Source organism: Nerophis lumbriciformis, linkage group LG27, assembly GCF_033978685.3.
Source record: "Nerophis lumbriciformis linkage group LG27, RoL_Nlum_v2.1, whole genome shotgun sequence".
In the NCBI taxonomy this organism is placed as follows: domain Eukaryota; kingdom Metazoa; phylum Chordata; class Actinopteri; order Syngnathiformes; family Syngnathidae; genus Nerophis; species Nerophis lumbriciformis.
Window position 1 is genome coordinate 23871977 of NC_084574.2, and position 70524 is coordinate 23942500.

General features: G+C 38.9%; 2 protein-coding genes across 2 annotated transcripts in view; both read right to left on the reverse strand.

Annotated features, from left to right (window-relative positions):
• Positions 1-21122, reverse strand: part of ogal (O-GlcNAcase like) — a 31568-nt gene extending 10446 nt beyond the window's left edge. The window contains exons 1-8 of the mRNA XM_061988331.2: positions 21105-21122; positions 20823-21021; positions 11357-11408; positions 7886-7983; positions 3593-3723; positions 1153-1324; positions 913-1011; positions 457-596 (exon numbers count right to left, since the gene is read on the reverse strand). Coding sequence (XP_061844315.1) covers positions 457-596; positions 913-1011; positions 1153-1324; positions 3593-3723; positions 7886-7983; positions 11357-11408; positions 20823-20895 — 765 coding nt within the window. The 5' untranslated portion in view covers positions 20896-21021; positions 21105-21122. The remainder of the gene's footprint in view (positions 1-456; positions 597-912; positions 1012-1152; positions 1325-3592; positions 3724-7885; positions 7984-11356; positions 11409-20822; positions 21022-21104) is intronic.
• A 3457-nt stretch (positions 21123-24579) lies between these two features.
• On the reverse strand, positions 24580-46713 carry LOC133624616 (uncharacterized). Its single transcript, XM_061988327.2, has 11 exons — positions 46505-46713; positions 40628-40732; positions 40396-40539; positions 32683-34231; positions 32552-32605; positions 28872-29550; positions 28596-28799; positions 28451-28508; positions 28238-28359; positions 28009-28160; positions 24580-24928 (listed from the first exon to the last, which is right to left on the reverse strand). The coding sequence occupies exons 1-11, from the start codon at positions 46685-46687 to the stop codon at positions 24834-24836; spliced, it is 3345 nt and encodes a 1114-aa protein (XP_061844311.1). The 5' UTR covers positions 46688-46713; the 3' UTR covers positions 24580-24833.
• Between the last annotated feature and the right edge of the window lie 23811 nt (positions 46714-70524).

Here is a 70524-nt window from a genome sequence, read left to right on the forward strand (position 1 = left end):
TGTTGAGGTGTTTCAATGCAAAGTAGAGCGTAAATGTGTTTCTGTATATTATTTATCCAGCAATGGTCATGTGGTGACATAAATTAGGGTATTTTGAGAGGTAATCATTGAAGTCGGACATCACTGAAGGCCTAGGTGGAAAATGAACGGCCCGCCACCGATTATAATACATGTAATAATATTGTCTGTCCTTGTATGTAGAAAATGTATCAATTATCCAAATTTTAAAATAAACAAATATTATTAATAACATATCTAATGCATCATCTTTCTGGTCGCATATCCATATAAAATACACCAATGCACCAAACAAAAATTCCTTTCAACTAAACATTTGAATAATAAGTATAAATATTAAGAGTTGAGGCCTGAATCTTCATAAAACTGTTGCTGATTAATGAAATAAATGACATAGAAGTTGATTTAAAGGCTTTGTGTTAACCAATTCATCTTTACCTTAAAGGGTCCCATGAAAATTCTTTGTGGGTCATAGTCATTGGCGTGGATATTGTCCCAGATGACTGGCGCCCTCTTGAGGACAGAAGACACCTCTTCTATGGACTTTACTGAGATTTTATGGGACACCACCTTTGGACCTAAACGATCACAATTGAAATACATTTCAACAAAGTGAAAATTAAAGTCAAAAGTGTGTCTCTCTCTTTTAGACCAAATCAACTCAATGCAAATGTATAAATCATCTGAAAAGTTGATAAAAGTTGAAGTAGTTCATAATAATCCAGCAAAGCAAACAATTGAACTACTGTAGTTCAACACACCTAACATATTGGTTAAATGTCCACCTATTACAATCTAATCCAATGTACAATGTGTGTTTAATGTGTGAGCATAACTGTACATGAAAATACGATTTTATACTGATACATTGTGGTAAATAGAGTTTGACCTTACCTGTCCACAGCACATCTATTCCTGGTAGCAGCTTGTCTCCCACAGTGTGCAGGTAAGAAGACTGTGATACATTCGGGGTGCAGAAAGCAGCACAGTAATCTAAAGTTTTTAAGATAAAACTTTATAAGTGTAGAACTCTTTGGCTGTATAAATGCGTATGAATCATATTTCAATGACAGTCTGAGGGGATGGTTGTTTTACAAGAGCTGCCTGATGGACCTGCATGGTCTCCTCTCTGACCTGTAGGACAGAAGAGGAAGGTCTCTGGTTCTCCCAAATGCTGGTACACTTCGTTGGTGATGGCCACCTGCGCGTGGGCGAAAGAGCTGAAGGCTTGCTTGTCAGCGGGACACATCTCTGTCTCGATGTCATCAAACAGTAACGAAAAGGAGCTGCAGCCAAAGTCTCTGACCTGGAAAGGAAAAGAAACCAAGGATGGAAATAATAACCCATGTATCTATTGTGAGGATTCAGTCAATTGCGTGCAATTTAATTAGTGAGGAAGCAATTATGATGAAATGAGTGCACTACTTGGATACAACCAGTAGAGATGCTGTTTATTCAGTCTCAAGTATTTAAGATTTAATGACATAAGCAATGGGAAGTTGCACCTATGGCAAGTCTTTAGCACAAAATTACAGTATACCCCCACTATTTTAGTTACATTCCAAGACACCTCAAGAATAAGAAACCCCCCTAAAGAATCCGCGAATGATAATATAAAACATGTAAAAAAAACATGAAAATGCCTATTTTATTCGTATACAACATACCTCCACTTATGACTCAGTTGTACACATTAACAGGCATGCAGTGTTGTACTAACAAAACTGCAGTTAAAATGTATTATATCTTTTCAAAGCATCTTACTGCTAAAAAACGTTGAGTGACTTTACTTGCAGTACAGCGCCTTCTGCTAGATTCATAGCCACAGGACTATATTTTACCCACACATCTCCATCAATCCACTTTCTATTTAATTGACATTAAAAAAAATTACAATTAGGGCTGTAAAAATTTACGCAAAAGAATCCATCATCAATATTAATCTGATAAAAATGAAATTATCTGCAGCACAGAATGATTCAAAACTCCCTGAAACATCCCTGGCAACGCATTTATGGCAAGTAGTATTAGCGTTGTGCATGCATAAATGTTCAGTTTTGGGGCAATGACAAGCTGAAGAAGCAAACAGGTCAAAATAGAAGACGCTAAACAGCATGTTAGTCCTCTCCATGGGAAATTTGAGTAAAAAAAAACTCATGACTAAACAGTCGACCAACGTTAAGCACTTTGCAGAAGTAGTTTTCTTTTCACCAAAGTACTTCCAACTTAAAATAACACATTAATAACACAGAAGGAATAAGAGGATTACATTATTGTGGATAAATATTTGTTTGGAAAAACAGACAGGTTTTTTGTCAACATTAACATGATGTTAAGAGTGATTAAAAAACATGTTAACTACATACAGATTCCTTTCTTTCTTGACTCTCTTTGCTCATGCAAATATACGCAAAAATAATAATATTCAAGGACCTTTATTGTCATTCTAGCACCCAAGAAACACATGAAATGGCACAAATGTAGTACGCGGGGTCTTAGATTTAGCGCAACGGAGTATCCCAAGACCAATAGTACCGTATTTTTCAGACTATAAGTCGCAGTTTTTTTCATAGTTTGGCCGGGGGTGCGACTTATACTCAGGAGCAACTTATGTGTGAAATTATTAACACATTACCGTAAAATATCAAATAATATTATTTAGCTCATTCACGTAAGAGACTAGGCGTATAAGATTTAATCGGATTTAGCGATTAGGAGTGACAGATTGTTTGGTAAATGTATAGCATGTTCTATATGTTATAGTTATTTGAATGACTCTTACCATAATATGTTACGTTAGCATACCAGGCACGTTCTCAGTTGGTTATTTATGCGTCATATAACGTACACTTATTCAGCCTGTTGTTCAGTATTCGTTATTTATTTTAAATTGCCTTTCAAATGTCTATTCTTGGTGTTGGGTTTTATCAAATAAATTTCCCCCCAAAAAATGCGACTTATATTCCAGTGCGACTTGTATATGTTTTTTTCCTTCTTTATTATGCATTTTCGGCCGGTGTGACTTATACTCCGGAGCAACTTATACTCCGAAAAATAAGGTATGTACATAAAGATGTAAATAAAATAGAATATAGATAGGGTATCTTATAAATAGCATATGTTGAATGGAATAGATTATAAATAGAAATAGAATAAATTGCGACCTGTAGTACAAATAGAATGTAAAAACAGTGACAGCAAACCAAACCAAATATAAGCCCAGTTCAGGGCAAGTGATAGAAGTTAATACAGATTAAAAATTAACATCTAATTGTGATTAACTAAAATAGCAACCCTGTGATTGATCTAATTAGAAGTACTATTAACAACAACAAAAGCAAATAAGCGGAGAAGCGAAATCTAAATGGTGAAGAGCTACTATTTTCTGCTCAACACAATGTTGGCATCAAACCAGGCGATTCCACCATCCGAGTAAAAATGGTATTTAAAAAACAACATTAGGTCTGAGAATCTTCTTATGGGCATACAAAGGTTGGCTCTGCCAATTAAAGCAGTTGCCTGAGATGCTGGCTGATCTACTCATAGTGTTTTACCTGCTATGAATAAGTCTTACCTGATCTAGTTTCCTCTTAAGCGCAGTAACTTCTTTGCGGTTGGAGAAAGTAATGTCCAGGCCAGGAGAGATTGCATAGATGAAGTCAATGTTGTGTTGCTTTGCTGCTGATATTAGGGCAATGAGTTGTCCTGCGCAGAAGACAGACAAACATGGACATATATTTCACAGCATCTGGTCTATTGTACAAAACCCAAAACCAGTGAAGTTGGCACATTGTGTAAATCGTAAATAAAAACAGAATACAATTATTTGAAAAATCATTTTCAACTTATATTCAATTGAATAGACTGCAAAGACAAGATACTTCATGTTTGAACTGAAAAACAAATTTTTTTTTTTGCAAATAATCATTAATTAACTTAGAATTTAATGGCAGCAACACATTGCAAAAGAGTTGGCACAGGGGCATTTTTACCACTGTGTTCCTTTTAACATCACTCAGTTGACGTTTGGGAACAAAGGAGACCAATTTTTGAAGCTTTTCAGGTGGAATTCTTTCCCATTCTTGCTTGATGTACAAGTTGTTTAACAGTTCGGGGTCTCCATTGTTGTATTTTACACTTAATTTTCAATGGGAGACAGGTCTGGACTACAGGCAGGCCAGTCTAGTACCCGCACCGCACTCTTTTCCAATGAAATCCACTGTTGTAACACGTGGCTTGGCATTGTCTTGCTGAAATAAGCAGGGGCGTCCATGATAATGTTGCTCGGATGGCAACATATGTTACTCCAAAAGCTGTAAGTACCTTTCAGCATTAATAGTGTCTTCACAGATGTGTAAGTTATCCATGCCTTGGGCACTAATACACCCCCACACCATCACAGATGCTGGCTTTTTAACTTTGCGCCTATAACAATCCGGATGGTTCTTTTCCTCTTTATTCCGGAGGATACAACGTCCACAGTTTCCAAAAACAATTTCAAATGGGGACTTGTCAGACCACAGAACACTTTTCCACTTTGCATCAGTCCATCTTAGATGAGCTCGGGCCCAGCGAAGCCGGCGGCGTTTCTGGGTGATGTTGATAAATGGTTTTCGCTTTGCATAGTAGAGTTTTAACTTGCACTTACAGATGTAGCGACTAACTGTAGTTACTGACAGTGGTTTTCTGAAGTGTTCCTGAGCTCATGTGGTGATATCCTTTACACACTGATGTCACTTTTTGATGCAGTCCAATGTACAAACAAATAACGTTGCCAACGTTAGGTGGAGCATGATTTCCAGGAGATGGTGGTTCATATACCACCACTGAATGATACCAAAATGAGGGACATACCGATCAATATTGGCCGACCTTCATGAAAAAATGTGATCGGAAATCGCAATTGTTTATGAATACCTTTTAAAGCTGATCACAAACGCTGATCTCCTCTGGCTGACACTATTTATTTTCAGTTCCCCCAACTCACAATCTAGCAGCTATTTATGTATACAGCTAAGCTAGCTTTAAACACCAAGAAATAGGTGTTTACCAAAGTTTCAAAAGTGTAGACGGAATAATGGTACAGCAGAAAGTGAGCAAGAATTAACAAGTAGATCAATAAGAGTCTAGAATGGGGATAGAATAACAACTGTTGATGTGTCAGCTTTGCCATGGTCAGACGTACACAACATGCACAGTAAGAGGAGGGCGGCTTGATCCAGAAATGGATGGTGTCGATACAAAGGGTAGTATCAATGTATGAGCGATACTAAAGTGATTCGACACAAACAAATAATTTAAATAAGTAGTTCATAGTAGTGTAAGTTTTTGTTTAGTTATTGTGTACCTTTGACTTTGTATTGCTCCAACAATTGTATGTAATAAAAGAGATTAAGGGTTGTTTAGACATTGTGTTGATATTGTTACACTGTCAATAGCATTCAGCAGAAATTAACTGAAGACATTTACATATAATGTGTAATGTAATCAGTATCAGTATTGGCATCGGTCAATCTCACTCATTGATGGTCTGTATCGGAATTGGCAGCATAAAATTAGTGCTTGAACATTGTTTTATAACACAATCCCGTCGTAGTTGCTTCTATCTGTTAGTGGCTGTGATCAGTAAGGTCAGAATTCACCTTAAACCTTAACACAACAGTTGCTCAATGTAATTGTTTAATTTATATATGCATGTTTCAATATTAAGAGTAATCTTAAAGCGGCAAATTTGATATTATTTTGACATTAAAAGATGTTTTTATTCTGAAGTGACGTTTACCTGAGGTATTGTTGCGCTGCTATCACACTTGGTTTCAATTGACACACAGAAGAGAAGACAAACTTTCCAGCTACATTTACAGCTATCCAATTCTTTCATATAGCATGCAGCCAACGAGATAAAGTACTTTGTTACATACATCTACAGTACAGGCCAAAAGTTTGGACACACCTTCTCATTTAATGCGTTTTCTTTATTTTAATTTCTATTTACATTGTAGATTGTCACTGAAGGCATCAAAACTATGAATGAACACGTGGAGTTATGTACTTAACAAAAAAAGGTTAAATAACTGAAAACATGTTTTATATTCTAGTTTCTTCAAAATAGCCACCCTTTGCCCTGATTACTTGGGGACGGCGTGGCACGGTTGGGAGAGTGGCCGTGCCAGCAACCTGCGGGTTCCTGGTTCAATCCCCACCTTCTACCAACTTCGTCATGTTCGTTGTGTCCTTGAGCAAGACACTTCACCCTTGCTCCTGATGGGTCGTGGTTAGCGCCTTGCATGGCAGCTCCCGCCATCACTGTGTGTGAATGGGTGAATGCGGAAATAGTGTCAAAGCGCTTTGAGTACCTTGAAGGTAGAAAAGCGCTATACAAGTATAACCCATTTACCATTTACTTTTTCGCACACTCTTGGCATTCTCTCGATGAGCTTCAAGAGGTAGTCACCTGAAATGATTTTCACTACACAAGTGTGCTTGAAGGTCATCGAGAGAATGCCAAGAGTGTGAAAAACAGTAATCAGAGCAAAGGGTGGCTATTTTGAAGAAAATAGAATATAAAACATGTTTTCAGTTTTTCACCTTTTTTGTTAAGTACATAACTCCACATGTGTTCATTCATAGTTTTGATGCCTTCAGTGACAATCTACAATGTAAATAGTCATGAAAATAAAGAAAACACATTGAATGAGAAGGTGTGTCCAAACTTTTGGCCTGTACTGTATATATATATATATATATATATATATATATATATATATATATATATATATATATATGAGAAGGTGTGTCCAAACTTTTGGCCTGTACTGTACATTTTATGACGTTGTGTTATGCTTACATGCATGTCAAATTTGTGTATTTATTTAGCTAATACTGTGGTGTTTCACGGTGGATTCGAAGATTTGAATACATCTGTTGCAAAAAAAACGCTACTTGTATCTGTACGTGCTTGGCGGGAGTTACACTCAATATCAACAACTGAATCCCACTAACAAGGAGAAAAGAGCTTTTTGAGTACTCAGCAGGTGGATAAAGGATCTTTAAATTTGCATACTAGTGGATTGGTTTAAACTCTGCATGTTATTGTCTTTTTTTAATCTATTTAGTTTTCTTTATGACCACAACCTGGCACTTAAGGGATCAAAGTTGAAATAAACAGAGTTTGGATTGCGGCTCTAACAACCATGATGACCTACAAGATGATACAGTAAATCCACCCATGTATCTAAATAACAAAACGGCCACACTTTACTGTGACTGCTTAGCGATAAGAAGTCTTGGTTTTATACCTCAGCAGTATAAGTTTCAGATATCATCATGATGGACTTGAAATAACCGTCTAGCTAAGACAGATTTTAGCTTATGTTGTCAAATGTAACAAATATTTTTTGGGTTAAGTTGAAATACTACAGATAGGGATTTGGTACTTTTATAGGCAGCGAATTCGGTCGATACTACTCACAAGTGTTACTATATCCAAGTTATTGTGCAGATATATGGGGAAATAACTACAAAGGTACACTAATTCACTTACCATGTTACAAAAAAGAAAGATCAGTCAGAAAATTGTTTTAATAATTCCACAACAAATCATTCTATTTTAATAATTATTGTGTTTGAAAAATATTTGACAATTATTTAATTCATTTTAATCTATTTTTTTTAATTAATGTTCTTCCTGTCACTGTGAATATTGGTCTGTGACCAAGACCACTTTGAAAGCCAAAAGAAGTCATGAGAAACCTTCTGTGGCACATTATCGTGACAAAGACAACAACAACATATGTACTACTATGTGTGTCATACAGCACTAAAACACTAAAGTGGTTTAGCTGACACAGCAAGGTGCAACACTCACCTGCCTCCTCAGGGCAGTAAAGATCTCGCCAGTACATCCGGTGTTTGTAGTCATCTTTAGGGGCGTACAGATACGTGTTCAAACCCCATTTTTGTTCCCTAAAAAAGCCAGAAACACACTGATTATATCAAATCACTTCACAGAGCAATAGTTTAAAAAGTGGGAAATAAGTTAAAAAGAATCTGATACCAAACTAAAAGAGAGGACCTAAAATGGAACCTTGAGGAACTTTACTAGTGTAACTAAAGAAGTTGAACAGATGACTACTGACTGCATCTGAAGTAAACAAGCTACAACAATACCTTAGTCACACAAAACACATTACAAGAAAATGTGCAACTGCCAAAGAGGAGAAGACTTAAAAGGAGTGCTGAACGCCTTAGTTATGTAAATCACAAGTTTGAACCCAAGTGTTCTTCATGCGAGTAAGATTAAAATGTCTGAAAGGATCTGCCAATGTGTTCCCAGTGGTCCAAGTTCCTCCAACAAGAGCACTCTAGTGGTTTTAGGAATTTGTTGCAAAAATATCGGTTAAAATTTGAACTGAACTTCGGAGGCCGATATGGTGTCATTCCTGGGCCATATTTAGCCCCCTGGCCCTAGGGTGTTGTTTTCCACATTCTCCATTTTGCTGCAATGCCCTGTCTTTGTGTTACCCTCAGTCTCCTCTTGGATAAAACTATGTTTTACAACACACCTCATTCTCCTCCATTGTTGTTGTTAGCGTTTTACATTCTAACTTATCAGATGTGTTCAAAGTCTCATGTTTTTTTTTTTTGCCCTATTATTTAGAAGTGGAAAATCAACCAGACAAAACAAGAGGACAATTTCATACCGTATTTTTCGGACTAAAAAGCGCAATTAAAATCCTTAAACTTTCTCAAAACTCGACAGGGCGCCTTATAACCCGGTGCGCCTAATGTATGGAATCATTTTGGTTGTGTTTACCGACCTCAAAGCTATTTTATTTGGTACATGGTGTAATGATAAGTGTGACCAGTAGATGGCAGTCACACAAAAGAGATACGTGTAGACTGCAATATGACTCAAGAAGACAACAACAACTTTTTATATGTTTCATTGAAAATATAGAACATTACACACGGCATTCAAAAATCTATCAAAACGTTTTAGTATGACTTTGGTAAGCTATGAAGCCGCACCGCTTGATGGATTTTACTGTGCTTCAACATACGAGTATTATTATGCTGTGTGTATAAGGTAAGATATATTATCTGGCATATGGTTTCGCAATATTATGCAAAAGCAACTTTTCTTACCTTCTGGTACCTGCTGATCTGTATTTGGGAGCTGCATAAGTCCTGAAAATTTGCGCGGTTCCGCCTTTGTAGTCCGTGGTGACACCGTAGTCGATAAGCTTCTTCTTTTTCTCTATCTTCTTGTTATGGGACATTCATCCTCCGCTGTTGCCATTTCTAATATAAAGTAGTGTAAAGTTCTTACTTATATCTGTCAGTAAACTCGCCACGAAAACGCTAAAACATACCGGTGTAGTGAGTGTACATTATTCACCCAAGGAACTTTAGTTATTAAAGAGTTCCGGTCGGACGTTTTTTCACGGGACACATTACCGGCGTTGTTGTTGCAATAGTGAGCCACGGATGAGGAGATGCTGCTCCGTTATTGATTGAATGTCTGAATGTCTGAATGTCATTAAAACAGTTAGCTCCATCTTTTGACACTTCTTCCACTGCCGTCCTTGCACGCTACACCGCTACAACAAGGATGACGGGGAAAAGACGCTGCTGAAAGTGAGCCACGTAAATAAGACCGCCCACAAAATGGTGCATCCTGAAGCGATTGTCAGAAAGCGGCTTGAAGATGATCTGTAAAACATAATCTATGCAACTTTTTGACCAAAGAACCACCATTACATGTTATGTAGACCACAAAGAAGTGTTTTCGATTGAGAAAAAAATGATAATAATATGACCCCTTTAATGCGCCGTATAATCCGGTGCGCCTTTTATATGAAAATAGACCTGACTGACACGCTCATCGGCAGTGCGCCTTATAATCCGGTGCGCCCTATGGTCCGGAAAATACAGTAAATTATAAAGGAACATCAATTTCCTGTCGACAAAAACAACACACAAGCACCAGATAACTGTTCTCACTGTAACATGCACCCAATAATTTGTTTTACACCCTGTTAACCCAGTATAAAGTACAGGGAAAAGTCAGTAGTGTCCATAACAGCATTTAGGACACTACAAAACATTGCTTGTTAAGTATATCCATCCATCCATTTTCTACCGCTTGTTCCCTTTGGGGTCGCTGGAGCCTATCTCAGCTACAATCGGGCGGAAGGTAGGGTTACACCCTGGACAAGTCGCCACCTCATCGCAGGGCCAATTGTTAAGTATATTCTCACAAATATTTTATCACGCTTACCTGCACCCACACACCCATGCCTTTAAGAATATATCTATTTGTAGAAAGGATGTTATAACGCAGTGAGGCTTTGTTGGTTAAATCAAGTAAATAAAACAATATATTACCCAAACGCCCTTTTTTTGGTGACGAACGATGTAAAGTTTTTTTATTTCTTCATTAAGAATGACATAAAATGAATGCACAAAGGCTGTGTGTGTGCCCTTTAACTAGATAGTGAACTATGAGTAATTACATGACGAATAGAATAAAACTAAATGTACAGCACTGTACAAGATAGGCCTGTGTTTAGCATTGTATTTGTGGTAAGCCGCAAAAATTAATTTGGACCGGCACAAATTCAGAGTGATTTAGCGCTACTTGTTCACCCTTACACATATTACGATTGACTGTGAATATAGCTGGTTGTTAAAACTCCATTTAGTAGGTGGGTGGCCTGATCCCAGACATCTGGGATCAATTCCAAGTTGATTGCTATGTACAAAAGATACGTGCTTGGATTTGTATGTGCGGACACTAATACATCTGATACAACTCTTGTGACATGAGGCCCCTGGTCTGCCAGAGAATTAGAAAACAGAGCAGGAGAGATCAGTGTTACCAACTTCAGTAAAGAGCCTTCAAGATAGTCTTGATCAAAAAGCGACAAATCTAGCAAAGAGACTTTTGGAGACTGCCAAAGTACACGCTGCTCTTCTCAACAAGCACTGAGTGCTAATATGGCTCCCTCCCCCTTCTGAAAAGCACTCAGTTGTTTCTGACATTAAAAATAATAACAAAATGTAGCGACAGAAGAAGCAATCTAAACTTCTTTGTCACCCACACTAGTGTCTATCACAATTAAATGAAAATGTGTCATGGTGATTTCTGCAAATAAGACGATAACATCATTGCAACATCCCCTCATTTGAGTAAATACACTGTTTTAAATTGTACCATGGGCTTATAAAAAAACAAAACAAGCTGGCCCTGGCGCACACTTTGGAGATCCCTGGTTTAAACAAACCTCTGGTAATGCCCGGCAACAGTTAATAGAGGAACGTGTGGGTCACGTACCTTTTAAAAAGCTCTGTTCTTTGCTCCATAGTCCATGGCCGCCCATAAAATCCTGCAACAAGCAAAGGTCGAATGAAAAGTTGCTTACCAATAAACCAAATTGTGGGGTGCTGGCACACCTGAAGTTGCTTGTATCCAGAGAGAAAAGAAAAGATAAAGGAGCTGGATTGACAGCCTCAGCCTGCTTCTACCATTCCTTCCAAAAATCTACGGGAATGGCATCAACAACTTGTCGTTGTGAACATTTTTATGCAAAAAGATCAAACAACTATCTTCTCCACACAACGAACACAGAAATGCCTTGTATGGATCATTAGCAGGGAAGTGTTGTGTACTATGGGGGGTGGTTTCATTTGCAATCTGGGAACACCTTTACAAAATGAACATCTTGCAGGCATACGCAGAAAGTAAGCATGCATAACCAATATGTATTATCTAGACCACAAAAAGTGTTTTCAATGTTGAATAAAACATTTTTTAAAGTAAATGGTAAATGCGGTATGACCCATCAGGAGCGAGGATGAAGTGTCTTAGGTCCCCCTTAAATGTAATGTCATTATTTTAAAAACATTTTTTAAAACGTGTTCATATGTTTTATTTAAAGGGGACCTATTATGTAAAACCAACTTTTCTTACCTATAGGTACTTGTTTTTGTGTATTTAGGACTTGCATAAGTCCCGAAAAACTTACATCAAACCATGGAGGCATGATGGAGATATTAATAAAACAATCTTGTCTTTTTTCATACTTCCTCCAAACAAGCGTTTGGAATCTGCCCAATATGTGACGTTTTTCCCCAAGGATTGAAAATGGAAAAAGATGGGGGGAAAATAATTGTCTTGTTTTAGTATGTTTTTTGTTTGAGGACAAACATGACACAAACCCTCCCACATGTTAGAAAGCCCACTGTTTAATGTGATGAGAGTATTTGGTGAACATCGTTTTGTCCTACTAATTTTGGCCGTTCTTGAACTCACCATAGTGTGGACTGTGACGCAACAGTTTGTTTACATGTAAAATCTTCCACTCCTTTTTTGTCTCATTTTGTCCACCAAAAGTTTCATGCTGTGCGTGAATGCACAAATGTGAGCTTTGTTGATGTTATTGACTTGTTGGAGTGCTAATCAGGCATATTTGGTCAGTGCATGACTGCAAGCTAATCAATGTTAACAAGCTATTTAGGCTAGCTGTATGTACATATTGCATCATTTGCCTCATTTGTAGGTATATTTGAGCTCCTTTAATATCCTTTACTTTTATCCTCTTTGTATGTAATTTAGTTTTGCATGTCTCATGACACAGTATCTGTATGTAATATTGGCTGCATTTCTCATAGTTGTTTGTGTGCCATGTTGTTCCAGACCACAGCAAACATTACCTACTGTAGCTTGCCAAAGATTGTAATACATCTATTAAAAGAAGACAGCCTGCCGTTTCCTTTAACTTGGACACACAGCAAGTCATTTCCAGGAGTTATCTCAACTTCTGAGTAGCCTCTGATTTACTAATGGTTTCTAATGTTGTAAAAATATGTAGAATAAATATTACATTTCAACATTTCTGTCAACGAAGATTTGCTTTAGCCTGCAATACATAGTCATTTTGATAGTAGGCTATTATAGCTAATATAGACACTTACGTCATGTGTTGCCTTCATTATAAGACTTATACACGGCTTTTCATTGTTTGCGGCTGCAGACAGATTTGTTTTGGGTATTTTTGGAACAATATGGCTCTTTCAACATTTTGGGTGGCCGACCCCTGACCTAAGGTGATATGGCCTAAAAATAAAATCTCAGATTTTTTCACAAAACATTAGATTTTTTCTAAAATGTTTTCCTACTTAAAAAAAAAAAACTATGAATATTTGTATTCATAGTTTGTTTGTTTTTTTATACAATGATAATTCAAAACACGTTTTGCTTTTATTTGATTGAAAAAAACATAGTTGTTTGAAATTAAACTGCATACTCTTAGCAAAAATCGAATTTGTGTAATGTTCTTTTTAGACCAAATATAAATGCAATCATTTTCAAAGAACTATATTAAGAGCTTCCTCTGGCAGGCAATAGCTAGGTCTTGAATAAATGTTCTTTTAGACCAATTATAAATGCAATCATTTTGGAAGAATATACTATATTAAGAGCTTCTTCTGGCAGGCAATAGTTAGGTCTTGAATAAATGTTCTTTTAGACCAAATATAAATGCAATCATTTTCGAAGAATATACTATATTAAGAGCTTCCTCTGGCAGGCAATAGTTAGGTCTTGAATAAAATACTTCTGTAAACAAAAATTTTGCATTGTACATTACATGCAAATAAATACTAATCTCCGACACTGACATGAATAAAGTGCAAACTTAACACCTGTCTTTAATTAAATATTTCTGTAAACAAAAATGTAGCATTGCATGCAAATAAACTAACTCCAATAAATCAAAAAAGATACCAATAATCAATAAATAGTAATAAAAATCAGTCAAATCAATTAAGTGCACATTTAAAACTTGACTGTAGTTTAATTATAAGTGAATAAACATAGGCTTTTCCATGAGGTACCCTGGGCTCCTCTTGTTAGTGTGTACTGATGTTAAAGACAATGTCATTTCATAGCACATGTAATATTTCACTATATTGATGAGTAAGTGTGTTATAATTCCACAAAAGTTTTGCAGCAGCACACGCGTGTACGAGCTGTCTGGTTTGGATGTACAGAATGACTTCTTTAGTAATTGCTCTGTGCATCGTTCTCCTTTCTCACCATACATGGTACCTTGTGTAAATGATTCCACCACATGAAGCTGCTTTTTAGCAGGAGTTTGTTGTTGTTGCGGTCTTTTTCGCCTCATGTTTCATTCAGATGCTGGAATAAGTTTGTTGTGCTGTTGCCAATTTTAAAGAAGTTTAGCAGCGGGCAGTCACTTGTTCCACGCCTGTTGCCGCAATTCTAAAGCACTGACAACTTTTTCTTTCCTTTTGAACAAACGTCTCGCTCTCGTTAGCATTAGCCATGTTTTGCTAGGCTTGTGTCACTCTGCTAAGGAAGTAAGGGTGTGGACACGGGATACAGATGCTCATGGTAGCAGACATAGAGGAAAAAAACAGATATTTTATTTTTTCAATTGTATGCAACAAAAAACTTGACTACCGTATTTTTCAAACTATAAGGCGCACTTAAAATCCTTTCATTTCCTCAAAACTCGACAGTGCGCCTTATAACCCGATGCGCCTAATGTACGGAATAATTATGTTTGTGCTTACCGACCTTGAAGCCGGACATGGTGAAATGATAAATGTGACCGTTATCAAGGTAATGCAACATTGTTTCTGGGCGGTCTTATTTACGTGGCTCACTAGTGCAACAACAACGCCGGAAATGTGTCCTGTGAAAAAAAACGTCCGACCGGAACTCTCTAATAACTTTAAGTTCCTTGGGTGAATAATGTAAACACACTACGCTCACCAGCACATTCATGGCAAGTTTACTGACAGATATAAGTAAGAACTTTACACTACTTTATACAAACCCCGTTTCCATATGAGTTGGGAAATTGTGTTGGATGTAAATATAAACGGAATACAATGATTTGCAAATCCTTTTCAGCTTATATTCAATTGAATATGCTACAAAGACAACATATTTGATGTTCAAACACAAAAACTGTATTTATTTTTTTGCAAATTATAATTAACTTAGAATTTCATGGCTGTAACACGTGCCAAAGTAGTAGGGAAAGGGCATGTTCACCACTGTGTTACATCACCTTTTCTTTTAACAACACTCAATAAACGATTGGGAACTGAGGAAACTAATTGTTGAAGCTTTGAAAGTGGAATTATTTCCCATTCTTGTTTTATGTAGAGCTTCAGTCGTTCAACAGTCCGGGGTCTCCGCTGTCGTATTTTACGCTTCATAATGCGCCACACATTTTTGATGGGAGACATGTCTGGACTGCAGGCGAGCCAGGAAAGTACCCGCACTCTTTTTTTACGAAGCCACGCTGTTGTATCATGTGCTGAATGTGGCTTGGCATTGTCTTGCTGAAATAAGCAGGGGCGTCCATGAAAAAGACGGCGCTTAGATGGCAGCATATGTTGTTCCAAAACCTGTATGTACCTTTCAGCATTAATGGTGCCTTCACAGAGGTGTAAGTTACCCATGCCTTGGGCACTAATGCACCCCCATACCATCACAGATGCTGGCTTTTGAACTTTGTGTCGATAACAGTCTGGATGGTTTGCTTCCCCTTTGGTCCGGATGACACGATGTCGAATATTTATGTGGTGTGTGGTCTGACGAGTCGACAGAACACTTTTCCACTTTGCATGAGTCCATCTTAGATGATCTCGGGCCCAGAGAAGCCGGCGGCGTTTCTGGATGTTGTTGATAAACGGCTTTCGCTTTGCATAGTAGAGCTTTAACTTGCACTTACAGATGTAGCGACAAACTGTATTTAGTGACAGTGGTTTTCGAAAGTGTTGCTGAGCCCATGTGGTGATTTCCTTTTGATGTCGGTTTTTGATACAGTGCCGTCTGAGGGATCGAAGGTCACGGTCGTTCAATGTTGGTTTCCGGCCTTGCCGCTCACGTGGAGTGATTTCTCCAGATTCTCTGTTAGCCCCGTTAGATTCTCTGAACCTTTTGATGATATTATGGACCGTAGATGTTGAAATCCCTAAATTTCTTGCAATTGCACTTTGAGAAACGTTGTTCTTAAACTGTTTGACTATTTGCTCACGCAGTTGTGGACAAAGGGGTGTACCTCGCCCCATCCTTTCTTGTGAAAGACTGAGCATTTTTTGGGAAGTTGTTTTTATACCCAATCATGGCACCCACCTGTTCCCAATTTGCCTGTTCACCTGTGGGATGTTTCAAATAGGTGTTTGATGAGCATTCTTCTATGGGGGAAAAATAAGTTGGCGGCTGTTTACCGTAGTTGCGAGACCTAAACTTTATGAAAATGAAGTTTAGGTTTGTTGTGGCTCAATATTGGTCCATATATAAGGCGCACCGGATTATAAGGCGCACTGTCAGCTTTTGAGAAAATTGGGAGGTTTTTAGGTGCGCCTTATAGTGCGGAAAATACGGTAATTCAACCTGAAAAGCTTCAAAAATTGGTCTCCTCAGTTTCCAAACGTTTACTGGGTGTTGTTAAAAGGAAAAGCCATGAAACACAGTGGTAAAAATGCCCTTGTGCCAACGTTTTTGCAATGTGCTGCTGCCATTAAATTCTAAGTTAATGATTATGTATTTCAGTTATAGGAGTTAAATGGTGGAACAAGCTCAGTGATGAGCTGAAGACATGCACTCCTTTGTTAAGGTTTAAGAAAACATTGAAAGGTGAAATAATTGAAAATTATAAAATATAGTAACAATTACTTTCATCCCATTGATTTTGATTTTTTTACGTTGATGTTCCAGGTAATCTTATTTTCAGTGAAGGTTTAGGATAGGCAAATATAAGCTTTGGCTTCAGCTAGTGATGGGTTGATGAGGCCTCATGAAGCGTTTCGACACATTGCAAAACTGTATTGATACTGTGTCGATACTGTGTCACTAAATACTGACATCTGCTGGACATTAAAATCCCTACAGGCAACCTATGGACCGACTCAACTGACACTGATTTTATGACCAGTACAGTGGTTCTCAAATGGGGGTACGCGTACCCCTGGGGGTACTTGAAGGTATGCCAAGGGGTACGTGAGATTTTTAAAAAATATTCTAAAAATAGCAACAATTCAAAAATCCTTTATAAATATATTTATTGAATAATACTTCAACAAAATATGACTGTAAGTTCATAAACTCCGTGAAGCACAAGCTCAGGTTTGTCACTAAAATGTCTGTCAAAAAGAACTGTGAAAAGAAATGCAACAATGCAATATTCAGTGTTGACAGCTAGATTTTTTGTGGACATGTTCCATAAATATTGATGTTAAAGATTTTTTTTTTTTGTGAATAAATGTTTAGAATTAAGTTCATGAATCCAGATGGAGCTCTAATACAATCCCCAAAGAGGGCACTTTAAGTTGATTATTACTTCTAGGTGTAGAAATCTTTATTTATAATTGAATCACTTGTTTATTTTTCAACAAGTTTTTAGCTATTTTTATATCTTTTTTTCCAAATAGTTCAAGAAAGACCACTACAAATGAGCAATATTTTGCACTGTTATACAATTTAATAAATCAGAAACTGATGACATAGTGCTGTATTTTACTTCATCTTTTTTTTTTCAACCAAAAATGCTTTGCTCTGATGAGGGGGTACTTGAATTTAAAAAAAATTCACAGGGGGTACATTGCTGAAAAAAGGTTGAGAACCACTGACCTAGTATATACAATAATATAAACCAAGTCATTGTATTTCATTTAGGATTATTTCATAACTTCATTTAAATAAAAATATATTTTTTGTCTTTTTTAGATACAGTCAATAAATAATGTGAACATGTATCATAACATGGAAATCTAAGAGAACGTGTTGTGAATGAGGATGCTTGTGGACCTGGAAATTATTTTAATTTTTTTTTTTACACGTTTTTATTAAAAAAACAAAACAGTTTTTCCAACGTATTCAATTTTAGACGCTTTCTCTTCTTAGTTATTATTTCTCCGGCTGTAGAAAAGAGCCGCTCACAGGGCACAGAGGAGGCGTCAGTGCGACACAGTTCGCGTATCGGTCACGTGACCAAAACAGCTCATGATCGGTCACGTGACTTTCTAAAAGCGGTACGCGCACCGACACAGGGTTTCGCTCTATGAGCTCGACGCATGCGCCGATGCATCGGTGTTGCCGGACCCATCACTAGCTTCAGCCTATTCCTTTTTCGGTCATGCTTTTTCTTTTCTTTTCCTTTTGTGTGTAAATGTGTAAATGTAAATGTTTTACCTGTATTTTTATATACAGGTAAAAGCCAGTAAATTGGAATATTTTGGAAAAACTTGATTTATTTCAGTAATTGCATTCAAAAGGTGTAACTTGTACATTATATTTATTCATTGCACACAGACTGATGCATTCACATGTTTATTTCATTTAATTTTGATGATTTGAAATGGCAACAAATGAAAATCCAAAATTCCGTGTGTCACAAAATTAGAATATTACTTAAGGCTTATACAAAAAAGGGATTTTTAGAAATGTTGGCCAACTGAAAAGTATGAAAATGAAAAATATGAGCATGTACAATACTCAATACTTGGTTGGAGCTCCTTTTGCCTCAATTACTGCGTTAATGCGGCGTGGCATGGAGTCGATGAGTTTCTGGCACTGCTCAGGTGTTATGAGAGCCCAGGTTGCTCTGATAGTGGCCTTCAACTCTTCTGCGTTTTTGGGTCTGGCATTCTGCATCTTCCTTTTCACAATACCCCACAGATTTTCTATGGGGCTAAGGTCAGGGGAGTTGGCGGGCCAATTTAGAACAGAAATACCATGGTCCGTAAACCAGGCACGGGTAGATTTTGCGCTGTGTGCAGGCGCCAAGTCCTGTTGGAACTTGAAATCTCCATCTCCATAGAGCAGGTCAGCAGCAGGAAGCATGAAGTGCTCTAAAACTTGCTGGTAGACGGCTGCGTTGACCCTGGATCTCAGGAAACAGAGTGGACCGACACCAGCAGATGACATGGCACCCCAAACCATCACCCAACCATGCAAATTTTGCATTTCCTTTGGAAATCGAGGTCCCAGAGTCTGGAGGAAGACAGGAGAGGCACAGGATCCATGTTGCCTGAAGTCTAGTGTAAAGTTTCCACCATCAGTGATGGTTTGGGGTGCCATGTCATCTGCTGGTGTCGGTCCACTCTGTTTCCTGAGATCCAGGGTCAACGCAGCCATCTACCAGCAAGTTTTAGAGCACTTCATGCTTCCTGCTGCTGACCTGCTCTATGGAGATGGAGATTTCAAGTTCCAACAGGACTTGGCGCCTGCACACGGCGCAAAATCTACCCGTGCCTGGTTTACGGACCATGGTATTTCTGTTCTAAATTGGCCCGCCAACTCCCCTGACCTTAGCCCCATAGAAAATCTGTGGGGTATTGTGAAAAGGAAGATGCAGAATGCCAGACCCAAAAACGCAGAAGAGTTGAAGGCCACTATCAGAGCAACCTGGGCTCTCATAACACCTGAGCAGTGCCAGAAACTCATCGACTCCATGCCACGCCGCATTAACGCAGTAATTGAGGCAAAAGGAGCTCCAACCAAGTATTGAGTATTGTACATGCTCATATTTTTCATTTTCATACTTTTCAGTTGGCCAACATTTCTAAAAATCCCTTTTTTGTATTAGCCTTAAGTAATATTCTAATTTTGCGACACACGGAATTTTGGATTTTCATTTGTTGCCACTTCAAATCATCAAAATTAAATGAAATAAACATTTGAATGCATCAGTCTGTGTGCAATGAATAAATATAATGTACAAGTTACACCTTTTGAATGCAATTACTGAAATAAATCAAGTTTTTCAAAATATTCTAATTTACTGGCTTTTACCTGTATGTGGGCAGCACGGTGGAAGAGGGGTTAGTGCGTCTGCCGCACAATACGAAGGCCCTGAGTAGTCCTGGGTTCAATCCCGGGCTCGGGATCTTTCTGTGTGGAGTTTGCATGTTCTCCCCGTGACTGCGTGGGTTCCCTCCGGCTACTCCTGCTTCCTCCCACCTCCAAAGACATGCACCTGGGGATAGGTTGATTGGCAACACTAAATTGGCCCTAGTGTGTGAGTGTGAATGTTGTCTGTCTATCTGTGTTGGCCCTGTGATGAGGTGGCGACTTGTCCAGGGTGTACCCCGCCTTCCGCCCGATTGCAGCTGAGATAGGCTCCAGCGCCCCCCGCGACCCCGAAGGGAATAAGCAGTAGAAAATGGATGGGATGGATGTTATATATGTATAGTCTGTACTCTTAAACTGGTCACACAAAATGGTTAATGGTTGATGGTTGATTATGTGACCGAAATAAACTTATTTCATTCATTCATTATTTGAAAAAAATAAAAATAAAAAAATAAAATATATATATATATATATATATATATATATATATATATATATATATATATATATATATATATATATATATATATATATATATATATATTTTCAGTTTGAACATTAAATATCTTGTCTTTGCAATCTATTCAATTTAATTTAAGTTGAAAAGGATTTGCAAATCATTGTATTGTTTTTATTTACCATTTACACGCGCCAACTTCACTGGTTTTGGGTTTTGTACATTAAAGATGCTCAAATCCATCCAATGTAGGTTAATGTAGGCTAAACTATGTGAACAAAACGTCCATATTCTGGCTTTGTTGTAACTTTAAGTGAGGAGTAAAATTAGTGTAATATCTAACACAATATGATGAGGCCAATAAAAAGGAGGCGTGGGATCAAGATGGCCCCCGGGCCGCCCTTTAGACACCAGTGTTGTAATGCGACCCACCCAACCCCGGCTGCTCACCTTCGACCACGCCACTGACGAAACGCTTGTTTCCAGTCCGTCGTTTGTCTTTAACTTCGACGGAGGTCGCCATAATTGTCAGTCGGGTGAAGTTGTGTTGTGGTTACGGTGAGCTCCTCTCGCCGTATTCAGGTACCAAACAGGTCCAACTATCAGTCATGGCAGAGGGATGGCTCTCTTTTAATATGTCCTCTCACGCCTGCGCACAAACACGCAGTGACGTAACGTGAGGGTGACAAGCTCTCGAGTCTGCAGTAGTAAATATTTAGTGCATAAACTTACATTAACTTAACTTAGATTATTTAGTGCTGGTAAATGAGTGACTGGGCCGCGTGTGGGCGGAGCTTCACTGGCTGCCGGATGAACGTCTTAAAGGGACAGTGTACCGGCGTCTTAAAGGGACAAATCACCTTGAAGTACATTGCTTTTTTTAATTGGAAGGAAAGTAGGTGTGTAGGATAAAATACATATATATTTTATTGTATGTGCAAAAAGAAAACTTTTTTTAACAGTGACATAAACAGAGATCGCCCCTATGTCAAAATGTGGGCTGCAGTTTATTATTGCAGAAATATAGTTATTTTTTCATGATATGATTGAATATTACATTTAATTTCGTTGTTACCTGTGACACAAGTTATCTTTTTTTCCAGAAAGCTCAAATATTGACCGAGATTGGATTTTTTGCATTTTTTACCCACATGTGGCTGCTAGTGTTTTGTATTTTTATGGCTCTTTGAAGGGAGCCGGATCTTGAGGAGCCGTTTAAAATACTGCCTTGTTTTAATAGTTTTTATTTTTTTAAATCAAGGAAATAATCACTAGCATCAGTTATATGATAAGATTGTTATTCTGAAATATTGGCTATATATATATATATTTTTTAATATAGTTTACATTGTAAATATTCCATGAGGCACAAAAAATGTGTATCATTTTGACAACATAGAAAAAAAGCACAAACATTAATAAATAATAATTAGGGATGTCCAATAATGGCTTTTTGCCGATATCCGATATTGTCCAACTCTTTAATTACCGATACCAATATCAACCGATATATGCAGTCGTGGAATTAACACATTATTATGCCTAATTTGGACAACCAGGTATGGTGAAGATAAGGTCCTTTTTTGTTTTAATTAATAAAATAAGATAAATAAATTACAAACATTTTCTTGAATAAAAAAGAAAGTAAAACAATATAAAAACAGTTACATAGAAACTAGTAATTAATGAAAATGAGTAAAATTAACTGTTAAAGGTTAGTACTATTAGTGGACCAGCAGCACGCACAATCATGTGTGCTTACGGACTGTATCCCTTGCAGACTGTATTGATATATAATGTAGGAACCAGAATATTAATAACAGAAAGAAACAACCCTTTTGTGTGAATGAGTGTAAATGGGGGAGGGAGGTTTTTTGGGTTGGTGCACTAATTGTAAGTGTATCTTGTGTTTTTTATGTTGATTTAATAAAAAAAAAAAAAAAAAATAATTTCCGATTATTACATTTTAACGCTTTTATCGGCCGATAATATAGGCAGGCCGATATTATCGGACATCTCTAATAATAATACAGTTCTTTTATATCAAGGAAGTAATCACTAGTATCAGTAATATAGGATTATTATTCTGAAATATTGGCTGTATTTTGTTGTTGTTACAGTTTTCATTGTAAATATTCAATAAGGCACAAAAAATGTGTAAACTTTTGACAATATAGGAAAAAAAGCACAAATACTAATAAATAATAATAATAGTTGTATTAAATCAAGGAAATAATCACTAGTATCAGTAATGTAAGATTATTATTCTGAAATATTGGCTGTATATTTTGTTAGTTTTCATTGTAAATATTCCATAAAGCACAAAAAAATGTGTATACTTTTGACAATATAGAAAATAAAGCAAAAATATTAATAAATAATAATTAATAGTTATTTTAAATCAAGGAAATAATCACTAGTATCAGTAATATGATAAGATTATTATTCTGAAAAATTGGCTATATTTTTTTGTTATAGTTTTCATCGTAAATATTCCATAAGGCACAAAAAATGTGTATCATTTTGACAATATAGAAAAAAAGCACACATATTAATAAAAATGTAATAACAAGTGTAAATAAAACTACTATAAAAATTAGGAAATAATACAATTTGGGAGTACAATATTATACTACCATACCTGGTGTGTGTACTCTTTAACTACTACCCTTTAGAATAATGAACTCAAACAGTGAATCCAAATAAAAATAAATACAATAAAATATAAACATTTCTATATTTTTATATGTAAAAAAAGTTTTTCTAATGCTTCTAAATTTCACTTAACTCTGATTCATTATCTAGTCCAGTTTTACGCATGTTCAGTGGGCAATTGCCAACGCTAAATTTGCATCTGCATTAAAAACGGCTCACAAACAAATTACTCACAACTGTGATTTGAGTCCCATCGTTCACTTAAGAGCCGTTCAAAAGACTTGATTCGTTCGCAAAAGTCACACCTCGAAATGGCTGCCTGGAGCTGTCAATTGTCCTGTGTAATCCCTGTAATACATTGTACTTCTAGGTCATGTGTCAACCTCAAGGCCTAGATGTGGCCCGCAAAAGCCTGGAATTTATTTGTGTCTTTTTTAACTAAATGTTTTCAGCTTTCCATCCATCCATCCATCCATTTCTACTGCTTGTCCCTTTTGGGGAAACGGGGGGTCGCTGGAGCCTATCTCAGCTGTATTCGGGCGGTAGGCGGGGTACACCCTGGACAAGTCGCCACCTCATCGCAGGGCCAACACAGATAGACAGATAACATTCACACACTAGGGCCAATTTAGTGTTGCCAATCAACCTATCCCCAGGTGCATGTCGGAGGTGGGAGGAAGCCGGAGTACCCGGAGGGCACCCACGCAGTCACGGGGAGAACATGCAAACTCCACACAGAAAGATCCCGAGCCCGGGATGGAACTCAGGACTACTCAGGACCTTGGTATTGTGAGGCAGATGCACTAACCCCTCTTCCACTGTGCTGCCTGTTTTCAGCTTTCCATTTTGTAAAAAAAAAATATATTTATTTACTGCAAGCAAGTTTATATATTTTAAACGTGATCTAATATTACAGTCCAAACATTTTTTTTAAATTAAAATAAGTACTTAAATATCAGCTTGACTAATGATTTTAAAGCAAGTTAAACATCAAATTGTGCACTGTAAAAATAAATTTTTTGGGGAAAAAATGGTAGTTCTGTCTTCAAAATGTTACCGTAAATAAAAACAAAATTGTGGTATAGTTGTTTTTTTAGGTACAGTAATACACCGTACAAACAATCGTAGATTTTACAGTAAAAACTGTGGCAGTTTACATTTATATGCTCTAAAAAATAGTTTTTAAAAACATTGTACATTTTTCAGTAGCATTTAGTCAACTGAGCTGTCAGTTTTTTTAATTGTTGTTTTTTTATAGTGTACATTAAAATAAAAACAAGAAATATTTTTCCAATAATATCATGGACAATTTATATTTCCTTACAATTCTCTGTGAAAATGTGTATCTAGGGCATTTTAAACAGTGTTTCTGTACACTGTATATTATGTAAATATGAAAACAGTAAACCTTTCTGGCTAGAAATGGAAAATAGCACAGGCAAAAATTCACTGTTTAAAATATTCACAAGAATATACAGAACTGAAAAAATAAAACAAATGAGGTAACCAATAAAAAACTTATATATATATATATATATATATATATATATATATATATATATATAACAGAGAGAGAGAGAGAGAGAGAGAGAGAGAGAGTGAGAGTGAGAGAAAGACAGGCAGACAGAGAGTGAGACAAACAATTTCATTTTTTTCCATTATTTCATGCTGTGATGAGTGCTAAACATCACGAGTAAAGTACAAAAAGCGCTGATACATTAAAAAAGTAAACATACAAAAGTTTGTTTCATAAATGCGAGCAAAAATCTCTTGAGGTTGATGATGTTCTCTTTTCTTGCAGCTCTGCTACCTCAGTCCTCTTTGGGCTTGTTTGAGTAATGAATCAAAGTCAAGCTCCTGGAACCTGTTAACTGGAGACAGCTCTGTATCCTCGCTTGCATCTGAGGAACAACGTTGAACAAATGAATAATGATGAATATTATTCTTTAGAAAGAAGTAATGGTAAATTCTAAAACAGTCTACAGTCTAAGACTAGTTGTATGACATTTAAGTTTTACCATTCAACATTTTTTGGAAAACATACCACTCAAGTAAAAAAATAATTTGTGGGAAGGGACCACCGTCAAGCCTGACATTTGTGTATTTGCTTTTCTTTAGCTGTTGTCTGAACAGTCTCAACCATTAATGCTAAGAGAAGTGTGTGAGAATAATACCATATAAATACTCACAATAACATTGTTGGCTTTCCCGTGAAATATTAGGGTAACCCTAAAATGCACTATAATCATGTACGGGCAACCTTAATTTGACGTGTTCTAAACTTTTGAATGTCTGACAAGTCCATAAGACCTGTTGTGAATTTTGCCGTTCAGCTCCTTGTTAGAGAACAGCAAGTTTTACAGAAAGTACTGAAATAATGTCTGACATCACCCCTGCCTTTAAAAAACCGATTATGACAAGGGGCCATTTTTTTTAATTTTGCCCTGGTCACAAACAATGCAGGTGCACTCTAAAGTATCTTATAACTTTTCATGCATGACCTATGCATTAGCTTTTAACTGCCACAAATAAAAATTACATATGAACAATTATAAACGCAAAAATTTAGTACATACAATTAAATGTGTTTTTGGGGGAGCTTTGCTGAGTCTGCAAGTGGTCAAGTGTACCAATGACTACGTTTCCATGCACTAAATTAGTCTGATTTCTCAAACAAATTGGCTCAAAATAAGCATTCTACAACAGACCTAGATTATGCGATCGAAAACCAGATCTTCTCGAATGGGTGTGGCTGCCAGTCTCAACGTATGGGATATAACCGCGAAGCAGATCCCATTCAATCAACAAATAAGCAAAAACTAGAATGAAGAGGAGACTGTATATTAAATTAAAAGACAAACATTTTTAAGTGCATAAATGGGATAAAAAAAGAAACTCAGATTGAAGAAGGTAGCTAAGAAAATGGAAAATGTCGGCTCCATTTGGACTCCAGAACAAATACGAGTGTGATGGCAGAGAATGGAGCCGGTAAAGAAGAAAGAGTAAAACAAACCTTTACATGCTGCCTTTATACAATCCACACTGATTAACAATAACTGTATCCCGCACAACTAGCAAGTTTGTACATAACAATATGAGCCCTCATCTTAAGCAGAATCGGGGCACAAACGAGCTTTTCTTTCGGACTTAAAACTCCATCAATCCACAGAGTTATTTTAATGAATTTCAGGACACTCAAAAGTTTTCTTTCCATTTTCCGTCCAAAAAATCATTTAAAACAACTCTTCCACCAGTCTTTGCTTAGGACCTGCATCAAACAACTCCAAGTACATTCATGATCGTGGCGCAATTTCGGATTATTTGCTGATGTGTCTGCTATTTCAAGGTCAGCATAGCCATTAGAGATGTACTATTTGTAATCTGTGCCAATATTACAGCGGACATCAGGTACAACAAAAACTGGGCTTTTGACTTGTCTGGAGCCATAAAGATGTCTTGTTTTGGTCTGACGTCATAGGTCAATCGGAAAAGCCATACATTTATCTGTGCTAAAAGGAAATAAGCGCTCCCCCAGTGTGCGGGAGGGAGGCACATGGCGTAGGACCTATAATCGCATTAGAGAGTGTGCATGGACACTGGGACTTCACATGTAGGTGTGAAAATACAAAAAAAAAACACTATTTGAGAAATCAGACTAATTTAGTGCATGGACACGGAGTCACTGACTCTGGTTATTGTTTTATCTCTGGGCTGCTTGCAGTAGCATCTTGCTGCTGTGGGACGCAATCCAGGGTTGCTTTTTTGTTGAGTCTTTGCATCCATGATTGATACTTTAGCCTGATTGGACATACACACACCATGTGTTGGATGTGGAACTCACACAAAGGAGAGTGCTGTAGATAGTTCTGTTTGTTAGCTCCCGGTTTCATGTGTGCGCAAAGCATTTAATGTGCGGCTCCAATCACTTGCTCAATGCTAGACGAATATGCTTGAAGTGTTCTTACTATTAAATTATTCTCGCGAGACAGCTTTTCTGTAAACAAAAAATACTATCACGTATTAAACTCGTGACATGAGATCTTGTCACACCCCGAGTTAAGACTGTTCAAAACAAGATGTGTCAGGTGTCTGTTGATACTGTTTTTCAGGTTAAGATAGCGTTCTGTTTAGAGATGTCCGATAATATCGGCCTGCCGATATTATCGCCCGATAAATGCGTTAAAATGTAATATCGGAAATTATCGGTATCGTTTTTTTTATTATCGGTATCGTAATTAATTATTTTTTAATTAAATCAACATAAAAAACACAAGATACACTTACAATTAGTGCACCAACCCAAAAACCTCCCTCCCACATTTACACTCATTCACACAAAAGGGTAGTTTCTTTCTGTTATTAATATTCTGGTTTCCTACATTATATATCAATACAGTCTGCAAGGGATACAGTCCGTAAGCACACATGATTGTGCGTGCTGCTGGTCCACTAATAGTACTAACCTTTAACAGTTAATTTTACTAATTTTCATTAATTACCAGTTTCAATGTAACTGTTTTTATATTGTTTTACTTTCTTTTTTATTCAAGAAAATGTTTTTATTTTATTTTATTTTATTAATTTTTTTTTAAAGTACCTTATCTTCACCATACCTGGTTGTCCAAATTAGGCATAATAATGTGTTAATTCCACGACTGTATATATCGGTTGATATCGGTATCTGTAATTAAAGAGTTGGACAATATCGGAATATCGGATATCGGCAAAAAGCCATTATCGGACATCCCTAGTTCTGTTTTAATGTCTTACTTCATACTTAAAAAAAACTTCATATTTTTAAAAAATACCTAAAACATTGCCTGTAAATGTTTTATGATGGCAATGCTTTAGCCCTGGTAAAATTACTTATAGTTAAATAATTTTATATGTGAAAATGTCTTGGAAATTAGAACAAATCCGAAGTTCTGAAGTTACAGAAGGGGCCGCGTTTCCACTGTACTTGGCTTTGTTGGACTCTCACCTAGATCTGCATAATTTGAATTACAAAACTGTCTTCTTCCACCAAAGCAGATGTCAAATGGCAGCTCATCAGGCCTTCTTAATTTTCCTCCATTATCAATGGCTGTGAAAGCATCCTCCATGTTGTAGAATGTGACAAAGCCATAATGGTCACTGTAGAATCCAAAATGTAGAATTTTAATCCTACCAAACATATACAAAAAATATATATTTTCTCGCTGTGTACCTACCCTTTATTTCTAAAATGCAGCGACACACACTCCACCTCTCCAAACTGAGAGAAGCGCTCTCTGAGTTCATCGTGAGTCATGGATCTGCGGATGCGGCCGATGTACACCACTCTGCGCTCATCCTTTTGAAGAGGAATTTACACGTTAAGCAATTGTGCTTGTGAGCTGGGCAACAAACACATACTCAAAGTTTACATGTAAAAATGAACTCACAATAGCTTTTAGCTTCTGAATCCTTGCTTCCTTCTCCATCTTTAGCTTGTGGGACACTCTGTTAAAAGGGTTTAAGCAACATCACAAGTTGTAATATTTTTTATACCTGAATGGAAAAGGGAAAAATTCCCATTGTCAGACTAACCTGTAAACGTCTCTCCTGCTGTTAAGACAAGTCCGTGAGAAAGGAGACGGAGACCTAGACCTGGAACGAGACCATGATCGGGATCTTGACCTGCTGCATCTTAACCGTGCAGAAGACAGTTTGTGTGGACGAGGCGGTGAACGAGAGACGGAGGGAGAAGGGGATGACGACCAAGACCTTCTGCCTGAACGCGTGTGATCGAACCTGAGAACACCATGTATTGAAAATTACATTATGCATTAAAACTATCAACCAAGAGAGGAACTATCTGACTACCTTTGTCTTTTTGGGGAGCAGGATGCTGAGCTGGAGGATGATGAAGAGGAACGGGAGCTGTGCAAGAGAGGCGATCTTTTTCGGTACTTTCTCTTCTCTCGTCCTCTGCTTGGTGGGCTAGGTGGAGGTGTCAGTGGCGTACAAGAAGGAGCGCCTCCATACAATGGATCTGCATGTGTGGACGAGGAAGACTGCTGTTTCTCACCAGCAGCCTTGATGGCCGTGTCAAACGTCTTGATGGAAGCTTCCTTGTAATCAACAGAGGAGATGGTCTCCTTAACGTCGTAAGTGGTTTTAGGAATATTCCTGAGAGGAGTGGGCGTAGGCGTAGGCATACAGTAGTCATGATCTGAAGTCACTGAAGAACATGTGTGAGGAGATGCAGAAATCTCTGAATTGTTTGTCCTCCTGCATGGCAAAGGACGCGGATCAATGATCTTTATGGCCTTGGATGGAGAAGTTCTCCATCTTACTTTTCCACTAGTGTCCTGAGTGCTGAGAACGACTTCAGTGCCAAGGGGCTCAGGGATTTTCACATTTTCCAACTTTCTCTCGAGAACTGGCACAGTCGTGGCAGATTTTGGTATTCTTAAGTGCACATCTTTGACAGATTTATCTTCAACAGTATTTCCAGTGTTGTCTGTGTGTTTAAGTTCAGGAAGTGGCTCATCCTCTTTAGCTGCGGAACAAACAATTACAACAGGTCATATAACACACATTATTATTGATCCAAAAACGATTAAATTCAGAGTTGGGGGCTTAACCTTTTTAATTGTCTATTATGGATGCTGGGGAAAAAAATGTAATCACAATTCTTACTTATTAGAATTCAAAATCGATGCAAACTTTTCAAAAATTGATTATTAAAAATATGCTTTTTAAGAATTGATTATTACAAATATGCTTTTTAGGCCACCTGTGCACTTACTCTCTGTGTGTAATGTTTGTTAGGCAACAGTCTCTATAGTGTTTTGTTCCAGCAAGGGGTGGGGGGTTTGGCTCACTATTAGTGTTAGCTAGCTAGCATTGTTGTTAATGTTTCAGCATGAAAAAAAGAGGAATACAGTCAGCCCCGTTTTAACTGAAGGCAATTGTTTGAGATTAAAAAAAATTTCCTGTGTAAGCAATAGCTTAACATGACATATTCAATGTCATTGTATTATGATTGCTGCACTGACAGCGCTAATGTACCCTGTGCATGTGTGTGTCTTATTGACATACACTACAGCCTGCAGGAGATTCATTCAAAAATGAAGTGTAATCACTATTATGTGTTTTTAATACTGATTTATAATAATTGTTAAATTTTCTCCTTTGTTATTGTATCAAATATATGTGCAGACCTAAATCAGTGATCATTTGTGGCTCCAAAAATTAAACATGTCAATACAATCCGTTCAAATGGTCGGATCAAAATATCAGAGTACGGTATATATTGAGGTGTGTCATGTCATTTTTGCAATGTCATACATACATCTGTGATGTTTGTCCTGTTATGGTTGTAACATTACGTACGTGTGTGTGTGCGTGTGTGTGTGCGCGCGATATTGATCTGTATGCGTCTGCTACAGTACATAACTTGTAACTAAGTATATTAATTATATTAAGATGCAAACTAGTTGTTAACACTTTATGTATGCTGAGCTCTACAAGTGTTGGACATTTCAATGAGTTCAGATAAATAATAGAAAATATATAAAGGTTTGCATTCTCCCTCTCAGCTTTTGTGATCACGTGTTTCTGTTTCTGTGTATTTATCATTTTACAGTCAGTTGATAAAAATCTTATAATCTAAATTTTCTTGAACATAACCACTTTTTAACGTCCCAGCAATTCTGAAGATAATGTTTCTGGCCTCCCCCTCACTCTCCACAGCGTAGCAGTAATAAAGACAGGCGAAAGAAAATAAGAAGAGCACAAGTAAAGTCGAACATCACGTGCGACGGCATCTTGAAAGTAAACAAACATTTGTCGCATCTGCCTTACGTCACTGCTGGCAAACGGCAAGGGTTGATGACGTAGCGAGACCCGAGCGACGTCTGTATGCATCAGGGCATATTTGCAATACTTCGCCATGGTACTAGATGCTAGAGCCAAGGGGGAGGGTCAAGTAGAAGAGGGGAAGGAGGGGAAGGTAAATTCCGAATTTAGCCTGAGGCTATGTCTACACTAAGCCAGATAACCCCTTAAACAAATAATTATTTAGCCTAAGCCTCGTGTCAGCCACACTAAATTTAAGTTTAAGGTCCCCCTCCTTGGACAATTTTTTACACGGGTAAGTGCGCCGTATATTTCTTGAATCTCCGGCTCTTAGCTTTGTATGGACTCATTGATCGTTTACAAACTGAGTTCGGAGAGGAAGTGACGCCAGAAAGACCGCGCCCCACACAGGAAGTGACGTGAGAAAGAACGCGCCACAGCCAGCTTCATAACAACCCGTTCTGTAACTCGGCGGCAACCACTAGAAAGATGGAGGCGAGTCATCCAGATATGCCCGTGTTTCTCCTTCTTGTACATGTACAGGCGCTTTTGGAAATCACACATCAATACGTTAGGAGAAGGAAACGGGCGATTGCAGCTATTTCGGATACAACACATCTCAGGCGGCAACATAGCAATTTTGAGCGACGGTTTTGGATAAGCCCTGGAAGACGGCAGCCTGATGGGATATGTTTGTCACCGAGTGTGTTGTGTCAGAGGAACGGCAAGAGAACTTTCGAATGTCCAGATCAGCTGTGATTCTACTTAGTGAAAAACTTTGTCCATTTGTCGAAGGAGAGACGACAATGCGGGCTCCCGTGGACAAGGGAAGACTACGAAAAATAGCGAATGTATTTTGACTGGCAAAGCAGACTTTCAGTTATTGTCCGTGATGTATGTCGGGCGATTATTCAACATCTAGTTTTGTACTCCGTAACTATTGTGAAGCATGAAGTGGTTGCGGCCGTCAAGTACAACCGCCAATTTCAGCCTACAAGCACAGTGTCCTGTTGTTGGTTGTTGTAAAATTTTCTTTATCACATTGTTTACTTTCACACGTCTATTAAAGATATGACTCATGTATGACGGCTCAGGTGTGATTCACTACAATTGTCTAACAGCTGCTGACGGTGAGGCAAGCAAGGTTTACTGTTAAAAGAAATGTGGCAATAGTCTGCATTGAAACATAGGGTAAGGATAAACTTTAAGGTCAGAGGTGACTATGACGTGTGCATTTTTTCACGCATGCGTACTAGGTCTCGTTGCGCCGGCGGACGGAGGGGGCCCTAAACGGTGGCATTGTTGTGTGTGGACATGGAGAAGGTTAGGTAGGATTTACCCTGGATAACCTTATCCAGGTTAGTGTAGAAGGGGCCTTAGTCTTTAACATACCTGCCGACCTTGAATAAATGTTGTAAAAAATACTCTTAAAAAAAACAAAAAAAAACAGAGACAGAGTCACAAATGCCTTGGTTTCTTTGTTTGGCAATTCGATTCTGCGGAATTATGTGCGGGCAAATGGACTAGTTTGCTATGCATAATGTTTGGTCGTATAACCCAGACTATTTCCAGAAACCAGGGCACCAGAACAGAATCCTACAATGTACACTATATGTCACTATTTTCCATCTGTCAAATAATAAAATAATTTCCAACGAGACTAAATGGAAAATTATAGTTTTTTGTCAGTGATAACTTACCTTGTTTTTCCTCAAACTGTTCCAACAAACTTGTAAGATCAGGGGCTTCAATCCCTATAATGGAACAGACCAACAATATATAATGTTTTATGATCACTTATATTTCATAATTTTTGTTTATTGTTCAGTACCTGACTCAGCTGCAGTACTTGTCTCTGTATTTGCAAGCTGCTGTGATGGTAGCGGTACCTCAGGAGCAGAACATGTAGCGGGAACCTCAGGTAACTTATTCTTGACTGGCTGACTGTGGTGTGATGGCATGGTTTTACAAGTTGATGCATCTGGACTGGTTAACTGACAAATCTTTGGAACAGTGATGCTTGGTGGATTCCTGCACTCTGAACTAGATTTGTTTTGAAGCATAATGGGGCACGGTGTGGTTGTCTCAATTAACTTGCTATCAACAGGGAATGTTGGTATTGTGGGGACTGTGAATTCAACATTAGAAAGTGGTGAGTGATGACTGGATGAGGCTGGTGTGTGTGTAACAGACAAGGGGAGTAATACAGGGTTTGGGGGATCAGTTGTGTACAGTGTTCTATTGTTTACTAGACTGTTTTTGCTTACAGGTCCATTACCAGGAATTTCAGTGAGCTTGTCCGGAAGTGGACTTTGAGGTGATAAGTTTTCAGTTTGTAGAGGATTGAATCCACAACACCTTACAGAAAATTGTGTCATCTTCTTTACTGGGTGAGGTGTGTGACATGTCTTGTGAGTTTTTTGGGGTTGGGAAGTGCGGAGTCTGGGAAGGTCCGGGTGATGAAGTTTAGACTTGATCCCACATAGGTTCTGTCGCTGTCCATGTGAACAGAGAATTGGTGTCAGTTCTTTGGGGAGTTCAGAAAGGGAAGGCCACTTGGTGGTGTTGTTCCCCTGCTTCTCCACCAGAGGCTGCTTTTTTTGCCGCAACTGCCTGTACTCTTGGAGGCTTAGCGATTTGGCTTTCATTTCCCTTTTTAGTAGTGGTTCTTCAGCCTTGTTAGGGACTTCTGTAGTTAACTCCGCAGGTTGTGGATCAGCTGGACTTTGCACTGCTTCAAAGTCGTTTAATATATCTGCAGTGGTTACACTGGGGAGATTGTTCAGGTTAAATGGAGATTCCACAGACTGATCAAATGAAACTACTTGAACCGGACCAAAGCTCACGTTTTTCTTTGCCCTGGGGTACAGATGTCTGGAAGAGTTGCCATTCAGCAGAGTACTTTTTAACAGGGCTTGACTGTCTTGGTTTACATCCTTCTTTGTCCCTCCTAGGGGTGTCTCATCATCAGACACAACATTTATATCTTCATCGCTGTCTCCAGTGGGCTTCTCATACTTCCATACTTCTTCCTGGGAAAATATTGTGTGTTTCCTCTCCATATTGTCCCTGGACGAAGTTGATGGTCCAGCTGCGTTATGTGGCTCCTTTCCCACTTCCTCCTCCTCCACATGCAGTTCAAGGCAGTAGGGGTGCATGAGTTTTACCAGGTTGACCAGGGAAGAGGATGTGAAGACCTCCACGTCATTATCTGCTTTCTTAATTTGAGCTGGAAACAATGTCTGACTTTGTTGTCGAGATACTGGGAGCAGTCTGACGACTTCCTTCTTTTCTTCTTTGCCTGCGCCGCTCTTTGTTATTCGGTTCAAACTGGGGGATTTTGATCTTGTTCTCAGTTTGTCAGTGAAAGGCGCTTCATCCTGTAAAAACATGAAGATAGGAAAAAAGTTTTTGTATTAATTCCGACGAGCAACAAGTAATCACTGACTCATATGAATTATTTTCTTGCTCTTACAAGTTTTGTTTGGGCCAATAAAACAAGTGATGTGTGACAGGAAAGTGAGTAAAAAATATTTCTTAACGTCTCCCTGAGACAAATATTCATGAATGTGTTGTTAATGTTAACAAACAAACTTCACTCATTTTGGGAAGCATTTAAAGTATAGCGATATCTTTGTTTACATACACCCCACTGATTCGCTTTTCAATTTCCCACGGTTTTCATTTGCCATCCGGTTTGCATCAGATGTCCAAACATTACTTGTAACAAACTCGCACTTTGATCAAGAAAGTAAAAAACAATATTAAATTAAAGAAATAACTTGTGGCAAAACCCAATCCCAATTTTCACCTTAAATCTTTGTTTTACCCCTTGGCCCTCAGTTTTGCACCTTCACGTCAAGCAAGTAGTACCCCAATTATTAGTAAATTATAAACACAATTGATTTTCATTGCACATAAATATTGCCATGTTTTGACAGGGTTTTTGCAAGTATCAGCAAATCTAATTTAATGCTTTTTAATGCCATTTTTAGCGCCACTTTAAAAAATCTTATGCCCATGTCCGACCCCATATGGTTATTATATTATATATAGTCAAAAGTTTACAACTGTCTGTATACACACAATTGTAAGCATTTGACAATAGTAATCTTAAATAGTTGAAACGTTTACATTAACTGTTACTGTATAGTGAATTACAATTGGCTCGCAAGACTGTTTCATCTGAGAATTTATTTGTATTTATTTATTTTTCTGTAGTACCATCCAGTGTTCTGACTTTGTGCACGACCGTAGACAATAGCCAATAAAAAGGTTCCGCCTGTCAATCGTCACACTGTACCTTCAATCAAAAAGTTTAAAGGAGAACTGGACTTAAGCCCTCTAAATAGACAGCCAATTCTGAATTAGTTAATCAATATAATGTACCTAGAAGTCATTTTCTAATTTCATATTTATGCTGTAAAAATGCTTTTACTGTGGGAATGTCAGAAAATAGGTTGTGGTGTCTTGTGAGAATTGCCTTTTTAGACCATCCTAGGCCACCATATGTGGTGCCTGCATCACGAGAGTTGTTAATGTTAGCCAAGTTAGCTAATATGTATTGAACAGCTGAAATGAAGGAGTTGTGAATAAAACAAGCTCAGCTTCCTCATTAACATGACATGATGACAGAGTTAAGGACTACATGCCTACAATGACAAAAAGAGGGGCTAAGTTTGGACCCCACAGTTGTTCAATTTTGCCGTCCAGTGGAGTAGCCGCTATGGAGGCAGCACTTTTCCCGCTTTCGGACCTTACAATAACTCTAGTATCCAGTTTTAAAGCCACAGATAAAGAAAAGAAACGAACAGACAGAAGTAGCAATTTATCTATGACCACAACGTTCTTAAGTTCATTTTCATTAATCGTTTCGGATGGATTGACGTATTGACTATCGGCCAAGTCCTACAATTGTATTACATTTTGAATGCCTCTGGACATCGCAATGCTTTTTAATGGCATTTAAGGCTTTCATTTTTGCAAAATCCTTTTAATGACTTTTAATGCCCAGCGGCAACCCTGTTTGAATGTTTTCATTCAATCAATCTTGAATGAGAAGTGGGCCTGGCCTCGCCTATACTCGTGTTTAGAGAGTAGCTGAAAATGAGCTTTCCCTACTAGAAAAGCCACAAGCCGCCAATGGTATATGGCCTGTGTTACACTGTACAATATGGTTTATTTCGCACATGCATCAATTACAGCATGATACATCACACAATTTCCAGTTTCTCTTTTCAACATGTTCAAAAAAAAGTAGAAGCAGCAACAAATAAAAAATAGAGCAAAATGATATAAGAAAATATATATGTTAACAATAATTACTATTAACACAGATTTGTTTACAAACATATTTACAACTTTTTTTTAGCCTTTTTAAAAGAAACCATGTGCATATTTGCCGATTATGCAAATTTTACAGTCATATTGATCCTGCCCCAGCCACGTCCCTACCGCCACAAGTATACTGCCAATGTAGGGGGAACCTATGCAAAATTTTGAGCAAAGAACCATCATTACATGTTATGTAGACCACAAGGATGTGTTTTAAATGAAGAAAAGAAAAAACTTAAGACCGCTTTAAATTACGGTATAAGGGACGTTAAATCGCAGTGAGAGGCGACGAGCTGGGGTAGCAATTCTTGTTGCCCCCCGGCTCAAAGCCTGCACGTTGGAGTTCAACCCAGTGGACGAGAGGGTAGCCTCCCTCCGCCTTCGGGTGGGGGGACGGGTCCTGACTGTTGTTTGTGCTTACGCACCAAACAGCAGTTGAGAGTACCCACCCTTTTTGGATACACTCGAGGGAGTACTGGAAAGTGCTCCCCCGGGTGATTCCCTTGTCCTACTGGGGGACTTCAACGCTCATGTTGGCAACGACAGTGAAACCTGGAGAGGCGTGATTGGGAAGAATGGCCGCCCGGATCTGAACCCGAGTGGTGTTTTGTTATTGGACTTTTGTGCTCGTCACAGATTGTCCATAACGAACACCGTGATCAAACATAAGGGTGTCCATACGTGCACTTGGCACCAGGACATCCTTGGCCGCAGTTCCATGATCGACTTTGTAGTTGTGTCATCAGATTTGCGGCCTCATGTTTTAGACACTCAGGTGAAGAGAGGGGCGGAGCTTTCTACCGATCACCACCTGGTGGTGAGTTGGCTGCGATGGTGGGGGAGGATGCCGGACAGACCTGGTAGGCCCAAACGCATTGTGAGGGTTTGCTGGGAACGTCTGGAAGAGTCTCCTGTCAGAGAGAGTTTCAATTCCCACCTCCGGAAGAACTTTGAACATGTCACGAGGGAGGTGCTGGACATTGAGTCCGAGTGGACCATGTTCCGCACCTCTATTGTTGAGGCGGCTGATTGGAACTGTGGCCGCAAGGTAGTTGTTGCCTGTCGTGGCGGTAATCCTAGAACCCGTTGGTGGACACCGGCGGTGAGGGATGCCGTCAAGCTGAAGAAGGAGTCCTATTGGGTTCTTTTGGCTCATAGGACTCCGAAGGCAGCAGACAGGTCGGTACCTGTCTGCTGTCCTATGAGGCCAAGCGGTGTGTGGCTTCAGCGGTCGCGGAGGCAAAAACTCGGACATGGGAGGAGTTCAGGGAAGCCACGGAAAATGACTTCCGGACGGCTTCGAAGCGATTCTGGACCACCATCTTCCGCCTCAGGAAGGGGAAGCACTGTCAACACCGTGTATGGTGCGGATGGTGTTCTGCTAACCTCCACTGCGGATGTTGTGGATCGGTGGAGGGAATACTTCGAAGACCTCCTCAATCCCACCAACACGTCTTCCTATGAGGAAGCAGTGGCTGGGGAATTCCGTGGTGGGCTCTCCTATTTCTGGGGCTGATGTTGCTGAGGTACCGTATTTTTCGGAGTATAAGTCGCTCCGGAGTATACGTCGCACCGGCCGAAAATGCACAATAAAGAAGGAAAAAAACATATATACGTCGCACTGGAGTATAAGTCGCATTTTTGGGGGAAATGTATTTGATAAAATCCAACACCAAGAATAGACATTTGAAAGGCAATTTCAAATAAATAAAGAATAGTGAACAACAGGCTGAATAAGTGTACGCCATATGACGCACAAATAACCACCTGAGAACGTGCCTGGTATGTTAACGCAACACATCATGGTAAGAGTCATTCAAATAACTGTAACATATAGAACGTGCTATACGTTTACCAAACAATCTGTCACTCCCGATCGATAAATCCGATTAAATCTTCCTCCCTGGTGTTGCCTCTGGTATGCGCCGTTTCTTTTCTTTCTGCTGCTCGATCGCCGTTTTCTGCTGCATATTTCACTACGTCCGGTTTGTAATCTGCAGTACGGTATATGATTTCCTTTTCGATGCCATTTTAGTTCAGCCCTTCTCAGTTTTTATAAGTTACCGCCAATGTTGAAATAATCAATTTTAATAGCTACAGATGTAACAGCAGTTAGCATCCCATGACCCACAATGCACTTCTGCCATGACGCACAATGCACTTCTGCCATGACGCACAATGCATTTCTGCCATGACGCACAATGCACTTCTGCCATGACCCGCCCCCGCCGAATTCTTATTGGTTGACGTGTGTGACGATTGCTGACGTGTGTGTGACGATTGCGGACATTTGCTTCGTCTCTTACGCGAATGAGATAAATAATATTATTTTATATTTTACGTTAATGTGTTAATAATTTCACACATAAGTCTATATGTCGCACCCTCGACCAAACTATGAAAAAAACTGCGACTTAAAATCCAAAATATACGGTAGTTAAAAAGCTGCTCGGTGGCAAGGCCCCAGGGGTGGATGAGATCCGCCCGGAGTTCCTTAAGGCTCTGGATGCTGTGTGGGGCTGTCTTGGTTGACAAGACTCTGCAGCATCGCGTGGACATCGGGGGCGGTACCTCTGGATTGGCAGACCGGGGTGGTGGTTCCTCTCTTTAAGAAGGGGAACCGGAGGGTGTGTTCCAACTATCGTGGGATCACACTCCTCAGCCTTCCCGGTAAGGTTTATTCAGGTGTACTGGAGAGGAGGCTACGTCGGATAGTCGAACCTCGGATTCAGGAGGAACAGTATGGTTTTCGTCCTGGTCGTGGAACTGTGGACCAGCTCTATACTCTCGGCAGGGTCCTTGAGGGTGCATGGGAGTTTGCCCAACCAGTCTACATGTGCTTTGTGGACTTGGAGAAGGCATTCGACCGTGTCCCTCGGGAAGTCCTGTGGGGAGTGCTCAGAGAGTATGGGGTATCGGACTGTCTGATTGTGGCGGTCCGCTGTCTGTACGATCAGTGTCAGAGCTTGGTCCGCATTGCCGGCAGTACCGTAAGTCGGACACGTTTCCAGTGAGGGTTGGACTCCGCCAAGGCTGCCCTTTGTCACCGATTCTGTTCATAACTTTTATGGACAGAATTTCTAGGCACAGTCAAGGTGTTAAGAGGATCCGGTTTGGTGGCTGCAGGATTAGGTCTCTGCTTTTTGCAGATGATGTGGTCCTGATGGCTTCATCTGGCCAGGATCTTCAGCTCTCACTGGATCCGTTTGCAGCCGAGTGTGAAGCGACTGGGATGAGAATCAGCACCTCCAAGTCCGAGTCCATGGTTCTCGCCCGGAAAAGGGTGGATTGCCATCTCCAGGTTGGGGAGGAGATCTTGCCCCAAGTGGAGGAGTTCAAGTACCTAGGAGTCTTGTTCACGAGTGAGGGAGGAGTGGATCGTGAGATCGACAGGCGGATCGGTGCGGCGTCTTCAGTAATGCGGACCCTGTATCGATATGTTGTGGTGAAGAAGGAGCTGAGCCGGAAGGCAAAGCTCTCAATTTACCGGTCAATCTACGTTCCCATCCTCACCTATGGTCATGAGCTTTGGGTTATGACCGAAAGAACATGATCTCGGGTACAAGCGGCCGAAATGAGTCTCCTCCGCCGGGTGGCGGGGCTCTCCCTTAGAGATAGGGTGAGAAGCTCTGCCGTCCGGGGGGAGCTCAAAGTAAAGTCGCAGCTCCTCCACATCGAGAGGAGCCAGATGAGGTGGTTCGGGCATCTGGTCCGGATGCCACCCGAACGCCTCCCTATGGAGGTGTTTAGGGCACGTCCAACCGGTAGGAGGCCACGGAGAAGACCCAGGACACGTTGGGAAGACTATGTCTCCCGGCTGGCGTGGAAACTCCTCGGGATCCCCCGGGAAGAGCTGGACAAAGTGGCTGGGGAGAGGAAAGTCTGGGCTTCCCTGCTTAGGATGCTGCCCCCACGACCCGACCTCGGATAAGCGGAAGAAGATGGATGGATGGATGGGACATTAAATGTTCAATATTCCATTTATCCTTTATAAGCATTTCACATTATTTTCTGCATGTAAGACCATAATTATTCTCTATAATATGTATTTATATTTTTGCCTGGAAAGGATTAAATGGATTTACATTATTTATTATGGCAAAAAAAAATGTCATTTTCAGTATGATTTGCTATTCCTCTGACCTTTTGGCACATGGCAGAAATACAATTCTTAACACAGAGGTACTACTCTAATTGCTAGTGCACCCACCTTCGTCCTGAACCCACATGGCTGATAGGTGAGAAGCTTGGTGTCTGGCAGAGTGTCAAAAGGAGAGAGGGCACTGCCCACGTCATCCTCCACACAGTCTAACATTTGAGTCAATGCCGAGAGCAAGGTCTCGTTTTCTGTGTCCTGCAGGACAAAGGACAGGAAAGTAGGAAAATATTACCATCCAGTGGAATCAAAGCTTTCATTGCCTGTAACGGATTTGCACTCTGACCTCTGATAAGACAGTGGAGTCCTCAAAAATGGCCAAGATGGCGTGATCCAAACAGGACTGTTGGTCCATGTCCTCCCCGCCTATGTCACCACCGTATGGTCCAATCTGTCAACATGTGGACATAGATAGGAATGTAAGAGAGTAAACATCTTTATAATCTCCCCTGTTTTACCACTCTGCAATGACTTGAAAAACGTCTCACTCTGACAGAATGAGGGTGCATTCACACTTGTCATTTTTGGCCCAGTAAAACAAACTAGTCGTTTACACTATAATGTAAATTACAGGCGTGAACGCTAATCGTATCACACTAAAATGACTATGATTAACTATTTTTAAATGTTTAATCCCAAACAGATTACCGGATGACTGGTGTGAATGCATGCACCCTGTCTTGATAAACAAAAACAGGTTGGGTTACCTATTGTATGCCTGTCAGGTTACTCAGGAGGCATCATAACACGCTTACCGTATTTTCCGCACTATAAGGCGCACCTAAAAACCACAAATTTTCTCAAAAGCTGACAGTGCGCCTTATAATCCGGTGCGCCTTATATATGGGTTAATATTAATATTAATTTTCATAAAGTTTCGGTCTTGCAACTACGGTAAACAGCCGCCATCTTTTTTCCCCGTAGAAGAAGCGCGCGGTGCATGCTGGGATATGTGACGTTTCATTTCCATTTGTGTGTTTATGTAAAGACCCCAAAATGGCTCCTATTAAGTGTGTTGTCTGTCTAATTATAAATAATGCAGACGAGGCGTGTTAACTGAGTTCTCAACGTTTACTCACAGTGTGCTCATAACCACATTCTAACTCCCAGCATACAACAACGCTTCTCAGGGCTACCGCGCATGCTCGTCACTATCGTTGCATGCTGGGTAGTGTAGTTGTTATATTTGCTAGCTCATAACATCACATTAAGAGACACGCTTACGCGCTTAATTCAATACTCGCCGTCATTCCGGGTGGATTGACAAAAGACCTCCAGCCGCTAGATATTGGTGTCAACAGGGCATTCGAAGCTAGACTGCTAACTGCGTGGGAACAGTGGATGACAGAAGGCGAACACACGTGACGTTCACCAAGACAGGGAGACAGGGAGACAGCGCCAGACGACATACGCCACTATCTGCCAGTGGATCGTAAATGCCTGGGCAGATATTTCGGTCACAACTGTGGTCCGAGCTTTCCGGAAGGCAGGATTCATGGAACTGCTGGACAACAGCGACACTGACTCCGATTACTTCGACGAGACGGAGCCGGCCATTTTGGATCCCACATTCGCCCAACTTTTCAATTCGGACACCGAAGGAGAAGAATTCGAGGGATTTATGAATGAAGAATAACTTCAGAAAGTGAGCGTTATGTTTATTTTGTGTGTTGTGACATTAACGTTCGAGCAACATTATGTTGCTATTGCTCTGCACTATTTTGAATTTTACTATGTTTGTGATTGCACATTTGCGTACATTTTGGGAGTGAACAGAGTTGTTAGAACGCTGGTTTTTAATATATTATTAAAGTTTGACTGACCTATCTGACTGTTTTTTTGACATTCCTTTAGCGCAGTTAGATGCGGCTTACAACACGGGGCGGCTTATAGGTGGACAAAGTTTTGAAATATGCCGTTCATTGAAGGCGCGGCTTATAACCCAGGGCGCCTTATGGTGCGGAAAATACGGTAATCTAAGATTACTTTCATGTGACAAACTTTGGAAACCAACAAACCAAGATCAGAAGTTGAGCATATGTGCTTTGTCCATGACCCAAGACAATATTATTATACTTATTTAGTTTAATTTAATAGTAACAGTCAGTTTGGTCGATTTATAATGCGTATTAGATTGGCAACACAGCTCATTCAACATTTGTCAAATACGATGTTTGTCTGCCTTTTTTGTTGGTTTAATAATCTAAATAAGACAAACTATGGTGATGGTTATTACCTGCTGTTATACTAGTAGGCTACCAATAACATTTGACACAGGCGTTTCCAGCAAAGGTTAACAGGGGTATCAAACGTACGGCCCGAGGGCTGGATTAGGCCCGCGAACAGGTTTTATCCGGCCCGCGGGATAAGTTTGCCAAGTATAAAAATTAACCTGAAATTTTTGAATGAAAGAAACAGCTGTTCTAAATGTGTCCACTGGATGTCGCAATAGCAATTATTTGTATCTTTGTAGATGATGCTACATATGTACAAAATAAACCACATGATGTTAGTGCACCAGTCGAGGAAAATGATCAAACTGTATAAATAACATCCTGTAATTTGATTTTGATATAATTTTTTTTATCTTGATAGATTGAAAATTAACACCAATGAGTTGACTGATGAACATTATCACATAATGTATTCAGAAAATATAAATAATGACAAATAAAGTATATGTACTATTAACCGCAACAGGTAATTGTAAAAAAACCCAACAACATTAAGATTTATACATTTTTAGAATGTGCTCGTTCTATTTTTAAACAAAGAAAACAATCTGAAGTTGTCTTTATTTTTAAGTTATCGGGCCGTGATTTTACCAGTCCGGCCCACTCTGGAGTAGATTTTTCTCCATGTGGCTCCCGGTCTAAAATGAGTTTGACACCCCGGCTACCAATAACATTTGACACAGGCGTTTCCACTAAAGGTTAGAAGGTACTGCAAATGTTGGTATCAATTTGATACCAAGTACATGCAAGGACCTGTATTGTCACGTACTGATACTTTCAACTTGGACATTTGTCAAGATCATTTAGTGGCCTAGTGGTTAGTCCGCCCTGAGATCGGTAGGTCGTGAGTTCAAACCCCTGCCGAGTCATACCAAAGACTATACAAATGGGACCCATTACCTCCCTGCCTGGCAATCAGCATCAAGTGTTGGAATAATAATAATAATGGATTAGATTTTATATAGTGCTTTTCTATTATTAGATACTCAAAGCGCTCACAGAGAAGTGGGAACCCATCATTCATTCACACCTGGTGGTGGTAAACTACATTTGTAGCCACAGCTGCCCTGGGGTAGACTGACAGAAGCGAGGCTGCCAGTTTGCGCCTACGGCCCCTCCGACCACCACCTATCATTCATTCATCATTCATTCACCAGTGTGAGCGGCACCGGGGGCAAGGGTGAAGTGTCCTGCCCAAGGACACAACGGCAGCGATTTGGATGTCAAGAGGCGGGTAGCGAACCTGCAACCCTCAGGTTTCTGGCACGGCCGCTCTACCTACTACGCGATCTTTGGTGATTTAACCCCCAATTTGGTCGATTTATAATCAACCAATTTGGGGGTTAAATCACCAAAAATGATTCCCGGGCGCGGCCACTGCTGCTGCTCACTGCTCCCCTCACCTACCAGGGTGTGAACAAGGGGATGGGTCAAATGCACAGGTTAATTTCACCACACCTAGTGTGTGTGTGTGTGACAATCATTGGTACTTTACTTTAGCTTGAATGATTTCAAGCAACCAAAATACTTGTCATCCCATTTAATTGTTAACAAGTACATATTATTCGAACAATAATAAAAGACAGTGCAGCGATATCAAAATATTCTGTTCTAATACACCAACAATCATTCTGATAGTATCGATCGGATATCAGCATTACATCGGTATCGATATTTAAATCAATCTGACTGTCTCTAGTTACCATGAAAAAAACAACAACCGCAAGTAAAGAAAGTGAGGAAATTTTCATCGCAATGGCGACATTAAACGTCAAAATGATTACATTTAAGTGCCAACGTTTATTAAAACCGTCGAACATATAGTATAAATGTGTGTATTTGGATTAGACAAGTTTAAAAATGTTACGCGATACCAAACCAAGCTCAGAAGTTCATCATATCTGCTTTGCCCATGACCCAAGACAATATTATTTTACTTATTTATCCATGCATCCATTTTCTACCGCTTATCTCTTTCGGGGTCGCGGGGGTTGCTGGAGCCTATCTCAGCTACAATCGGGTGGAAGGCGGTGTACACCCTGGACAGTGTCTGCCTTTTTGTTGGTTTAATAATCTAAATAAGACAAACTATGGTGATGGTTATTACCTGCTTTTATACTAGTAAGCTACCAATAACATTTGACACAGGCGTTTCCAGCAAAGGTTGGTATCAATTCGATACCAAGTACATACAAGGACCTGTATTGTCAAGGACTGATACTTTCAACTTGGACATTCGTCAAGATCATTTAATAAATGTAGGCAAACAAAATAGTTGTCATCACATTTAGTTGTTAACAAGTACGGTACATATTATACCATTAACAACATAAGACAGTGTAGCAATATCAAAATATTCTGTATTTATATATACACTATATTTGCACAATACAACAAAACCAGCTGGAGCAGTGGTTCTCAAATGGGGGTATGCGTACCCCTGGGGGCACTTGAAGGTATGCCAAGGGGTACGTGAGATTTTTTTTAAATATTCTAAAAATAGCAACAATTCAAAAATCCTTTATAAATATATTTATTGAATAATACTTCAACAAAATATGAATGTAAGTTCATAAACTGATCATCAAATCAAGTAGGCTATTCCATTCATTACAATGCAAAAATGCAATATTCAGTGTTGACAGCTAGATTTTTTGTGGACATGTTCCATAAATATTGATGTTAAAGATTTCTTTTTTTGTGAAGAAATGTTTAGAATTAAGTTCATGAATCCAGATAGATCTCTATTACAATCCCCAAAGAGGGCACTTTAAGTTGATGATTACTTCTATGTGTAGAAATCTTTATTTATAATTGAATCACTTGTTTATTTTTCAACAAGTTTTTAGTTATTTTTATATCTTTTTTTCCAAATAGTTCAAGAAAGACCACTACAAATTAGCAATATTTTGCACTGTTATACAATTTAATATATCAGAAACTGATGACATAGTGCTGTATTTTACTTCATCTCTTTTTTTCAACCAAAAATGCTTTGCTCTGATTAGGGGGTACTTGAATTTAAAAAACTTTCACAGGGGGTACATCACTGAAAAAAGGTTGAGAACCACTGAGCTAGAGAGTGCTGCAAAACACCGACAATCATTCTGCTAGTATCGGTTTTATGCAAGCAAAATAGTTGTCATCACATTTAGTTGTTAACAAGTACATATTATACCATTAACAACATAAGACAGTGTAGCAATATCAAAATATTCTGTAATTATATATACACTATATGTGCACAATACAACAAAACTATCCAGAGAGCGCTGCAAAACACCGACAATCATTCTGCTCGTATCGATCGGATATCAGCATTACATCGGCATCGATATTTGAATCAATCCGAGTTACCATGAAAAAACCCCGACCGGAAGTAAAGAAAGTGAGGCAATTTTCATTACAATGGCGACATTAAACGTCAAAAGGGTTACATTTAAATACCAACATTTGTTAAAACCGTCGAGCATATAGTATAAATGTGTGTATTTGGATTAGACAAGTTTGAAATGTTACGCGATACGAGTCAATACTAATGTCATAATGGAATCCGAGTAGTTTTTAATGCATTTGTAGAGGCAAAAGATGAACGACAGTGACGGATGTGGCGAAGAAGAATGGCTGAACAGAAAGAACATTCCAGTCAGAACATCTTGTTCTCCTTTTGCTGTCAGCAACATAGTCATGCCTTCGGTAAGCCTGGGCTATCCTTAGCGTCAATAAGCAAAAATAAATACTTGAGATAACCCCACGACGACAAAATAGACAACTTGTGCTCCAACTAAGATCACTGATATCCTCCTTCTCCTCACAGCCACGTGTCGCCACTCGCGCATGTGGCAGTGAAACATCTCCTATCATGGCCACCAGAACCCGCTCCAGTCGAACTTTTAAGCAACCGAGAAGCTTAAATGACAAAACAGTACCTGGCTCGGATTGACGGAGCTCGCAAAGTCGACGTTACCGGCATTTAAAGCCTCGTCTATGTATCTCCACTGCGACGCCATCTTGCCGCTCCACATGGTAGACCTGGCAGGCCGGGACACGTGGTCACCGGCAGCGCGCGAAAAGAGGAGGCTGACCTGGGAGCAGTTTGGTACGCGCAACATGTTAGGCGAAGACGAGGAATCTGATCCTGGATCGGTTATATTTTACTATCAATATTGGGCTCTTACTTTGTTAAAGTACAATGGTTGATTGTTTTTAACTCTTTCTGATAACATATTTTTTCATGTTATAAGAAACATGCTACTCCAATTCACGAATATTTACCAATACGTCTCACTTCGAATACATGTGCTTGTTTTCATGGCGTAAAAGTGACATCTAGCGTCCAATTGAGGCCACTACATTTCCACTTTGGGCGATAGGGTTTTGCTATCGATTCAAGTAAATGCAAGGCCAGTGTTGCAGATGCTTCGGCTGAAATCATTAATAATAAGAATAGAGAATAAAACACATCGAGTCAGATATTATATACAATATTGTTTGTGAACGATCTAACAATATATACATACTGTACAAGGCCGGGACACTTGGTCACCGGCAGCGCGCGAAATGATTAGGCTGACCTGGGAGCAGTTTGGTACGCGCAACATGTTAGGCGAAGACGAGGAATCTGATCCTGTATCGGTTATATTTTACTATCAATTTTGGGCTCTTACTTTGTTAAAGTACAATGGTTGATTGTTTTTATCTCTTTCTGATAACATTTTTTTTTTAATAAGAAATAAGCTACTCCAATTCACGAATATTTACCAATACGTCTCACTTCGACTACATGTGAGGGTTTTCATGGCGTAAAAGTGACATCTAGCGTCTGATTGACGGCACTACATTTCCACTGTTACTTCCTATCAACAACGCCACTTCCCTATCTCTCCCCATAAGTCCCGCCCCCCAGCCAAAGTCATTAGCTCACACCCTGTATCCAGCCTCTACAATAAGGTTGTATAAATACTGTACAATGTAACAATGTCAACAACATGCTGGACTCTACAAAGAGGTTCCGCAGCCTCCGAAGCAGATGTAACAGCTTCTTCCCTCAGGCCGTAAGACTCTTGAACGCATCACAATTAAATTAAATGATCCCCTCAACACCCCCCAAAATGGATTAACACGCTGGAATAAAAAAGACAATATAAGATACATCCATAAACGTGGACGCATGTGAAAAAATAAATGCACCTTATTGCTTTTTTATCCTGCACTACCATGAGCTTATGTAACGAAATTTCGTTCTTATCTGTGCTGTAAAGTTCAAATTTGAATGACAATAAAAAGGAAGTCTAAGTCTAACATACTTGTTTTTTTGCACAAATTATCAACATTATTATTTGAAAACAATCTAACAATATATAAATAATGTACAACAATGCAAACAAAATACTTGTTTTTGGCGGGGAAAAATAACTACAATATTATTTGCGAACAATATAAAAATACATAATGTACAACAATGCAAGACGGTAAAATGGCAAAAAAAATGTTTGGTTAAAAAATTATCAACAATATTTGTAGATGTTCTAACAGTATATAAATACTACAAACAATACAAGACAATCTACATTTTTAAATCTAAATTCAGTACTGTATCTTTGTTTAGCTATCTACTATAATACCTGCAATATACAGTTTGTCCACCAGATGGTAGACTTGTACACTTCCTTTTCAATTATCCCCTCACTTTTTTATTCCACTACTGGAGCTAATAAATTGTGAATTTATGATGTGGTTGCTTTCACCACCTGTTCGCAGCAAATACCAATCAGATATTCAATACATGGTTTAAATGTACACACAACGAATTGTTCTCTTTTCACGCCCTGCTATCTAGTATTATCTCCCTGCTTTTCATAGAGGACGATGCGTGTGTCTGGCCCGTTATCACAGGCATACCAGCAAGGGGTTGACCTTTATTGAGAATGTCATGGCGGTTAACAGAGTCAACGGCTGTACAAGATTAATAGGGAATGAATTATAGTCCTGGTAAGCACTTGTATAACCTTGTATACAAGGTTCCTAGTGTTCTTTGTTGATGAGTTCTATGCTTGTGTTCTGGTCATGGCCTTTAACATGTATGGAAGTCATGTTGTCATTGCTGTCTGTTAGTGGGCAGTGTTAAGCAAAATAGTATTTGAATGGATAGGGATTGGATGCAGGAAGAACACATAAAGAGGCAGGTGGGGAAATACTTACGCAGTCAATTACAAAACCCAAAACCCGTGAAGTTGGCATGTTGTGTAAATCGTAAATAAAAACAGAATACAATGATTTGCAAATCCTTTTCAACTTATATTCAATTGAATAGACTGCAAAGACAAAATATTTCATGTTCGAACTGGGAAACTTTGTTATTTTTTGCAAATATTAGCTCATTTTGAATTTGATGCCTGCAACATGTTTCAAAAAAGCTGGCACAAGTAGCAAAAAAGACTGAGAAAGTTGAGAAATGCTCATCAAACACTTATTTGGAACATCCCACAGGTGAACAGGCTAATTGGGAACAGGTGGGTGCCATGATTGGGTATAAAAGCAGCTTCCATGAAATGCTCAGTCATTCACAAACAAGGATGGGGCGAGGGTCACCACTTTGTGAACAAATGTGTGAGCAAATTGTCCAACAGTTTAAGAACAACATTTCTCAACGAGCTATTGCAAGGAATTTAGGGATTTAACCATCTACGGTCTGTAATATCATCAAAAGGTTCTGAGAATCTGGAGAAATCACTGCACGTAAGTGGCAAGGCCCTTGACCTTCGATCCCTCAGGCGGTACCGCATCAAAAGGCGACATCAGTGTGTAAAGGATATCACCACATGGGCTCGGGAACACTTCAGAAAACCACTGTCAGTAACTACAGTTTGTCGCTACATCTGTAAGTGCAAGTTAAAGCTCTGCATGCAAAGCGAAAGCCATTTATCAACAACACCCAGAAACGCCGCCGGCTTCGCTGGGCCCGAGCTCATTTAAGATGGACTGATGCAAAGTGGAAAAGTGTTCTGGTCTGACGAGTCCATTGTTTTTGGAAACTGTGGATGTCGTGTCCTCCGGAACAAAGAGGAAAAGAACCATGCAGATTGTTATAGGTGCAAAGTTCAAAAGCCAGCATCTGTGATGGTATGGGGGTGTAATAGTGCCCAAGGCCTGTGAAGGCACCATTAATGCTGAAAGGTACATACAGGTTTTGGAGCAACATAAGTTGCAACGTTATCATGGACGCCCCTGCTTATTTTAGCAAGACAATGCCAAGCCACGTGTTACAACAGTGTGGCTTCATAGTAAAAGAGTGCGGGTACTAGTCTGGCCTGCCTGTAGTCCAGACCTGTCTCCCTTTGAAAATGTGTGCGCAATATAAAGCCTAAAACACCACAACAGAGACCCCCGGACTGTTGAACAACTTAAGCTGTACATCAAGCAAGAATGGGAAATAATTCCACCTGAAAAGCTTCAAAAATTGGTCTCCTCAGTTCCCAAACATTTACTGAGTGTTGTTAAAAGGAAAGGCCATGTAACACAGTGGTAAAAATGCACCTGTGCCAATTTTTTTGCAATGTGTTGCTGCCATTAAATTCTAAGTTAATGATTATTTGAAAAAGAAAAGTTAAGTTTCTCAGTTCGAACATTAAATATCTTGTCTTTGCAGTCTACTCAATTGAATATAAGTTGAAAAGGATTTGCAAATCATTGCATTCTGTTTTTATTTACCATTTACACACCGTGCCAACTTCACTGGTTTTAGGGTTTGTATGTGCCCAAACTGAAATACCTTGGAGAAAGCAAACCAACTGATGGTTTGCTTTCTCCATGATGAATATAAACATTCACCATATGCAAAACACAGTATGATTTAATTAATCCACTTCAGTTTCAATATAGTTTCTTCTATAAACCCCCTCAGTTCCTCTGCACTGTTACACCTGCCTCTACCTGCACTCTCACACACACACGCCACTTTTGTTTCACACAGGTCTTAAAACACATTACGGTCTGAAATGAGGCCAAAGCCTCTGTCAGTCTCCTGCGGGTGCAGTATGAGTTTGTTCACGTGTGTGTGTGTGTGTGTGTGTGTGTTGAGGAGGGGGAATTCAGTGTAAGTGGGTCACCTTACTGCAGCGTTCAACACAAAACAACCACGTCAATACTTAAACACTCAGTCATATATTCCCATTTGTCTGGGAGTTAAACACAGCCTCACTGCTAAATAGACACCCTTCCTCCATCACGTTGGACGAGCAAGCGAGCAAAAGCATCTCATTCCCATTACTGTTGACCTGCATGAGGACTCCCTCTGAGCCTGTTTGAAGAACCTGTGAGGTCCCGGGAGTCGTGTTGCCGCTTGTGTTACAATCTGTGTATCTTCAACCACGTTCAGCACTTTTTTTCCCCTTCAATGACTTCATGAAATATGTGTGTGTGTGCACTTCAATGACCTGCAAAAGCACTCTAGTCTTTAGCTTGACAACTTCTCTACAGGGGGCGGGGGGGAAGCAAGACTCACTCATTATACTCTTCTTTGCATCAAGTCCAAGAAGAGGAATGCCCTCCCACGTGCTGCAGAGAACATCTGTTGGAAACAACTAGAGGCTCGGGAGATATACTGTAGAGGCGGAATGGGACTTTTCAATACAGATTAGGGTTGTAAGGTATACCGGTAGGGTAGGCGTATAACGGTACACAAACATTTCGGTTCGGTACATACCTCGGTTGAGAGGTCACGGTTCGGGTAATTTTCGGTAAAGTAAGAAAACAACAAAATATACATTTTTGGGTTATTTATTTACCAAATTTGCAAAATCTTCCACCAAAAATATTTTTCTTAGTGGAATATTTGATGTGAAGTAATGGGAACCTTGGATAGGTCAATAATTCATAATAACATTGATTTTGATTCAATATTATGGTTTGAGCAATGACAGTTTGAAAGAAAAAAAAAAACAGCTTTGTTTTATTAGTCAACATTGCTACTTTTTCTAAATTACATTTAACCTTTAAGCTTTTTTATTCCACTTTTGTTATGTTTTTGTTTATTTTAATAGTATTTTTAGAATGTGCCGTGGGCCTTTAAAGGCCTACTGAAACCCACTACTACCGACCACGCAGTCTGATAGTTTATATATCAATGACGAAATCTTAACATTGCAACACATGCCAATACGGCCGGGTTAGCTTACTAAAGTGCAATTTTACTTTTCGCGCGAAATATCCTGCTGAAAACGTCTCGGTATGATGACGTCAGCGCGTGACGTCACAGATTGTAAAGGACATTTTGGGACAGCATGGTGGCCAGCTATTAAGTCGTCTGTTTTCATCGCAAAATTCCACAGTATTCTGGACATCTGTGTTGGTGAATCTTTTGCAATTTGTTCAATGAACAATGGAGACAGCAAAGAAGAAAGCTGTAGGTGGGAAGCGGTGTATTGCGGCCGACTGCAGCAGCAACACAAACACAGCCGGTGTTTCATTGTTTACATTCCCTGAAGATGACAGTCAAGCTTTACCATTGGCCTGTGGAGAACTGGGACAACAGAGACTCTTACCAGGAGGACTTTGAGTTGGATACGCAGACACGGTACCGTGAGTACGCATGCAGCTGCAGCTTCCAAACATTTGATTGCTTGCCCGTACGTGCGTACCGCTATGTGCATGTCACGTACGTAACTTTGGGGACTTTGGGGAAATATATGTGCTGTATGAACTTTGGGGAGGTGAACGGTACTTTGGGCTGTGGGATTGAGTGTGTTGTGCAGGTGTTTGATTGTATTGGCGGGTTATATGGATGGGAGGGGGGAGGTGTTTGTTATGCGGGATTCATTTGTGGCATATTAGCCTGGTTGTGTTGTGGCTAATAGAGTATATATATGTCTTGTGTTTATTTACTGTTTTAGTCATTCCCAGCTGAATATCAGGTCCCAGCCGCCTCTCACAGCATCGTCCCTATCTGAATCGCTCCCACTGCCCTCTGGTCCTTCACTCTCACTTTTCTCATCCACAAATCTTTCATCCTCGCTCAAATTAATGGGGAAATCGTCGCTTTCTCGGTCCGAATCGGTCTCGCTGCCGGTGGCCATGATTGTAAACAATGTGCAGATTTGAGGAGCTCCACAACCTGTGACGTCACACTACTCGTCTGCTACTTCCGGTAGAGGCAAGGCTTTTTTATCAGCGACCAAAAGTTGCGAACTTTATCGTCGATGTTCTCTACTAAATCCTTTCAGCAAAAATATGGCAATATCGCGAAATGATCAGGTATGACACATAGAATGGACCTGCTATTCCCGTTTAAATAAGAAAATCGCATTTCAGTAGGCCTTTAAACATTAGCTGTGGGCCGCAAATGGCCTCCGGGGCACACTTTTGACACCCCTGCTATAGATAATAAAAAATTAAATCTGATAAATCTATGGATAAAAAGCAGAGCCTGGCGACGCATGCACGTTTATCATAACTCTCTCGCTCTCTCTCTGTCTCTGCCCCTCCCTCACAAATGCTGCTGTGAGCACAATTTGTTTTGTTTTTAACCCCTTCTTAACCCTGAACGTACATTGAAAATACACGCAACCCTAACTCAAAATGCCAGACATTTGAGGCATTTAAGAAACACCGCCCTGACAGCTCCGCAAAAGAGGACATGTCCGGTGAAAAGAGGACGTATGGTCAGTCTGTCGTAGCCCGTTAGCTGCTAGCATGCCGCGTGTTGTGCCTCGGTGTGCATTGTTTACACAACGTGCGTTACGCTACTTAATATGTCCGTGTGGAAACTCGTTCGGTACACATGCAAACCGAACCGGAACCCCCGTACCGAAACGGTTCAATACAAATACATGCACCGTTACACCCCTATATACCGGTATTAGTATAGTACCGCGATACTAATGAATCATATTCGGTACTATACCGTCTCTAAAAAGTACTGGTCCCCCATGCCCCCGTCGTGTCATTGTTGGTTTTACGAGCAAAGGAGCATGTTCGGCAGCGCACAATCACGGAGTACTTACAAGCAGACACAGTGTGTAGACAGAAAAGGGAGAACGGACGCATTTTGGCTTAAAAACTAAAGATAAAGGTGAAGTTATAACACTGAAACGCCCTCAGGAAGAGGTGCTTTAAGACATGGCTAGCTAGCTAGCAGCTAAAGTCCAGCCGCAGTCTGCAGTGTTTTAGCTACTTCTAAATCACTAATCCTCGCCTCCATGGCGACAAATAAAGTAAGTTTCTTACAAGTATCATCCCTGCAGGACGAGGAATAGCTAAACATGCTTCACTACACACCGTAGCTCACGGCCGTCACAATGTAAATAAACGCCATTGGTGGATCTACACCTGACATCCACTGTAATGATACCAAGTGCAGGAGTGTATCTAGTCGATACTACTATGATTTCTTCGATATTTTTTAGCCTCACAAAATCTTTTTTTGTTTTTTAAAAATGTATATCATGTTTATAAACTCAGGAAATACGTCCCTGGACACATGAGGACTTTGAATATGACCAATGTATGATCCTGTAACGACTTGGTATCGGATTGATACCCAAATTTGTGGTATCATCCAAAACTAATGTAAAGCATCCAAACAACAGAAGAATAAGTGATTATTACATTTTAACAGAAGTGTAGATAGAACATGTTGAAAGAGAAAGTAAGCAGATATTAACAGTAAATGAACAAGTAGATTAATAATTCATTTTCTACCACTTGTCCTTAATAATGTTGACAAAATAATAGAATGGAAAATGACACAATATCTTACTGCATATGTCAGCAGACTAAATTAGGAGCCTTTGTTTTTTTTTTGTTTTTAAAATTTTTTTTTATTATTATTATTTTAAACAACATAAAAAACACAAGATACACTTACCATTAGTGCACCAACCCCCCAAAAAAATGTCCCTCCCCCATCCACACTCATCCACACTCATTTACACAAAAGGGTCTGTCTCTTTCTGTTATCAAAAACTTCTGGTTCCTACAATATATAATAATATATACTGCAAGGGATACAGTCCTTAAAGCACACATGATTGTGTGTGCTGCTGGTCCACTAACATTTTCATTAATTACTATTTTTTATGTACTTATTTTTATATTGTTTTACTTTCTTTTTTAGTCAAGAAAAAGTATTTTTTTTATTTTTTTTCTATAATAATAGAATGGAAAATTACACAATATGTTACTGCATATGTCAGCAGCTAAATTAGGAGCCTTTGTTTGTTTACTTACTACTAAAAGACAAGTTGTCTTGTATGTTCACTATTTTATTTAAAGACAAACTTGCAATAAGAAACATATGTTTAATGTACCCTAAGATTTTTTGTTAAAATAAAGCCAATAATGCAATTTTTTTGTGGTCCCCTTTATTTAGAAAAGTATCGAAAAGTACAGAAAAGTATCGAAATACATTTTGGTACCGGTACCGGTACCAAAATGTTGGTATCAGGACAACACTGATGCAGATAAACGAACGAACAAGAGAGCATGCAGGCTCTCCTGCAAGGAGTGAACACATTCAGTAACAGCTGCACACAAACACACAGTATAGTGACAGGAGCCTGAAGACACACAATAATGTCTTCTTTTCCTTACACAAGACTTTGCAGACTTCTGCATCAGAGCACTTTTACACACATCATGTATAAACCACAACATGCACGTACCAGCAAAGCCACAACTTATTAAGCTTATAGCTTATTAGGGCCCGAGTGATAGCAGTGTGACAGCAGCGTCACACTTGATTTCTTTGAGGGCCAATCACAGTTATGGCTGCCCTCAGAGGGCAGTTTGTTGCAGTGAATAATATATGAATATGTATGCTTAAGGAGTCCCCTCCTGATAGTGATTATTCTAGACAACTACTCTTTTAGTTGTAAGTAAGCAAACAAAGGCTCCTAATATGGCTGCTGACATATGCAGTAACATATAGTGTCATATTCCATTCTATTATTTTGTCAAAATTATGAGGGACGGGCGGTATAAAATTGATTATTAATGAATTTGTTCATTTACTGTTGATATCTGCTTACCTTCTCTTTCAACATGTTCTATATACACTTCTGTTTAAATGTAATAAGCACTCATTCCTTTGTTGTTTAGATACTTTACATATGTTTTGGGTAGGGATGTCCGATAATGGCTTTTTGCCGATATACGATATTCCGATATTGTCCAAGTCTTTAATTACCGATACCGATATCAACCGATACCGATATCAACCGATATACACAGTCGTGGAATTAACACATTATTATGCCTAATTTGGACAACCAGGTATGGTGAAGATAAGGTACTTTTAATAAAATTAATAAAATAAAATAAGATAAATAAATTAAAAACATTTTCTTGAATAAAAAATAAAGTAAAACAATATACAGTAAACAATAAACAGTTACATTGAAACTAGTAATTAATGAAAATGAGTAAAATTAACTGTTAAAGGTTAGTACTATTAGTGGACCAGCAGCACGCACAATCATGTGTGCTTACGGACTGTATCCCTTGCAGACTGTATTGATATATATTGATATATAATGTAGGAACCAGAATATTAATAACAGAAAGAAACAACCCTTTTGTGTGAATGAGTGTGAATGAGTATGAATGGGGGAGGGAGGTTTTTTGGGTTGGTGCACTAATTGTAAGTGTATCTTGTGTTTTTTATGTGGATTTAATAAAAAAAAACAAAAAAAACAAAAACAAACGATACTGATAATAAAAAACCCGATACCGATAATTTCCGATATCACATTTTAATGCATTTATCGGCCAATAATATCTAACCACTAGGCCACTGAGTAGGTTAGATAATATATATGTATATATATTAGGGCTTTCAGTGTTAACGCATGTGATTGATAAAAAAAAATTATCGCGGTACCATAGATCAGGGGTGTCAAAGTCAAGGCCCGCGGGCCGGACTTGGCCCGCGGGCCTTGACTAATCTATGGCCCCCGGGATGATATTTGATTAGTATTAGAACCGGCCCGCAGGCCACAGCGGCCTGCTGCTGTTTTGCATGCACCAATACTCCATCAGTGTTGGCGCTAGGGATTTTCAAAATGGGGTCCCAGGGACACCATCAAGTCGTACAAATGTGGTCCCACAGTAAATGTCTGTGTCAAAGTCAAGGCCTTGACTTTGACACCCCTGATCTATGGTCCCGCGATATTTTTTTTTTATCAATCACATGCGTTAACACTGAAAGCCCTAATATATATACTGTACATATATCGATCAGTCAATCAATGTTTATCTATATAGCCCTAAATCACAAGTGTCTCAAAGGGCTGCACAAGCCACAACAACATCCGCGGTTCAGCGCCCACACAAGGGCAAGGAAAAACTCACAACCCAGTGGGACGTCGATGAGAATGGCTATGAGAAACCTTGGAGAGGACCGCAGATGGGTACCCCCCCCCCCCCCCCCCTTTCCCCCTTTCCCCTCCTAGGACACACACACACACTTTTTCATTCAATGCATTTTTCTTTTTCATGAATATTTACATTGTAGATTGTCACTAAAAGCATCAAAACTATGAATGAACACGTGGAATTATGTATGTGGAGTCACTTCGCAGGTGTCATAGTTTTGATGCCTTCAGTGACAATCTACAATGTAAATAGTCATGAAAATAAAGAAAATGAATTGAATGAGGAGAAGGTGTGTCCAAACTTTTTGCCTGTACTGTATGTGTATATATATATATATATATATATATATATATATATATATATATATGCACCCCATTACGACCCCGAAAGGTCGTAATGGATGGATATATATATATATATATGTATCTATATGTAAGTATGTATATGTAGGTATATATATATATATATATATATATATATATATATATATATATATATATATATATATATATATATATATATATATATATATATATATATATCTACTAATACATACTTACATATATATATCCATCCATCCATCCATCTTCTTCCGCTTATCCGAGGTCGGGTCGCGGGGGCAGCAGCCTAAGCAGGGAAGCCCAGACTTCCCTCTCCCCAGCCACTTCGTCCAGCTCCTCCCGGGGGATCCCGAGGCGTTCCCAGGCCAGCCGGGAGACATAGTCTTCCCAACGTGTCCTGGGTCTTCCTCGTGGCCTCCTACCGGTCGGACATGCCCTAAACACCTCCTTAGGGAGGCGCTCGGGTGGCATCCTGACCAGATGCCCGAACCACCTCATCTGGCTCCTCTCGATGCGGAGGAGCAGCGGCTTTACTTTGAGCTCCCCCCGGATGACAGAGCTTCTCACCCTATCTCTAAGGGAGAGCCCCGCCACCCGGCGGAGGAAACTCATTTCGGCCGCTTGTACCCGTGATCTTGTCCTTTCGGTCATAACCCAAAGCTCATGACCATAGGTGAGGATGGGAACGTAGATCGACCGGTAAATTGAGAGCTTTGCCTTCCGGCTCAGCTCCTTCTTCACCACAACGGATCGATACAGCGTCCGCATTACTGAAGACGCCGCACCGATCCGCCTGTCGATCTCACGATCCACTCTTCCCTCACTCGTGAACAAGACTCCGAGGTACTTGAACTCCTCCACTTGGGGCAAGATCTCCTCCCCAACCCGGAGATGGCACTCCACCCTTTTCCGGGCGAGAACCATGGACTCGGACTTGGAGGTGCTGATTCTCATCCCAGTCGCTTCACACTCAGCTGCGAACCGATCCAGGGAGAGCTGAAGATCCTGGCCAGATGAAGCCATCAGGACCAAATCATCTGCAAAAAGCAGAGACCTAATCCTGCAGCCACCAAACCGGATCCCCTCAACGCCTTGACTGCGCCTAGAAATTCTGTCCATAAAAGTTATGAACAGAATCGGTGACAAAGGGCAGCCTTGGCGGAGTCCAACCCTCACCGGAAACGTGTCCGACTTACTGCCGGCAATGCGAACCAAGCTCTGACACTGATCATACAGGGAGCGGACCGCCACAATCAGACAGTCCGAAACCCCATACTCTCTGAGCACTCCCCACAGGACTTCCCGAGGGACACGGTCGAATGCCTTCTCCAAGTCCACAAAGCACATGTAGACTGGTTGGGCAAACTCCCATGCACCCTCAAGGACCCTGCCGAGAGTATAGTATAGTATAGTATACATATATATATATATATATATATATATATATATATATATATACACACATATACGTACTTACATATATATATATATATACAGGATATGTATATATATATATATATGTATATATATATATATATATATATATATATATATATATATATATATATATATATATATATATGTGTGACATGTAGGTGGCATAGTCCAGATAAAACATAAAACAAGTAAATCTAAGACCTTAAATGTCACCACATTACCCTACAAAATTAAATTTTACCACACACCAAGTTTGCCGCACAAAAATACACAGCAGAAATGTGTTTGTTAATTCATTATACATCATCGAATAAGAGCGACTAACAGCAATAAGAAAAATGTGGTCAAACAAACACTGATCTTCATGAAACTTGAGTTAAGAAAGTACCGGTATGTGTTTAGCAACTGTGAGGCTTTTCTTCCTTGCGCTCCTTTGTCATTGTATTCCCTGCAGTCTTTTCCTCCTATTGTTTTGTGCTTACTCTTTGTTTTCTACACTTTCTGTGGCTTGGATGGACTGTCATTTGTCTCTATTATGTTGGCGTTGACTGTCTGTTAACCAGCACTTTTTAGGATGTGGTTTGGTGTATAAGTACACATTAGATCAGTGTTTTTCAACCACTGTGCCGTGTCTGGTGTGCCGTGGGACATTATCTAATTTCACCTATCACCTACCTATATATATATATATATATATATATATATATATATATATATATATATATATATATATATATATATATATATATATATATATACACAGTACAGGCCAAACGTTTGGACACACCTCATTCAATGTGTTTTCTTTATTTTCATGACTATTTACATTGTAGATTGTCACTGAAGGCATCAAAACTATGAATGAACACATATGGAGTTATGTACTTAACAAAAAAAGGTGGGCCAAAAATCACTTCATATTCTCTACTGCTAGTGTTACCATATCTGAGTTATTGTGCAGAAATATGGGGAAATAACTACAAATGTGCGCTACATTCGCTAACCGTGTTACAAAAAAGATCAGTTAGAATAATACATAATGTTGGATATAGAGAACATACAAACCCTTTATTTATTGAGTCAAAAATCTTAAAGTTTGGTGATTTGGTAAAATTGCAAACAGCTAAAATGATGTACAAAGCAAACTATAACCTGCTACAAAAGAATGTACAACAATTCTTCTCAACTAAAGAGGAGAAATATAACCTTAGAGGAAAAAATAATTTTAAACATTTATTTGCACGTACAACACTTAGAACTTTTAGCACATCAGTATGTGGAATTAAATTATGGAATGGATTAAGTAAATAAGTTAAAAATTGTACTCATATGATCCAGTTCAAGAGGTTGTTCAAAATAATAGTGCTTACAAAGTACAAAGAAGAAGAATTATGAGAAATATTTCCAACCTTATTGGAAATAAGATATTCTTCATCTCAGTATGTTAATAATGACTGAATTAATTAATTAAATATTACAAAACTGTTGTGCATACTAATTCATACATGTTATTTTATTATATGAAAAGGTCAGTAAATGATTCTATATATTTGTAAACGCTCTGAAGTGGGAAAGGGGTAGGATTAAATAAGCTTTGCTTCTTCCTACTCCTTTTTGGGCATGATGTAAAATGAAATGATATGAAATTGTGTGATGTATTATGCTGTAAGTGTGTTCATGTTCGAAATAAACTAAAGAAATAAATAAATAACTGAAAACATGTTTTATATTTTAGTTTCTTCAAAATAGCCACCCTTTGCTCTGATCACTTTTTTGCACACTCTTGGCATTCTCTTGATGAGCTTCAAGAGGTAGTCACCTGAAATGGTTTTCACTTCACAGGTGTGCTTGAAGCTCATCGAGAGAATGCCAAGAGTGTGCAAAGCAGTAATCAGGAAAAAAAGGTGGCTTTTTTGAAGAAACTAAAATATAAAACTTGAAGCTCATCGAGAGAATGCCAAGAGTTGTTGAATGCCTGTGCTGTCTCGAGCTCGGCAGAGTAACCATGTAATACTCTTCCATATCAGTAGGTGGCAGCCGGTAGCTAATTGCTTTGTAGATGTTGGAAACAGCGGGAGGCAGCGTGCAGGTAAAAAGGTGTCTAATGATTAAACCAGAAATAAACAAAAGGTGAGTGCTCCTAAGAAAAGGCATTGAAGCTTAGGGAAGGCTATGCAGAGCGAAACTAAAACTGAACTGGCTGCAAAGTAAGCAAAAACATGCTGGACGACAGCAAAGACTTGCCGTGGAGCAAAGACGGCGTCCACAATGTACATCCGAACATGACAAGACAATCAACAATGTCCCCACAAAGAAGGATAAAAACAACTGAAATATTTTTGATGGCTAAAACAAAGTAGATGCGGGAAAAATCGCTCAAAGGAAGACGTGAATCTGCTACAGGAAAATACCAAAAAAAGCCACCAAAATAGGAGCACAAGACAAGAACTAAAACACTATGCACGGGAAAACAGCAAAAAAAACTCCAAATATTGTAAGTCATGGCGTGATGTGACAGGTGGTGACAATACACCTACTTTGAGACAAGAGCTATACTGATGCATGCTTGGTTATGGTTTAAAGTCACATCCAACAATTGCGACAACGACTTTTTACTGTCAACTGAGTTTAGTTTTTTAATGATTTCTGCTAGTGGTGTGCCTCCGGATTTTTTCATCGCAAAAATATGTGCCTTGGATCAAAAAAGGTTGAAAAACACTGCATTAGATTTCATGAAGTTGCCCAACAGTCTGTGAGAAAGAGTTGATGTGGGCAGATGACAGTATCCACTGTTAAACGTGTGTGTGTTCGTGTGTGTGTGTGTGTGGGCTTTGAGAAGCTGATCATGCTTGTGCTATCCTTTTTCTGCCACATTGCCATGGCGACAGTGCCCTCCCGGGGTAATGGGGACGAGTGCGCTAGAGCTATTTATTCTCCCTCCCTCACCCTCACATTTCCTCCATCTCTCTCACTCACTCCATCCCTGCCCGCTCCCGCCTGCCACCTCTCCTCCTCCCTGCATCGCCCTCCTTCCCTTGCTCTTTCATTCCCATCTCTGATTGGCTTCACACTCCCCTCCTCAAAATGAGAAACCGCCTAATGAGACGAAGGGTGAGGGAGACAAAGACCAAGTGTCTTAAAAAAAAAAGAAAAAAAAGAAGAGAGAAGACGGAAAAGCATGGGGGAGGTGATCTATGCGGATGTATGTTCCTCTTTGCATGTAAATGGAGGAGCTGTTTTAACACAACTCTGATGTCACTTCGGAGGAAAAGGGTGGACAGTGATGATACTCCTGCATGGATATGTAACCACCTGCACAATTCATGCACAAAAATGATGTTATTACAAAGATCATATTCTCAGTTTAAACACGGATCAGTGGTGGTGCATCAAACTGTAATATATTGTTTACTACAGTGTTTTTCAACCTGTGGACAATGCTGAGGAAACAAGTCCATGTCAGAAAACCAACAAATTTAGCTGAACTGCACCTATTTTGTCAAGAGGAGTGGTCAAAAATTCAAGCAGAAGCTTGTGGATGGCTATCAAAATCGCCTTATTGCAGTGAAACTTGCCAAGGGACATGTAAGCAAATATTAACATTGATGTATGTATACTTTTGACCCAGCAGATTTGCTCACATTTTCAGTAGACCCATAATAAATTCATAAAAGAACCAAACAAGTGTGACCAACAAGTATGTGCTCCAATCACTCTATCACAAAAAAATAAGAGTTGTAGAAATTATTGGAAACTCAAGACAGCCATGACATTATGTTCTTTACAAGTGTATGTAAACTTTTGACCATGGGTGTAGGTACTAAGTTAAACAGCCTGTCAAACTCATGGTCCAATAAATCAAAAACCAACACAAAACATTAAAATATGTGCTACAAAACACACAACTTTCCCACAAAACTATGTAGCCATTATAAAAAATGTCTAATAGTACCATATATAATCAAAATCACATCCATTTAGTTACCCATTTTAGGCCTGATGGGTAATATGCAAAACACTCTCCACACTTCGACATGTTTGACGCATTTTAGTAGCTTGAGGGACATTTATAGAAAATGGATGGATATTTCTGATAGATTACAAAACTTTAAGGAGATCGTCAGGGAAGTAAACAAAGTAGAAATGGTTCATATACTCTTAATATTTAATGTTGTATCGGTTATACTTCATATTGCAGTGAAACTTGCCAAGGGACATGTAACCAAATATTAACATTGCTGTATGTATACTTTTGACCCAGCAGACTTGCTCACATTTTCAGTAGACCCATAATAAATTCATAAAAGAACCAAACTTCATGAATGTTTTCACTCTATCACAAAAAAATAAGAGTTGTAGAAATGATTGGAAACTCAAGACAGCCATGACATTATGTTCTTTACGAGTGTATGTAAACTTTTGACCACGACTGTAGGTGTCCTGTCACGACCTGTCACATCACGTCGTGACTTATTTTGAGTTTTTTGGTGTTTTCCTGTGTGTCGTGTTTTAGTTCTTGTCTTGCGCTCCTATTTTGGTGGCTTTTCCTCTTTTGTTGGTATTTTCCTGTAGCAATTTCATGTCTTCCTTTGAGTGCTATTCCCCGCACCTTTTTTGTTATGGCAATCAAGACTATTTAAGTTGTGCGGACGCTATCCTTCTTTGTGTGGACATTGTTGATTGTCATGTCATGTACGGATGTACTTTGTGGACACCGTCTGCTCCACACGCTGAAAGTCTTTGCTATAGTCCAGCATTCTGTTTTTGTTCACTTTGCAGCCAGTTCAGTTTTAGTTTAGTTTTGCATGGCCTTCCCTAAGCTTCAATGCCTTTTCTTAGCGGCACTTGCCTTTTATTTGTTTTTAGTTTAATTGTTAGATACCTTTTTACCTACACACTACCTCCCGCATATTGTGATCACGACAAACCATGTTCCCGACATCTACAAAGCAATTAGCTACCTGCTGCCACCTGCTGATATGGAAGAGTATTACACGGTTACTCTGCCGAGCTCTAACAAGCACAGACACTCAACAACGGCACATTTGTGGATTATAATTACTGGTTTGCAAAAAATATTTTAACCCAATTAGGTGAAATGACATTATCTCCGACGGCACACCAGACTGTATCTCACGGCACACCGGTGTGCCGCAGCACAGTGGTTGAAAAACACTGGTTTACTATATCTAGCTTCATGAGAGGCAAAATATAGGAAACATTTAATCATTCTACTTAGAGCCAGCGTCCTCTGCAGCGGACTTGTGTTTTGTATAGTAAGGACATTTGTAACATTGACAAAAGACAGAGTAAAAAACAAACTGCAGAGGAGGCTGGTTATTAAGAGGATATGCAATCCAGCATATTGTGTGTGTAATATTGTTGTGAAAAGTAGAGTTTTCACTAGTGCTGAAATGATTAAAAAAAAAAAATCAGATTAATCACACTTTTTTTTCTTTATTAATCAATCCAACAAAACAATACACGATAATACCATAATAATACAATTCCTTTTTTTTTTCATTTAATTTTTATTGAAATCCAGCATCAGACATTCCTATCCATTACACCATATTTACATACATCATACATCCGTTGTCTGCCCTAAATGTCAAAATATTTTTTAGTTTATATCCCAACGATGCCACCCCCCCAAGAAAGAAACAGCAAGAAAACAAAATAATAATATTTACAGATAAATCAATTAAATTAATAAAAAAAGAAATCATAATAATAATAATACATTAATAATAATAATAATCAGAAATAAAAGAAAATTATATAAACAGATAATAAATAATAATAAATAATACAGAAATATATATATACATAGACATATAGGGAGTAATCCTTTTTTCCCCCTTTTTTCTTCTACACAGTAAAATCATTAATTCGAGTAATTAAAATCAGGCATAATTGACTCAGTTCTCCCAGCATGAAGTAAATTTCTCCAATTTATAATTAATAAAAGCAGTTCTCTTCTCCATTTTATTTACGTCCATTGTGATTTCCGTTCTTTGCTTCAAAGTTGGGCTCTCCTGGGATATCCATTTCCTAGTAATGGTCTTTTTACAGGCCACTAGTAGGATATTATAAGTGTTTAATCTTTTTCAGCCAATCCTGAGGTACATGTCCGAAAAACCAGAGTCTTACTCTCAAGGGGTATTTCACATTTGAAAATATCCTGTAGAGCTTGGTGTACCTCTTTCCAATAATCCTTTAGGGCAGAGCAGTCCCAGAAAAGATGATAGTGGTTCGCATTTAATTTCCCACAATTTCTGCAACAGGCATGGGAGTTATCATAGTGATAATAATAATAATAATAATACAATTCCAAACCCATCCCAGCAACATTCAGAATAGCAATAAACAGAGCAATTGAGAGGACACACAAACATGACACAAAACAATCCAAAAGCAGTCAAACAAAAATGAATAATAATATCAACAACAGTATAAAAATTAATAACAATTCCAACATAGCAGTGATTAGAAATCCCTCATTGACATTATCATTACAGCCATTTATACAAAAAATTAAAACATTTAAAAAATGAACAATAGTGTCACAGTGGCTTACACTTGCATCACAGCTCATAAGCTAGACAACACACTGTGTCCAATATTTTCCACAAAGATAAAATAAGTCATATTTTAGGTTCATTTAATAGTCCAAATGATCAGAATCAGGTGTCCTAATCACTTGGCCCGGCCACAGGTGTATAAAATCAAGCACTTAGGCATGGAGACTGATTCTACAAACATTTGTGAAAGAATGGGCCGCACTCAGGAGCTCAGTGATTTCCAGCGTGGAACTGTCATTGGATGCCAACTGTGACTGAGTCTGGTGTAGATGAATTTGACTGGCCTGCACAGAGTCCTGACCTGACCTCGATAGAACACCTTTGGGATGAATTAGAACGGAGACTGAGAGCCAGGCCTTTTCGACCAACATCAGTGTGTGACCTCACCAATGCGCTTTTGGAGAAATAGTCGAAAATTCCTATATACACACTCCGCAACCTTGTGGACAGCCTTCCCAGAAGAGTTGAAGCTGTAATAGCTGCAAAAGGTGGACCGACATCATATTAAACCCTATGGGTTAGGAATGGGATGGCACTTCAAGTTTATATTGCCAAACTCTTTTGGCAATATAGTGTATTATTATCTAAACTAAATGCAGTTTTTTCTACTGATATAATTTCCATAGCTTGTGTGTACCAGTCAGTATATATTATGTGTGTGTACCAGTCAGTATGAGTTGGACTATCAACATCCATTCATTTTTTTAGTATTACCCTTTTTGTTATGATGCATATTGAAAGAAATGCATTTTTACTCTTTGATGACACGTTACTAAATTGATGCATATGACCAAGAATATAAGTTTGCCGTGTCATTTGGATGTTTATATTTAGGAATGTGATTGCTTCTTTCTTTTGTTGTTTTCAACCATAACTCTTTTATTCTCTGACATTCCCACAATGAATGAAGAAGAGTTCCCTCAGCTGCCCGAAACTTCATACATAATTTTGCTATCTACTGCACCAATTTTAAACAGCTGAGAAGATGTAAAATACAATCTATTTAAGATCTTAAATTGACTCAGCCTATCTTTAATGCTTCGAAAGGGCTTATTGGCATTTTCCCAAATATCATTCCATGACTATAATCACACTTTTGAATTTGGACTATTCATGATTAATCACAAGGGTTCATTACGTTGACTAAATATTTTTTGTCTTAGTTATTGTCAACAACTTATTTTCCTCTGACTGGAAGGACAACAGCAAAGTTGTATACAAGGACATGGGCAGACTCTTTTTCCTGAGGAAGTTTAGGTCCTTTAATGTGTGCAGCAAACTGTTGGAGATCTTTTTTCAGTCTGTAGTGGCCAGTGCCCTGTACTTTGCAGTGGTTTGTTGGGGGAGCAGCACCAGCAAAAGGGACTTAAACCGGATTGACAAACTGATCCGGGAAGCCGGTCAAACTATTGGCACACAGTTGGAGGCGTTTGTGTCAGTGAGGGACAGGAGGACACTGGACAAACTGCTCGCCATTATGGACAATCCTGCCCATCCACTCCACCAGACAATTGAGGGACAGCGGAGCTCATACTCCAACAGGCTCCTTCCCACAGTGTTCCATTCAAGAACTCCTTTATTCCGCACTCCATCCAGCTGTATAATCACTCGCCATACAGCAATAGATGATATCTGTCTATTACCTGACACCTTCTATGTTAGCTACCTCTCTTTGTTTATAATGTATTTTTTCTGCTGGATCTACTCTCTATGTTATGCTGCAGCTGTTACATATATTGTAATATTACACATGGTAATTGGGATTTGTTTTATATTGTATATATTATATAAAAATATGATATATCAGTATATTATATACTGTGTATATAATATGTAAATATCACATATATGTTATATTTTATATTGCTACTACGGTACATTTTTAGTCTACTTTATACCTTCATTATCCTTTCCAGCCTTATCATTTCCATCCTTTGTTACTGAGCTACTGTGTGGAATAAATTCCCTTGTGTTTGTCTCAGTCTAAGTCTAAAATGAGACGATAATTAATCAAAACAAATGACTGAGACAACGACGAAATTAACAAACGTTTTAGTCAACGAATAAAAACGAGATGAAACTGTCGACAGAAAAGAAATCCATCCATCTGTTTTCTACTGCTTGTCCCTTTAATCATATTTCATTTCGTCTTGTGGACGGGTAGGACAAGTTTGGAATGTATTCAATCAAAGTTCTTTAACAGCGAAGGAGATCCAATCAGATGCTTTTCTTCGTGAAATACAGAAGTTGTAATTTACACCGACAAAACACAACTGTTTTGTACAACTTGGAGAAAGACATTTGACTAAAGTCGACAAAATGTCCTGTAAATTTGGTTGACTTAAACGACTAAAAGCAAATCAATTTAGATGACTACACTATGACTAAAACTAAAAGGCATTTTCGTCAAACGACTATGACTAACTAACTAAACTCACTAAATGAAAAATCTAATGTCAAAATTAACACTGTGGTTATTGTTCACTTGCATATTTTAAATTAACTTAATAAACTTACCGGTAATCTTAAAAATGAGCTCCGTATTTTGACATAAATGCAATTTTATTGTCAGAATGTCACACAGGAGAATTTTTCTAATGTGTGACTTGAATGAACATAATTTATTTGCTCAAAAAAATTTGGGGTGTATTTCACATAACCATCAGCGGTTAAGATAAAGGTGCATGTACGGTCAAAATAAATAGCGTGATTAATCGGCATTAGGGTTGTACGGTATACCGGTATTGGTATAGTACCGCGATACCAATTAATCATATTCGGTACTATACCGCCTCCAAAAAAGCACCGGTCACCCACTACTACTTCTAAATAACTAATCCTCACCTCCATGGCGACAAATAAAGTAAGTTTCTTACAAGTATCATCCCTGCAGGACGAGGAATAGCTAAACATGCTTCACTACACACCGTAGCTCACCGGCGTTACAATGTAAACAAACGCCATTGGTGGATCTACACCTGACATCCACTGTAATGATACCAATTACAGGAGTGTATCTAGTCGATACTATTATGATTACATCGATTTTTTTAGCATCACAAAATCTTATTTCCTTTTTTTTAAATGTATATTATGTTTATAAACTCAAGAAATATGTCCCTGTACACATGAGGACTTTGAATATGACCAATGTAGGATGCTGTAACGACTTGGTATCGGATTGATACCTAAATTTGTGGTATCATCCAAAACTAATGTAAAGTATCTGTCTGGACATGGCTTGGAGGTGAGTACATATTTATTTAAACACTAACAAACTACAAAAAAAGAAGCAAACAAAAAGTGCGCACAATGGCGGAGTACAAACTTGACTAATGAAACAAAAGACTAGCACAAAGGCAATTAACTATGAACATGAAACAAAAACACTTACTGTGGCATGGCATGAAGCATGAACTATAGTAAACAGGAATCTCATGGGTAGCAGAGGTAGTAAGGATAATGTCACCAGGACGATCAACAGAAAAAGACAGGCTTAAATAGCAGTGACATGATTAGTGACAGGTGCGCGAGTGCAAACGTGAGACAGGTGCGTGACATGAGGACAGGTGAAAACTAATGAGTAGTCATGGAAACAAAAACAATGGAGCGTAAACAGAAACTAAAGAGTCCAATAACTAAACAAAACAAAACATGATCCAAAAGACATGACAGTATCCAAACAACAGAAGAATAAGTGATTATTACATTTTAACAGAAGTGTAGATAGAACATGTTAAAAGAGAAAGTAAGCAGATATTAACAGTAAATGAACAAGTAGATTAATAATTCATTTTCTACCACTTGTCCTTAATAATTTTGACAAATTAATAGAATGGAAAATGACACAATATGTTACTGCATATGTCAGCAGACTAAATTAGGAGCCTTTGTTTGTTTACTTACTAATAAAAGACCATTTTATTTAAGGACAAACTTGCAATAAGAAACATATGTTTTGTCATGTCTTTTGGATCATGTTTTGTTTTGTTTAGTTATGCTTGGTTTTTGGACTCTTTTTAGTTCCTGGTTGTGCACTCTTGCTTGTTTTGTTTCCATGAAAACTTATTAGTTTCCCCTGTTCACGTTTTGGACTCACGCACCAGTTGTTAATCATGTCACTACCAGAGGTGGGACCAAGTCATTGTTTTGCAAGTCACAAGTAAGTCTCAAGTCTTTGCCCTCAAGTCCGAGTCAAGTCCCGAGTCAAGACAGGCAAGCCCCGAGTCAAGTCCAAAGTCAAGACTGGAAAGTCTCAAGTCAAGTCCTAAGTCCTGCATTTTGAGTTTTGAGTCCTTTCAAGTCCTTTTAACCACAGACTAATATATTAACACAGATTGTGTATGCTTTTCAAACGCTGTATTTATTTATTAAAACAAGTACATTTTAAATTGCAGGAAAGAAAATTGTGCTGACATTGCACTTTATAATAGCACTATTAACCAGTCATTTTAAACATTAACTCATTCCTTTACAGAACAAACACATTGAAAAATAAAGTTCAAATGTACTTATTTGTACAAAAGTGTTAACATTGAAAAAACATGACATATACGTGAACATAACAAAAAAGTTGTACTTTTTATATGTCAGGGCCCTATGCTGCATTGCATTTGCAAAAGACCAAATTAGCCAAGAGTCTGTCAGTCATTTGTGCACGATGGGGGCGTAGTATGATGCCACCATGGCTGAAAACTCGCTCCACTGGAGCACTGGAGGCAGGCACTGCCAAGACTCTCATGGCCACTCGGAACAGTGAAGGAAGAGTCTTCATGTTCAATGCCCAGAACAAAAGGGGGAGAGAGTTGTTTTGGGTTGGTGCACTACTTGTAAGTGTATCTTGTGTTTTTTATGTTGATTTAATAAAAAAAAAAAAAAATATATATATATATTTCTTGTGCGGCCCGATACCAATCGATCCACGGACCAGTACCGGGCCGCGGCCCGGTGGTTGGGGACCGCTGAGGTAAACAACCAACAGTATGTCAGAAAGCTAGCTAAAACGGTACACATATTCATAATATAGTATACATTTTAACTGACCTTTATTTTACTATTTTTGTCTTTTTTTAGGTGGCTAAAATACGCGGTGCTGCTGACCGCCGTCTAACGTTACATGTGATATATTGACTAACGTAACCCTGCTTAAAAAAAATCACTGAACAAAAAGTATGAATAAGGTAGTGAACTGCAACAGATTCCCGTGTTTGCAATAAC

Coding starts and splice junctions, on each gene's coding strand:
- LOC133624616 (XM_061988327.2), bottom strand. CDS start 46,687: ATGTTGCGCGTACCAAACTGCTCCCAGGTCAGCCTCCTCTTTTCGCGC. Junction 40,540..40,627: donor ACTCCACTGTCTTATCAGAG/GTCAGAGTGCAA, acceptor TTTGTCCTGCAG/GACACAGAAAACGAGACCTT. Junction 28,161..28,237: donor CTGCATTTTAGAAATAAAGG/GTAGGTACACAG, acceptor TGGATTCTACAG/TGACCATTATGGCTTTGTCA.